General features: G+C 37.3%; 3 protein-coding genes across 3 annotated transcripts; 2 read left to right on the forward strand and 1 right to left on the reverse strand.

Moving 5' to 3' along the window:
• Positions 1-19,739: 19,739 nt before the first annotated feature.
• LOC104089881 (receptor-like protein kinase HERK 1) lies at positions 19,740-22,825 on the forward strand. Its single transcript, XM_009594886.4, has one exon. The coding sequence runs from the start codon at positions 19,986-19,988 to the stop codon at positions 22,425-22,427; it is 2,442 nt and encodes an 813-aa protein (XP_009593181.1). The 5' UTR covers positions 19,740-19,985; the 3' UTR covers positions 22,428-22,825.
• A 902-nt stretch (positions 22,826-23,727) lies between these two features.
• LOC104116966 (uncharacterized) lies at positions 23,728-34,245 on the reverse strand. Its single transcript, XM_070202066.1, has 14 exons — positions 34,105-34,245; positions 33,422-33,534; positions 33,070-33,311; positions 31,808-31,880; positions 31,336-31,410; positions 31,138-31,248; positions 30,888-30,930; positions 30,138-30,234; positions 25,183-25,285; positions 25,009-25,104; positions 24,848-24,874; positions 24,463-24,562; positions 24,082-24,166; positions 23,728-24,002 (listed from the first exon to the last, which is right to left on the reverse strand). The coding sequence occupies exons 2-14, from the start codon at positions 33,515-33,517 to the stop codon at positions 23,870-23,872; spliced, it is 1,281 nt and encodes a 426-aa protein (XP_070058167.1). The 5' UTR covers positions 33,518-33,534; positions 34,105-34,245; the 3' UTR covers positions 23,728-23,869.
• Positions 34,246-36,731: 2,486 nt separating this feature from the next.
• Positions 36,732-42,290, forward strand: LOC104116967 (protein RDM16). Its single transcript, XM_009627928.4, has 6 exons — positions 36,732-37,438; positions 38,845-39,129; positions 39,385-39,849; positions 39,938-40,132; positions 40,244-40,407; positions 41,167-42,290. The coding sequence occupies exons 1-6, from the start codon at positions 36,869-36,871 to the stop codon at positions 42,050-42,052; spliced, it is 2,565 nt and encodes an 854-aa protein (XP_009626223.1). The 5' UTR covers positions 36,732-36,868; the 3' UTR covers positions 42,053-42,290.
• Positions 42,291-72,089: the final 29,799 nt, after the last annotated feature.

Below are 72,089 nucleotides of genomic sequence, written 5' to 3' on the forward strand. Positions count from 1 at the left end.
AAAATCAGGTACATCGTCGGGGATTTGGACCCTCTACACATATGGTGCTTCAAATGTGAAGGGATTCGGGCTTGACATCGTATTAAAACCTCCCACAGGTGGCATTATTAGGCAATCCATCAAAACTACTAGATTAACTAATAATGAGGCCGAGTACGAGGCCATAATTGCAGGTATCGAGCTAGCTAAGAGCTTGGGAGTAGAAGTCATTGAAGACAAATGTGACTATTTGCTAGTGGTGAACCAAGTGAACAAAACTTTCCAAGTTCGAGAAGATAGGATGCAGAGGTATTTGGACAAACTACAGTTAACTCTACACCGTTTCAAAGACTAGACCCTACAACATGTGCCTCGAGAACAAAACAGTGAGGCCGACACACTCGCAAATCTGCAGTCGTCGGTCGAAGAAGATAAGGTCGACTCGGGGACTGTCGTTCAACTTTCGAGATCTATAATCGAGGGAGGGAATGCCGAGATAAATTCCACAAGCTTAACATGTGATTGGAGGAATATGTATATTGAATACTTAAAGAACGAAAAACTCCCATCGAACTCTAGAGAATCGAGGGTCATACGAACCAAGGCTGCTCGATTCAAGTTGGTTGAAGAAGGAACATTGTACAGAAGAACGTTCGACGGACCACTGGCAGTATGCTTGGGACCAGGGGACACCGATTATGTTTTACGGGAGGTCCATGAAGGCACCTGTGGAAACCACTCCGGCGCCGAACTACTAATTCGCAAAATCATCAGAGTAGGATACTACTGGGATAGCATGGAAAAGGACACTAAGGAGTTCATTCGAAAATGCGATAAATGTCAAAGGTTTGCACCAATGATCCATCAATCCGGAGAGCAGCTTCATTCAGTTATTTCTCCATGGCCATTCATGAAATGGGAAATTGATATCGTCAGCCCTCTATCATCGGCCCTAGGTAAAGCTAAATTCATTTTGTTTATGATTGACTATTTCTCTAAATGGGTTGAAGCACAGGTGTTCGAAAAAGTAAGAGAGAAAGAGGTTATAGATTTCATCTGGGATCACATCGTGTGTAGATTTGGTATACCAGCAGAAATAACATGTGACAATGGTAAGCAATTTATCGGCGGTAAAGTGACAAAATTTCTTGAAGATCATAAAATAAAAAAGATACTGTCAACACCATATCATCCTAGTGGGAACGGACAGGCCGAATCAATGAACAAGATTATCATCCAAAACATGAAAAAAAGATTGAACGAAGCTAAAGGAAAGTGGAGAGAAAATTTGCCCGAAGTCCTTTAGGCATATCGGATAACATCTAAATCCAGTACAAGAGCGACTCCATTTTCCTTAGTGTATGGCTCCGAAGCTTTAATTACGGTCGACATACATCGGAAGAATCGAACTACGAGGCAATGAATACTAGCCTCGAATTATTAGACAAAAAACGAGAAGCAGCACTGGTTCGAATGGATGCACAAAAACAACAAATCGAAAGGTACTACAACAGAAGAACCAACCTCCGCCACTTCAAGACCGGGGACTTGGTACTAAGGAAGGTCACCGTCAACACTCGAGATCCTAATGAAGGGAAGCTCGACCCAAATTGGGAAGGACCCTATCAAGTCCTCGATATAGTTGGGAAAGAGTCTTATAAACTTGGAGCAATGGATGGAAAACCATTACCAAACAATTGCAATATATCACTTCTCAAACGATATTATTGTTAATATATGGTTTTCTCCTCTCTATCGTCTATATACGTATATTCGACACTAATTCATTGCAGGAATTCGACGAAAAACATCAAGACCTATGGTTTCAAAGCACGCGTTGTACTCTTTTTCCCCTTAGTTCGGCTTTTATCCCAAATGGGTTTTTCCGGCAAGGGTTTTAACGAAGAAACAACTATATACTACCCGAGGACAAATCAATAGTATCCGAGGCTCCTTCATAATCAACCTCGAATACTGGGGGGCTACCAATCGAGTAAATCAAGTTCGGCACAAGAAACTTGTTTCATATCAAATTCATGATGAACAGGGTCTCGATAGAGAAAAGTGTAAGGGCCAAATGGTCAAAACGAACCATGCCCACGTAGTTTTGCTCGAACTCTGGCACAAGATACAAACACATGTATAATAAATTATAAAGGAGAACTTCTTCTTCTTTCAGATATCTCACACTTTGAAAAGATCTTCCTGCTTCATGATTCAAACAGGCTTAAAGGCCAACCACCATCAAAAGAATTTTTGATACACTCGATCATAAAAAGCCTACAGGCTAAGATACTTTGAGTTCGAGTTCGAAACAATCACTCACTCAATTATTAAAGCCTAAGGGCTATCTTACTTCGAGTTTGAGCAATCACTCACTCTATCATAAAAAGACTACGGGCTAAGATACTTTGAGTTCGAGTTCAAAACAATCGCTCACTCAGTTATTAAAGCCTAAAGTCTATCTTACTTCGAGTTCAAGCAATCACTCACTCGATCATAAAAAGCCTACGGGCTACGATACTTCGAGTTCGAAATAATCACTCACTCAATTATTAAAGCCTAAGGGCTATCTTACTTCGAGTTCAAGAAATCACTCACTCGATCATAAAAAGCCTACGGGCTAAGATACTTTGAGTTTGAGTTCGAAACAATCACTCACTCAATTATTAAAGCCTAAGGGCTATCTTACTTCGAGTTCGACCAATCACTCACTCGATCATAAAAAGCCTACGGGCTACGATACTTCAAGTTCGAGTTCGAAGCAATCACTTACTCAATTATTAAAGCCTAAGGGCTATCTTACTTCGAGTTCAAGCAATCACTCACTCGATCATAAAAAGCCTACGGGCTACGATACTTCGAGTTCGAAATAATCACTCACTCAATTATTAAAGCCTAAGGGCTATCTTACTTCAAGTTCAAGAAATCACTCACTCGATCATAAAAAGCCTACGGGCTAAGATACTTTGAGTTTGAGTTCGAAACAATCACTCACTCAATTATTAAAGCCTAAGGGCTATCTTACTTCGAGTTCGACCAATCACTCACTCGATCATAAAAAGCCTACGGGCTACGATACTTCGAGTTCGAGTTCGAAGCAATCACTTACTCAATTATTAAAGCCTAAGGGCTATCTTACTTCGAGTTCGAGCAATCACTCACTCGATCATAAAAAGCCTACGGGCTAAGACACTTTGAGTTCGAGTTCGAAATAATCACTCACTCAATTATTAAAGCCTAAGGGCTATCTTACTTCGAGTTAGAGCAATCACTCACTCAATTATTAAAGCCTAAGGGCTATCTTACTTCGAGTTCGAGGAATCACTCACTCGATCATAAAAAGCCTACGAGTTAAGATACTTTGAGTTCGAGTTCGAAACAATCACTCACTCAATTATTAAAGCCTAAGGGCTATATTACTTCAAGTTCGAGCAATCACTCACTCGATCATAAACACCTACGGGATACGATACTTCGAGTTCGAATTCGAAGCAATCACTCACTCAATTATTAAAGCCTAAGGGATATCTTACTTCGATTTCGAGCAATCATCCACTTGACCATTATGCCTACGGACTACCTTACTTCAAGTTCGAAACGTTCACTCGACTTCTAAGCCTATGGGCTACTTTTATTTCGAGTTCGAGCAAACACTCACTTGGCCATAAAGGCTACGAAGGTCGAATTCGATGAAATCGCCTAAATCCTTATGAAAACATTTGCAAGGCATGAATGAAATCTTTACAAGGCAAGAAAGAAGAAGCAAGTTAGTAAAAGAAAAAGATATTTGTATAAATATACAAAGATTATTTACATGAATAAATGCAACGTAGAAGCTAAGGGTTAAGCTTCTGGGTTATCATCGAAAGCGGTCTCTTCTCCACCGCCCCCCTCGTTATCGGACCCGCCCTTGCTACCATCATCATCATCATCATTATCGCCATCAGAAGCCAAGGCTTCAGCATCAACTTCGAGTTCTTTGGCTCTTTTTATCTCTTCAGCAAGATCGAAACCTTGAGCGTGTATCTCCTCGAGGATCTCCCTCTGAGATCGACACTTAGCAACTTCGGCAACCCAATGTGCTCGAGTGTCGGCAGTATCCGCTGCCTCTCTTGCCTCCATTTGAGAAGCCTCAGCATCGGCCCGATACACAGCAATAGACTTGTCCGCCATGACTTTCGATGACTCGATCTCCGCCTTGGCCTCAGCAAGCCTTGTTTCAAGCTCCTCGATCCTCTTGGCCTGAGACGAACCATTTTTATTGACGCTTCAAAGCTGAACATCGGCCGATGATAATTTGGCCAAGATAGTTTCTTTTTCTGCAGCCAGACGGTCAATAGTCTCCTTCCACCGATCACATTCAGCCATGATTTGATCGACTTCTTCCCGAAGCAACCCGATCTTTTCAACCTTTTGCTGCAGCTGAGATAACGAAGGGTTAGCTTCCACAGTTGGGTCAAACCCATACTCTAACAGAACGAGGCTCACCTGCTTATCTAGTTCGGCCTCTTCTTCACGAGCCTTAGCCAAATCTGCTTAGAGGTCCTTTATAACCTCATCTTTTTGGCCGCAAAGAAGCCGCAGAGCATCTCTCTCCCCCGACACCTTCTGAAGCTCGACCTCACACTAGCTGAGGTCAGCTCGAAACTTGCTAATGGCCTACACAGAATGGAAAAACACGAGTAAGGTTTAGAAAAGAATGAAGAAACCAAGCGCAGTAAAATTATTACCCGAGAAATGAAGCACTGGGACTCTTCTAGGAAAAGAGAAGCTTCACCGATATCGGAGGCATCATCGACTCCAGTGAAGCAATTCCGAAAAGGATCCCTTACACTAGAGCCTCCACCCATATAGGGGGTCTTCAATTCTCGAGCTTCCTTTAACGCCTCCTCAGAAAAGGTCGAAATAGAAGGAAAATGACCCACTATCATGGTCCCGAGCAAATCGCTCGGGACACTCTGATCGAGACTCGGGGTATTGGAACTGGCCCCGACCGGTGTAGCTATCATCGGCTCAGAAGGTCTGGCGACCTCGATAGCTTTCGCATATCGGACCACCAAAGCCAAAGCATCTTCTTCTTCTTCTCTCAGTCGTTGGACCGTGTCCATCGAAAGAGCGATTGTCTTCCCTCCTCACCCTTCGAGTTTTGGGCTTAGAGTCCTTTGACCGAGAGGCAGCTTTTCGCTTTTTATCTTTCCCCGGTTTCGGGACCGGGGACATGGTTCCTTCCTCACCACTCGAAGGCCTCAAAACGGCATCATTGGTTACGCCTGCATGAAAGGAAGTCAGTAACGAATAGAGCATAAAAAACGTTTCGAAAAACATGAGAAGCGACCCTTACCGTGATTCTTGGACTCCCACCTACCTTTCACCAAATCACGCCAAGCGCGTTCGGCATAAGAGGAAGTCGAGGCTAACTTCCGAATCCAATCCTCGAGGTCAGGTACCGCTTGTGGCATCCAAGGGGAAGCTGTATATCGGAGGGAGATATCATATAGAATCAGAGAAAGATACGAAAACCAACGCCTTATGAAATTCACTTACGGTCGAAATTTCATTCCTCGGGGAACGGAATCTTCTCTTCCGGAATAAGGTCATGGGTCCTCACCCGAATATAACTGTGAGCACCTAATTTTTGACTATATTTGAATTTTTATCACCTTCTACTATATAAATATTTTCAAAATTTAATATATATTTTTTAGCTTTGTTACACTATATATATATATATATATATATATATATATATATATATATATATATATATATATAGAAAAATTATTAATAATTTAAAAGGTCAATTATTACTATTAGTATTATTTTTATTATTATTTTTGTCTTTATTTTTAAATAAAATTAATTAAAAACCGAAAATAAATAAAAATTATTTTTAAAAAAAAACCAATTTCGGATGGGAATTAAAAAAATAGGAAAAGTAGAAATATAAAATTAAAAAGTAAAACTAAAAGTAGGTAGAAATTGTTTAATAAAAAATTAAAAGAAAGTAGAAAATTAAAAAAATAAAAGTAAAAGAATGTGGAAATTTAAAAAATGAAAAGTAAAATAAAGTTGGAATTAAAAATAAAATTAAGGGTATCTGATTTCTTTTTAAAGTAAAAGTAAGTGGAAAATAAAAAAAGAAAAGTAAGTAAGTGGGATTTTAAATATATTAAAAGTAAAAAAAGTGAGAAATTAAAAAATAAGAGTAAATGAAAGTGGGGAATTATTTTTAAAAAAAAATAAGAAAAATGGGAAGTGGAAATTCTTTTTAATTAAAAATAAAAATAAATAAATAATAATAAATAAATAAAAAATAAAAATCTGAAAATTCCGAAATATTTTTCTATAAATAGAAGAGAAATGTGATGAAAAAAAGGAGAGAGAGACAGGAAAAAATAGGGAGGAAGGAATTGAGAAATAATTATTTTTTTCTTCTAGGATAAGGAAATTTCTACTCATGTCATTCTTTCTTCGGCTTTCTTTCGAAAAATCCAGCAGCTTCACCACCCCAAAACCACCAGCCCTTGATCACTTTTGAGCCATCATTAACCTCCCCCCCCCCCCCCCCAAATAAAGCTCCAAAAATAGCCACTAAATCGTCAGTTTTGCAAGGTCGATTGAGGTTGCAAGTTGAGATTTGCCGCTCGAGTTTTCTGTGGTCCGAAGGATCCAGTTGAGAGCTATCCGATCATTGAGTGGTTGTAATTTAAATCCACAATCATCAATACAAAGGTTCACTTCTCTTTCTATTTTATTTTTTTTCTCATTAATGTTTTGGGTCACTTTATTTTAATTTAACTTTGAATATGATATGATCGAGTTCGCATATGAGTGTGCTAAGATTAATTTGTTCTCGTGTTGAGTATTTGTTAAGATTAATTTATTGACCTTTTTAGTAGTTCATATGGTTAATTTTATTGATGAATATGTATTAATTTGTTACTTTTCTTGTTAATTCAATGAAGTAATGGCTTTCCATTTTAGCATGCTTTAGTTTCATTTTGATCTCCTATCTTAGTGACTAAATTGATCCTGCCTGTATCTATCTTTTCCTGTCATAAATTTAGTCTAATTTCAAATATTGGTTAGCAGTAAAATTATAAGAGATTAGGTTGGGCCATGATTGGTGTAAGACTTTAATTGAACTTTTCTAGCGTATTTATGGGCTAATTGTTGCACATGACCAAAAACAAATAAACATTCACAAGCTAGCTAACTTTTCCCATAATTAATTTACTTCATTTTCTCCATAATAATATACATACCTCATGATCTTACAATAATGTCAAAATTAGTAATTGAATAATATCCGAACACTGTAGCTTGATTTAGGCGCGATTAATAATAAATCATTGTGACTATGGGTACGGTTCTTGTGGCATAGTCATAATACGTAAACCCCATTTCAAGTGCGCGTTTCACGTGACTTGACCATAACTTTCAAATAATAATAAAAATAAATATGTTATAAATCGCGGGTGCGTTTCACGTGGCGCTGTTTGCAATATTTACCAAAACGACAAGTGTGCGACATCGCGACTTGTTCAAATAAATTTCATAAATATTAAAAAGCGATAAAAGACAAAAATGCACAATAGGTTTAAAACATGTAATAAATCAGATAATTACGCCAAGTATTAATTGTTAAGCGACCGTGATAAAATCACGGAATTCGGGAGTGCCTCACACCTTCTCCCAGGTTAACAGAATTCCTTACACGGTTTTTTGTGTTCGCGGACCAAAAATAAGAATCAAATTTCCTCGATTTGGGGTTCTAAAATAAATCGATGACTTGGGACACCATAAATTATTCAAAGTGGCGACTCTGAATAAATAAATAATCCCATTTCGAATAATGTCACTTAAATTGGAAAAATTTCCTACCTCATATCCCCTCGGAAAAAAGGAGGTGTGACAATAACGGCCCATCCAACCCCGATCCTTGTCTTCGTCGATGCTCGACATTAAAGCTTTCGATGCCCGACGATGGAGCCTGATTAATCCTCGAAGGATTTGAGGCCGATACAATCGTATGAGGTGATTTAGGGTGAAATCCACCCCCACCCCCCCGGCCTTATTGGAGAAGAAGCGAAGTAAGATTACTATGCGCCATAGAGAAGGATGAATTTGACCGAGCGTGACCTGATATCTTTTGCAAAAATCATTGATCACTAGGTCTACGGGACCCAACATGAAGGGGTAAGTATAAACACTTAAAATCCCCTCCACATGAGTGATGATGCTCTCTTCAGAAGAGGAAATTTGCAACACAACCTCGGGACCCCAGTTGCAGTCTTTCCTTACAGCCTCGAGATGGCTCTCTGTTATCGAGCACATGTATATCGACACATGCTCACATCGACCCGGAACCGACGAAGGATTTTCAACCTTAAAATCGATCTTTAGAGTACACGGGCCAGGAACATACTCGTGGGGAGGCGGCTCCACCGGCGCCTTGACGCCGGACGGCCGTGAAGAGGAAGTTTTCTCCTTCTGAGGTACGGTTTTTGAAGTTTTTGCCATTGATATAAGAAAAAGAAAAGCAAAGGAAGATGAAAGGTTGATGGTGCCAAACACTGGTGAAGGTGGATCTACTAGCGGCGAAATAGAGGCAGAAAGAGTAAGAAAATTTGGAAGATTGAAGATGTAAAAGTGATAAATGATAAATGGAAGGGTTATTTATAGGTTTATACTATGGCGGTTCAGTATCAGTGGTGGCCGACCACCGTGTGACATGCATTAAATACCTTGATAGACTAAATTGACGGGACAGTTATCACGTACGTCATGATCGAGCCTAGTAAAAATGTCAGCTTATAACCCGATCGAGCCGTTGAAAATCATATCGCTTCTCACCACATTCTTGCTGAGAAATGAGGGGACTATCTGTATACGGTCGAAATAGATTTTGGCCTTCATACGTTTGATCAAGTTCGAATGGTAAGCCACCGAAGTGGGATTTCGAGATGAGTTCCGAAGATAGTACAAACAAGCTTCGAGCTCCAAGACCGATTGAGGAATCGGCTCGGTATCAATATCAAGACCATGACCAAATCGAACTGCAAGGCAACGTGAAGGTTGTCGGAGACGCACAAACCGATTGACACTCACCCCGAATGTCGAACTCGAACCAAGGTCGAGGGCTCGACCCGATACCGAGCTCGAGCCAGTATCGAGCTCGCAGACAAGATCCGTTGCAACCGCACTAGGGGAGAGAATCTTGGCGGGAATCGAGGATGAGACAATTCATCATGGTTTTTCACTATATATTTTTTATTATAAATAAAATAAGATCCCTCTACTATAAAGGGGGAAATCCTTGTAAGTAGAGGCTAGGTTCACACATTGTAAGAAAAGACTACTTCTCTTATTGAAGAATAAATCTCTTGAGCTTGTTTTACTCAGCATACTCATTCTTCTTATTCAATAATTTATCTCCCGTTTTTATAGCCAAGAATATAAACATTTCCACTTTCACGTACGATTTATGTCAAGCTATATCACATATCCTTAGAACTACTAATAAATTTAACTATATCCAATTTTCCGGGTAAATAGGGACATATCCAATTGAAAGAGAGCACTACTATAGAAAAACTGTAAAATAGAAATAAGTCGATTGTTGGGACTTGTGATCTTAAACATAACATGAGATTTCTATGGCTATATATATAATGTTATTAAGGGTAAATAAAAAATTTACAAGTTGTTTAATTTTCAAATGTAGAAAGATGACATTTTTGAATGAACTAATAAAAGAAAAAACTCATAGAAAAAGGAAAATGGAGGGACTAACTCTTAATCGTAATTGTTGAATTTACGACTACCTCATATGTACGGAAATAATATTTCTATCTTCACAAGATAAGGGTAAAGTCCGCATAAACTCTATATATTCTTTTCAAACCCCATTTGTAAAATTATATTGGGTTTGTTGTTATTTTTGTTGTCATCCATTGATACACAAATCAAATAAAAATACTGTAGAAAATATCCAATGAATTATGCTAAGAATATAATAGGTACTTAAGTCGACAAAATTGAAACAGATTCCCAAATCAATCAAACACTATTAAATTCAAGAATAATTTTTATATTCATTAATTCATCAGTTTGAAGTTTCTATTCAAGCAATATTGCAAAAGAAATAAATGTTTCTAGAACTAAAGCCACTGAACCACAGCATACGCAAATCAACTTTCTCTAAGTCATTTGTCCATATACCTATATGACAAATTAACGTACAAATAAAAAAGCCACTTGCCTAAGTTGCTATCAAATTAGTTGTTTGAAATGTTATAAACAAAGCGCGTTTTAGTCACATCAGACAAAGACATTAGCAGATGCCCCATCTCCATTTATTTGTCCCATAAGAATCAAGACTTTTTAGTTTATCGTATTAAAGTTATTAAATTAAATTAATTTTTGCAACAGGAAATAATACAATTATACTTGTACATCAAAGAACACAGAACATGTCGGAAAATAATAAATTTGGTCCAAATACTCCCTCGCTTCCAAAATTGTCATCTAATTATAGTCATGTTGATCGCTTATCTTACATAATCCACGTAGCATCATTTAAAAATAAAGAATCTTATTTTTTGATCCACTTTAAAAAAAAAAAAAAAACATGACGTGTTGTATGGTGAACGACATAGGTTACACTACTAAAAACCTATCAAAAACCGTTCACGGAATACCGACCGAAATCAGTCGAAAAAATAAGTAAATTGATCGCAAAAGTCAAAGAAAAAATTCCACACAAACATACCGACCAGCATCGGTCGGAAATAATGGTCCCACAACAAAGACGTCTGATACATATAACAATTTCGACCGATGTCGGTCGGTAATTGGTCAATCTTTGATCAAGACCTCATCATACTAGCATTTTATCTACTAAAATAAGTTTAATTAAGAAAATTCAAGTATACTGACCGAAATTGGTCGGAAATTTGAATTTATTTTTTTCCACCCAAGATTAATTGGTTTTTTCCATAACAAAAATTATATATATAAAAAAAAATTACCGATCGATTTAGGTCGGTATTATTGTTAGATTATTTGTTATTTACAATATTTACATATATTTAACAATACACACTAGGGGTGTTCAAAATCGAACTGAAACCGAAAACCGAACCGAAACCGAAGCTTAATGGCTTATTGGTATCGGATTAACGGTTTAACGGACGGGGAATAGATTGAAATTTTTTTATTAACGGCTTATCGGTTTGGGGGCGGATTATTCAATTTTCTTAACGGATAATCCGTTAACCCGTTAAGAATATATATATATATATATATATATATTAAATATCAAAAACCCTTCCACTTCTTCCAGTACTCCATCTCTAAGTTCTAACGCATAATTCCTAAATAATCAGAACCCTTACGTACTATGCATCAGAAGATCTCAGGCTTGGCTTAGCTTAGCTTATTCTCCCACCCTACAACAAGATTGTTTAAGTTGTTGTCTATGGTTCACCTCTGCTTTTGTTTTTTTAAAACTAATGCATGCTGGCTATGTTTAATAGAAGAACAATAGTGTTGTGCCATAACTTTTTTCACTCTACAACACATGACACACTACATCATTCTTATGTAGGCGTTAACAGACATGTATGTCTAGACTCAATGTATAATTTCCTATTCTGAATTTGTATGCTAGGCGGTCAACAAACAATTAATGAACGCAATATAGATTGAATTAGGCCGATAAATCGCCCAATAACCGCCCGATAAGAGCTAAACCGTTACCAATCCGCCCGATATCTTATCGGGTGGCTAGCGGATTAATACATTTAAAAGCCGATAACTGTTAAGCCAAACCGTTAAAAGTAATTAACCGCCCAATCCGCCCGATAAGCAGCCATAATACACACACACATACACACATAGTCTTGAATGTTTTATCCTCGGTCACTTTATTAGTACTTTGCTCGGATACTTCATTAGTGGATCAATTAAAAATTTAATTATATTCGATTAAAACTTACTATAACACATTTAAAAATAAAGTGTATAGTTCTATAATATGTAGTTCTATAGTATGTAATGCTATATATATATATATATATATATATATATATATATATATAAGTATACATATGTTGTTGCTACAACTTAAGTATTAATATAGCACTACATCTTATAGAATTATACACTTTGTTTTTAAATGTGTTATAGTAAATTTTAATCGAATATAATTAAATTTTTAATTGATCCACTAATGAAGTATCCGAGCAAAGTACTAATAAAGTGATCGATGATAAAACATTCAAGACTATGTCGATGGTACACATCTTGGAGCATCTAGTCACTCATTATACCAGAGCATGTAGTCACTTAAACTTCAAGATTTGTTTTCTTATTTATTCACCGATCAAGCATTCGAGCGATGTAATGAACAGTTGAGAATAAATCATCAATGTTTGTCATATATATGTAAGTGTAAATTATCACATATGAAATAGATCGCACACTCTATTATAATCTATTACACATATACGGATATGAAGTATAATTTATACGAAAGCACACAGATGATAAATATTATAAATATAATTGATCGAGTTTAATTGAAATAGTCGTTATATCCAACATGCTATGATACACTTTGTGTCGAAGTAAATAGATAATAAAGTGTATCGTTGATAGTATCTATATATATATATATATATATATATATATATATATATATATATATATATATATATATATATATATATATATATATATATATATATATAGTCCTTAATTAAAATTAATTTTGACTATTTCACTAAATACCGATCGACTTCAGTCGGTTATTTTAATACAAAAAAGTTATTAAAAATCAGATTTCCGACTGAATTCGGTCGGTAAGTTTATGGTCAAACGATCAATATTTCACTTAAGTCGGTCGGAAATCTACAAATTAGAGCCCACCAGCGAGCTTTCTTTCCCATTTCTCAATTTTCTCTATCTCTCATTCTCTCCTCCACCCTCTTCAATCCTAAGCCAATTTCTCCCAAATCCCACCCAAAATCTATTCCTACTTCCATTATCCCCCAAAATTAAAGCCCAAAATCATTTCCATTACCTTCTTCGCCCAAATCCCCAATCCCACTACCTCACCACTGCCTCACCGCCGTCGCCGCTACTTCTTCCACCACCTACCTCCCTTCTCACCACCGCTCAACCGTCGATGCTTCCACCACATGAAGGTTAGTCACCTAGTTTTTTTAAGCTACTTTAATTCTTAAAATTTAAGGTTTAATTTATTGTTCTAATTTTGTTTATTGCTTTTAGAAATTTAGGGCTTATTAATTTTGGATTTAATTAATTGTTATATTTTTGTTTATTGCTTCTAGAAATAATTTATTAATTTAGGGTTTAATATATTGTTATATTTTTGTTTATTGCTTTTAGAAATAATTTATCATTTTAGGGTTTAATTTATTATAATATTAGTGTTTATTTCTTTTAGAAATTTAGGGTTTATTAATTTAGGGGATAATATTGTTCTATTAGTGTTTATTGCTTTTAGAAAATTAGGCATAACTAATTATGCTATATTAATTGAATGAGTTAGTCTAATTGACTATGTTAACAAATTATAATCTTCATGAGTTACGTCTAATTATGATTAATACTAGTGTTTGCTATCTTGCAAGTTTTTCAATTATATTGCCCGTTAATAGTCTAATTGAATTTCAAAAGAACTTATTTAGGGATATATGAGAACTTTAAAACTAATATGCACATAAATTATTCAAATTAAGTACTTTGTAACTAAATTTTATTATGTAACTTAAACTATAAATTAATTTGAATACTCATTTAATATAACATGCAATTTATTTGTTCTTTGTGTAGATGGAATATCGTAGTTGGATGTATAATAGGAATTATCTTAATCGTTGGTTTTTTAGGGAGAAATTTATAGAAGGGGTTAATGAATTTATTAGACATTAAATGCCACTTGAACCATTTCAAAATTTCAAATCGGAAGGATGATTAGGTGTCCTTATATGAAGTGCAAGTGTTTGCATTTTTTTGGATTGAAGGATGTTAAAACTCATATTTATAAAAAATAGGTTTATGGATAATTATTTTGTGTGGACTAGTCATGGAGAGGTTGATGGTAGTGATGGTGTATTTCATAACATAATTGTTGGTAAAAATAGTAGGTCGGTGGGGAATAACGTTCAACATCCTAGATACCATGAAATGGTTGCGGATGCTTTTAGGATGCACTTAGCTAATAACGAAGAGGCAATATATTTTTATAAACAGTTAGAAGTCGCTAGTCATCCACTAAGTAACGGGAGTATGCACTCTCAATTGTCTGTTGCAGTTAGATTATTAAGTATCAAATCAGATACCAATATTTCTCTAGCAGGAACAGATTCTTTCATTGGCCTTATGAGTGAACTAGTTGACCCAACTTTCAACATACCTGAAGATTTCTATAAGGCTAAAAGATTGGTTTCTAAGTTAGGACTCTCGTCTATGAGAATAGATTGTTGTGAAGATGGTTGCATGTTGTATTATAAGGGTGATGCAAATTTAGAAAGTTGTAAATTTTGTGGAAAAAACTCGTTTTAAGTGGGTTTCTAGTGGGAAGAATGTTATTGTGAAGTCGATGTATTATTTACCTCTTATTCCTAGATTAAATAGATTGTACACATTGATGCGTTCAGCTTCTCATATGTGATGGCACTATGAAAATAGAAGGTCGCCCGGTGTTATGTGTCATCCTTCAAATGGGAAAGCTTGGAAGCATTTTGATAGGACGTATCCTGATTATGCTAGTGAACCGAGGAATGTTCAGTTGGGTTTGTGTGTTGATGGTTTCACGCCATTTACTGTTTCTGCAACACCATATTCATGTTGGCCGGTTTTTATTACGCCATATAATCTTCCGCCAGAAATGCGTATGACTAGGCCTTTTTAATTTATGTTATTCCCGATTCTCGCAATCCAAAATTTTTGATTGATGTTTATTTGCAACCTCTGATTGATGAGCTAAAATAGTTGTGGTATGATGGAGTTGAGACATATGACAAATCAACCAAGAAAATTTTCAACTTGCGTGCTAATTTAATGTGGACCATTAATAATTTTCCTGTGTATGGAATGTTGTCTGGGTGGATGACTACTAGAAAGTTAGCATGTCCTTGCTGCATGAAAAATGGTAAAGTGTTCACTTTAAGACATGGACGAAAGCAGTCGTGGTTTGATTGTCATCATCAATTCTTGCCAGTTGATTATAAGTTCAGAAGAATGAACAATGCATTCAAAAATAATGCAGTTAAACATGACTTGCCACCTCCAATTTTGTCCGGTGAGAAAATTTGGGAGAGGCTTCAGAAATTCACTAAAGTTATTGAGGCCCCACCTTCTAGATTTTCTAGAGATCTGCACCTACGGTTACAATTATGTCAAAGTATTTTGTGAATGGCTACAAATTTCACACCGAGAAATGCTCCAAGTATGAAAAAACAACAATAACAGTGGTGTGTATGTCAAAGGTGATGAAGGCAACCAGGATGGGGAAAACGATTATTATGGTGTGATCAAAGAGATTCTAAAATTATCATATTCAGGTTGGCCAAATTAAAAGATTATAATTTTCCGATGCAAGTGGTTTGACCCAACACCTAGAAGAGGTACAAATGTACAGTCGCAGTAAAACATAATTGAGGCTAATAAAAAGAGGGAGTATGATCGCTATGATCCTTTTATAATTGCATAAAAAGTTAGGCAAGTGTATGTTTATTGGTTGGTTGTAATCAAAACTAAGCATGTTGGTAGGGTGGAAGTTGAGAATGTGCTAGATGTTGCTTACCAAAATGATACCTCAAGTGTTAACCAAATGGTGGATGATCAGTTAGAAAATGACTTGGAGTATCCTCAACGCATATTAGAAGAAGTTTATATTGAGGAAATAACAATCATAGAAAATGAGGATGAAGAATCAGCTGATGAAAATGAAATAAGTGAAGAGGAAGAATTTTCGGACGAGAAAGGATACTTCGAAGACGACTAACGTGTTAGTTTTTTCAAGCACTCTCAACTTATATAGATTTATATTCTTAATTCTAACATTTTCTTTAATTTATGCACATAATCGGTAGGGTCGAGGTAGGTCTAGGAAGGATAAGAGTCCTATTGATCATGAGGATGGTGTTACACCGTCGCTTTCTTCCACTCCACACTTGCATTCCTCCGCTGTCGATGGCTGACAACAATCTTCTAGGCACACATATTTTCTACCACATCCATCTACTCATCAGACTACCAACAATTCGCCATCCCAGTAGTATTCTTACCATTCTCCACCACAGGGATATACCCCGCTTCCTCCACATGATCTGCATATAGTTACATGGGTCCACTGAGTCAGTAGTCACAGGGCCATATGGTGATACGTCCGTCATCTGCTCCATTTGCTTCACCACCAGCTGGATCGCATCCATCTAGACTTCAGCCACCCGGATCGCAGTAGTGGTCTGGATCGCAACAGGGGTATAGATCGCATCCATCTTCATCAGCGACCATGTCTCCCTCTCCACGGAGTTCGTCTCCTAGCATTTCTAAATTTCACCTTCGGGATAGTAGCGCTGAGCCAGATGCCTCCCCTTGTACGCACGCTTCAGATTCATCGGAGGATGATGATCTAGAGGAAGTGCGGTATGATCGTTATCATAGGATGATCATCAGGCCTGAGGGTAATGGGTAAGATTTATTTATTACTTCTTTATTTTTGCTGAATTATAATAGCTCGTCTTGTTTATTTAATGTAATTGCTATGTTGCAGGTTCATACCTAGTCATCAGACTATAAAGATAATCACTGGAACTATTGGCCGGTTGTATGATGCACCCTATGCGACTTGGAATGAATTTTCACCGGAGCTCCTGGAGCAAAATTTTACGACCAATTTAATGTTTTAACATAATCCTTATCTATTTAAGCATTATATTAATAATAATTTCATCTAACGTTACCCACTTCATTTGCAGACTAAGTGTGTCTGGGAGGACCGACATAACAGTGCCATTCTTGTAAATTTTGAGTTCAAATATCGTAAGAGACTATCTGATTCCTTCTGTTCTGCTTGGAAAAAGAGCAAGAAGTCTGCATGGGTTCTACCCCACATATGGGAGGATCTGCTGAGGCAATGGACTACTGAGAAATTTGAGAAGAGAAGTGAACAAGGAAAGAAGTCCCGAGCATCTGAGAAGGGTGGCTCCTTGCTCTGTGTAGGTGCAAGGAGCATGGGGACTGATAGGAGACTCATATCCGGAAGAAGAAGTCACCGACAGATCCAACTAGATGGGTCGAGGATCGGGCGGAGACTACATATATAAGTTTCATAACTACTATAACTTGAAATTAATGTTTATAATATTATATAGTTAATAATTTTTTATCTTCTAAATAAAGGGTCGCTACAAGACTAAATGTGGAGGAGCACACTCAGAGCTTTTCACTGAATGAGCAAGGCGAGTGACCACCCCTTTCAGACGAAGAAGTGCAGAAGATATGGTTGGATGTTGTCGGTGGTCCTAAAAAGGGGATAGTATACGGTCTTCTAGAGAGATCATTTCAGCGCTACAAGGCTGGATTGCAAGGTATAGGGACTTCCTCCTAGGGCGAGACAATTGATAGGTCGACTCTCTCGTCTATGGAGAAGAAGATCGCAAAGCTGAAAGCAGACCTTTAAGAGACAAAGGCTAGAGAACAAAAGAGAGATAAAGAACTTGATACCCTTCAAGTTCAGCTAGAAAATAGGGACCAACAATTTAATGTCCTTCAAGGAAAGCTGGCCAATCTTCTTGTTAGTGGTGCTTTCCCCATTCCCTGGTCTCGTGATCCTTCCCCAGATATTAACCTTTCTCGTCATGATCCTTCGAACCATGCCGACGATGAAGGTTCTAGTAGTGGAGATAGAGATGATGTAGTACAAAACACTCATTGAATGATATTTAAACTTTTTAACTTGTGAAACGTTTTGTTGTTGGATATGATATTTTGTTAATATAGTTTAGTGGAGATGGAGGTGATGTTTTGTTAATATAGTTTTGATAGTTGTTATTATTGTTGTTATTGTTATTGGTTGAATGACAGCAATGTAATACTGCCATTATAGGTGATTGGTTATTGGTATATGGTGCAGCTATAAAACAGTTGTATTCTGCCAAAAACTTACCCAAAAAACTAACCACCTACCGACTAAAGTTGGTCGAAAATGTTCAATTGATTTCCCAGAAATTCAAATTTACCAACCGACTTCGGTCAGAATTTTTTATTTTAAATATTAAATATTTTAATAATACCGACCGACTTCAGTCGGATTTTTTATTTTAAATTTTAAATATTTTAATAATACCGACCGATTTTGAATCGGAATTGAACAATTTTTTAAAAAAATGAATAATTAAAATTCCGACCAAAGTCGGTCGCTAATTTTAAAAATAATCAAAAATTATTTTCAAGAATACCGACCGAATTCGGTTAGTAAATTTATTTTGTGTCAGATTATTTTGGTCAAAGTGCATTGAAAATTACCGACCAACTTCGGTCGGACATATCGATCGTATGTGGTCGATATCCGTTAGCGACCATTATTTTTCGACGAATTAAAAACGGTCGAAAATCGGTCGATTTTTGTTCGATTTCGGACGGTTTTTCTGGACGTTTTTTGATAGTTTTTTAGTAGTGTTATTAAATTGGGTGCGAAAATAGTTCTTATTTTTTTGTGGTACCACGTGAATGTTATGTAAGGTGCGTTGTTGATATGGTATACTTGTATTTTCCATACATAATTTAGTAATTTCGGCATTATTTATTTTTTGTGATATATAGCCTATTTTTCATTTAAAAGAATTAATTTTATGACTTTGGTGCAAACTACTGAAGATTAGATGACATTTGGTGAAATTAATTTTCAAAAATCTTTCTTGTTGAAATTTCAAGGAAACTTCTCTAGCGTCAAAGCAATTAACAAATAAAGTTAGTTAAGTGCTTGTGAATATTCAATGTCTGTTGACAATTTATTGCCCTTTCTTTCTCACTTTAGTTTTCTTCTTTTTTACTGTCCAATCATAGTTCTAACATCATTTTCTAGTTTCACATGTAACATATGAGACCTTGTCCTAATACTAGCTGTTATCCTCCATTACCTACTGGTCTTTCTTTCTTTTATTTTGGAGCTTTGTTCATAATTCCATGCACCAATTTAGCCTTTGACTCTGGATTATTTTATTATTTTTTGGTCCCTTTTAAATTTTTCTTTGGAAATTTTCAAATAAAATGTGCCACATTCAACAGCTAATAAAAAAAGGTGTTGGTTGCTTTCGCTTTTTTGACATAGGGCCCGTTTGGCCATAAAAAATTAATGTTTTTGATTTATTTTTTTTAAATGAGATGAAAATTTAAATTTCACTTGAAGTTGAATTTTGGAATTTTTCAAAAATTTAAAAAATTTCAAAAGTTATTTTTCAAAAATTACACTTCAAATACAACAACATACCCCGGTATTATACCACATCGTGGATCGGGGTAGAATAGTGTGTACGCTCCCCTTGCCCCTACCTACCTTGTGAGGATAGAGATATAAACTTTCAAAAAAGTTTCAAATTATATTCACGTGGAAACACAATTCTAATTTTCAAATATTATTTTAACAAAAAAAAATTCTACTTTTTTTGCGTAATTCCTCAATTCTTATGTCAGCCTTGCAGTCTTGCTTGTATTAGAAATGTGTAGAAAGGTGGTTTTGCTTTTTATCATTTCTCTCATCCACCAAATAGAAAATAGAAAATCTTCTCTCCATTTTTGCACTCTCAGAAATTAGACTTGTACTTCGTGAATGCTAAGTGCAACACAAAGGTGACAAGTTTTTAAAAATATTGAGGTTGTGGTGATATCAGAGATTGAGTTTATTTCAAGATTTCATTTGATCAATGACTTAAAATATTGAGTTTTTTCCTCCTCAGTTGAAGAAAATGAAAACCAATATGGATTTTGCAATACTTCAATTGCTTATTTTGGTATTGTTTATGTTGTTTTTGATGTGTTCTTCATTGGAATTTGATCCTGTTGATAACTATCTTATAGACTGTGGATCATCAGAAAATACAACTATAGGTGATAGAATTTTCTTGGCTGATAACTTGAATTCCACTCAAAGGGTATTTGTTAATACAAGTCTTGAGTTCATTCCATCTACCTATAGTTCATCTCTGTATAAAACTGCTAGAATTCTCAATGAGACTTCCAAATTCACCTTTTCGATCAAGAAACAAGGGCGCCATTGGATTCGCCTTTATTTCTTTCCATTTTCCAATGAAAAATTCAATCTAAGTTCTGCTAAGTTCTCTGTTTCTGCTCAGAACTTCACTCTTCTTAAGAACTTTCAACCACTGAATTCTCCTTTTGTAAAGGAATACTCTTTGAACATTACTAGCAATAGTTTAGTTCTTACCTTTACGCCATCTGCTACCTCATTTGCCTTTGTAAATGCTTTAGAAGTCATTTCACTTCCTGATGAGGTCATTCCTGTTGATGTTGGTATTCATAATCTGAGGACACAAGCATTAGAAACAATGGTGAGAGTAAATATGGGAAATATTGCAGTGTTGCCTCAAAATGATACCTCGTGGCGATCTTGGGAACCTGATGAAAGATACTTAACAGGAAAGAACCTTGTCCAGTTTGTATCGAACACACGAGCTGTGAACTACACGAGAGGAGGGCCTTCTCGGAATATTGCTCCTCCGTTGGTGTATGGAACTGCCACGAGGCTGCAATCCGAGAAAGATCCTAATACGTTAGCAAATGTAACGTGGTCGTTTGATGTTGATCCTGGTTTTGATTATTTCATCAGATTCCACTTTTGTTACATAGTAAAAGGCCCCTCTGGTGATCTAATATTCAATGTTTTCCTCAATTCTCAGTTTGTTTTCAAGTACCTTGATCTTAACAATGAGACATCAAATGTCTTTGGTGCTCCATATTACATGGATGTTGTCACAAGGTTAGACAATAGAAATAGCATTGGCATTAGCATTGGTCCAACAGATGTACGTAATGCATATCCGGATGGACTCTTGAATGGTCTCGAGATCATGAAAATAAGCAATTTTAAGGGCAGTCTTGACGCTTCAGACGTTGAACTTCAGTCCGCATCGCCTGCTTCTAAGACTAAAACATGGTTGATTCTTGGATCAACTATTGGAGGATCGATAACTTGCATTGTTTTGGTTGTGTTGTATGTTCTTCTTTGCAAAAGTAGAACACGAGCGCCAGTTGATCACTCAACTGAGGATCATCATACAACAGTTGGATCAACTACGGAGGAAAATAAATCTATCATTTCCAACTCAAATATGGGGTACTGGTTCCCTTTTAGAGCAGTTCAAGAAGCAACCGATAATTTCAGTGAAAGCATGGTAATCGGCTTTGGTGGTTTTGGCAAGGTTTACAAGGGAGTTTTGAGGGATAACACAAAAGTAGCAGTGAAGAGAGGATTTCCTCAATCACAACAAGGTCTTTCTGAGTTCAAAACTGAAGTTGAAATGTTGTCTCAATTTAGGCATCGCCATTTGGTTTCACTGATCGGTTACTGCAATGAAAAGAATGAGATGATAATTATTTACGAGTACATGGAAAATGGAACACTTAAGGATCACTTGTATGGCTCAGACCTTCCAAATTTGAATTGGAGACAAAGGCTTGAAATTTGCATAGGATCAGCAAAAGGACTTCACTATCTGCACACTGGTTCTCAGAAGGCAATTATTCATCGCGATGTCAAGTCTTCCAATATATTGCTTGATGAAAATCTCAGGGCTAAAGTTTCTGATTTTGGACTATCGAAAATTGGTCCTGAAATTGATCAAACACATGTTAGTACTGCAGTTAAAGGGAGTTTCGGATACCTTGATCCTGAGTACTTAACAAGGCAACAACTAACTGAGAAATCTGATGTCTATTCCTTTGGAGTAGTTATGTTTGAAGTTCTCTGTGGCAGGCCTGTTATTGATCCATCTCGTTCAAAAGAAATGGTAAATTTAGTTGAATGGGTGAGAAACTGTTTAAGGACAGGAGATTCAGAAACAATTGTTGATTCAACTATTGTACGCGAGATAAGACCAGAGTCTTTGATAAAATTTGTAAAGACTGCTGAAAAATGCTTGGAAGAATATGGTGTAGATCGACCGACTATGGGAGATGTTTTGTGGAACTTGGAATATGCATTGAAACTCCAAGGAAAAGATGAAAAAACAAGACAAGAAAATGAGATATCTGAAAATCAGTTGGAAAACAGTGTGTTAAGTACAGAATTCAGTATGGGGAGTATGGCTGATCTTGCTGGTGTTTCAATGAGTAAGGTTTTTAGCAATATGGTAAAAGCTGAAAACAAAGATTCATGTGACATATGTTAGATCCTAAAGATACAATGCAGGTCCATCTTTTGAACTGCCTATGGATGGTATATTTTGTATTCTCTTTTTTATAGATTCTCTTGGTAAAGTTGTTGACATGTGACCAGGAGGTCACATGTTCGAGCCGTGGAAACAACCTCTTGCAGAAATGCAGGGTAAGGCTGCGTACGATAGACCCTTGTGGTCCGGCACTTCCCCGGACCCCGCGCATAGCGGGAGCTTAGTGCACCAGGCTGCACTTTTTTTTTAATAGATTCTGTATGCTTCTGTTGCGCGATAGAGCAGTTCAAACGCGTCTGGTTGATAAGGTTGATGATCATTTATTTAAAATGTTGTGTCTTTATTCATAATCACAAATTCACAATTCAATGTGACAATGCTATTGCATTTATTCATCATCACAAGATTGGGATAATTCTACCCAAAAAAGTTACAGTACAACAATTTCACTGAGTGGTTCAATCAATCTCTATAAAACAGCTCAAATCCTTCAAATTCTCTTTATTTTACCAAAACCGATGGAATATATAACAATATCCTATATTTTCACATCACCCATAAGAAAAGAAGCTGATATTTTCGCAAATAATGGATTGGAAGAGGCTCAAGGAGGCGGCTATTGTTGGTAGTAAGGAAGTGAAAATAGCTTGAAATGGTGTACTCTTTGACTGTATGAAAGGGTAATGTGTACCATAAACTTTAAATTAGATGACCAATTTCATTTGTGATAAGGTTAAACCGATCGTTAAACATCACCATGCTAAATATCAAAGGTTAAAAACGAAGTGTATGCAAAAGATTATTACCATGAGCTGTGCTAATTTTTACCTTCATTGAGATTTGAGAATTAATATGCTTCATTGAATCGGTAACCACCTTAAATTAATCAAGTGATTCTCTTTCTTAACACAAATTCGACCAATTATTAACTTTCAAAAAAAGTAAATGCAACACATGAACTTCCTTTCTTAGCATAGAAACCAAAAGCATAATTATCCAAGGCTCGTTCGCAGTTCAAGATATGAAATAAAGGATCCTCTATGCTTATCACTAAAACAAACAGAACAGAAAACTATTGTTAAACGGCATTACAAATTACAGAACTTCCGCGAATTGCAGAGGAACCACACGTAACACTTACTCATTTTTTTTGAAAAAAAAATGCAGAAATGCGTAAAAGAGAGGGGAGACCAGAGGAAAGAGAGTATTACTGAATAAGAGGAAAAAAGCAAGAATGACAGTAGTTTTAATTATCTGTCTCTCATCTATAATTACCCCAATTAAATACCCAAAAACAGCATAAAGTGAGAACTATGTGATTAATGATTGATTACGAACTGACAACTGGTTAAAACACTTTACTAAGTACAGAGTAATAATCATTTGAATTACATATTTTATATCGAATAGGAACAATTTTAGGAGCCTTCAATTTTTGGGGCCTAATGCAAGACATTTATTGGCCTATGGGTAGAGCCGCCCGTGAACAAATTCTCAAACAATTTGGGGGCCATTGGTGGAAGATTTACAGGCTGAGGAGCCATGAAATTGACAATCTTTTCATGAATATTGTACCTGCAAGAACCAAAACAAGATTTTGTAATCCAGGAACTTTAGAAGTAACCTTGTATGATAGAATCGGTTAATCAATTACCGTATTTTACGACTCTTTGATGCACGGCGATCAACAATTTTTCGTTTCTTTGTTTGCAGTCTCTTCAGTGCATAGAATGCCGTCTCTGTAAAGTTTTGATAAAAAAGTGGTTAGTTTTAGGTGTTCTTTTTCCTGGAAGCAACGGTATAAAAATGCATTCTCTGCCAAAAGCAAGAACTATAGTTATGCGAACACATCGCAACAACACATTTTCTGATAAAGCTGATCTGTAGCTGTTACGTTTACAACTTTTTCATGATGGATACATGCAATCAAAACAATACCATCATCATAGAAGGTTAGCAAGGTGGATTATTTGAAACATGACCAGCTTATGTTGAGAGGAAAACGAAAAAGGGAGGGGGGCCTGACGCATCTTACCAGATGATGCAGGATCGACTGCCTCAAAAAACTCCTTCAGCAATTGTTGATAGAATTCAGAGTCATCCAGAAGCTCAGGATCACCATCCATGTTTGGTCCCTGGTCCAAGTTAAGGATAAGTAGATGTGTTTTACTCTCTAAGGAAATAATAATCCATGCAAGAGCATTCTAAAACAAAAACTAATGTATTTTCCCACAAGGAGAATGGCCAATTTCCTCTGTTGTACCAAGTGGATAAACCTGAAGCACTACTAGCATGCCTAGATTCTTCTAGGCAACACATCGACAAGGAGATTTATTGATCTAATCTTATATCAATTTGACTTCAACGACAAACACAATTCAGGCCAAACCTGGCAAAATGCATAAATAAAACACTGATACCTCTCCATTTCCAGTAGCATCTGAAGCCTGCACAAAAGCAGGTACATAAATCAAAACTAACGAAAACTAAAAATAATTATCCTGAACATTAAGAAAAATAGCAAGATCCATGGGTACAATTCAGCTGCCATTCTCAAAACAACTCACGAAGTGAGACTTACAGTTCCAAATAGTGCAACTGCCGATCTGCTCTGCTGCATTCCTTTTATCATTTTGCTAGGATCCCTCATATAACCGGCCACTTGTTGACTAATGTCCTGTACAATATCAGAATATTAATTCTAGTCATTGTGATTGTTGCTGTACGTAGCATCTTTCAAGTCCCAAAAATAAACCTGATTAAATGCTTGCAATTTGCCTTTGATTGCAGCAGCACCAGAAGTCACCTGGGTCTTTCTCTGCCATTTATCTATCGATTTGTCCCTAAAAACAGCCATCCTATGACATAAAAGAATTAGCAACATCAATTTCCAACGGCGGGCCAATTTATTTAGCAAAAGGGAGAAAGGGCAATTGCATGAGAATGCAATGCCGGGAAAAGGGCAGAGTAATAGCTGTTCTGGAACCTAATTTTGGAGTTGTGTTACTTGTAACTATGCAGATTTTGTTCCTAACTGCTATAGATGTACATAAAATCTGACTCCAGAACAACATTAATAATGGGGCTTAGGACATTCTTCACCGGAAGCAGGACCTAACTGCATAGAAGAATGGAACAGATTATGAGAAACAATGACTAGAATAAAAGCAATCAAAAAGGTCATCTACAACACCAGTTCCAGGGCATATAACCCCAAATAAAAGCAACCAAAAAGGTCATCTACAACACCAGTTCCAGGGCATATAACCCCAAATATCCCCCCAACCCCCCAAAAGCCGCAATCTCATTTCCAGCAGCCTGTCATCTACCCCTTTTTTAATTAGCAGCAGCCTGCCCTCTACCCTTTGCCCTCTGAATTAGATAATTAAATTAACAAAACCAACACGGCTTAACAATCTTGATTATGTTGGGTTCAAGGTTCCTTCCCTTTAAATTTGATGTTTACTTGCTTTTAGCTCACATCAAATGGTAAAAGCAAAGTATTAATTAGCTCTCATTTATTCAAAAGAAAACATATACTTAATCTATCCCAAATTTCTATGACACTCCGTCTATTTTGGGACGTCATAAAATATTTGATACCAAATATTTTCTTTTTGGATAAGGTAATAAGATTTCATTAATGAAGGGCATAAATACCTGTATACAAGAAGTATACCAAAATAGTAGAGAAACCTCCCAAAATAATATGGTCCCTCTACGAAAGACACCCAATCATCTATGCTTAAGAGAATCTCATGGGTGCACCAAAACATAATAAGAGAAAAGAGGCTATTTCTCAAACGTACAAAAACCTTCTCTATTCCATCGAAAGCCTCCTATTTCTCTCGGTCCAAAAAGTCCACATGAGTGCAAGTGGAGCGACATCCCAAGCCTTGCGTCTTCTTCTCCTCCTTCTGAAAGTCCAGGTGAACATTACTTATTTAACCGTGCCTGGCATTACCCACTGAAGTCCAAACCAACCCAACCTTCATGCCATAAGCAAGATGCAATATGACAATGTAAAATAGATGATCTACATCTTTACTCGAGCACTTGCACATGAAACTCCAATTGACACATGTAATTCTCCTTTTCCTCAAATTCTAAGTCGTTAGAATCACTCCCCTCGTAGCTAGCCATGTAAAGAAGCACACCTTTGTCAGTACTCTAGGAATGCAAACTGAAGAATAAGGAAAGGCTGCCTCCTCTCCGCCCAGTAGTAAACCACAAAAAAACTATACCACTATCTATCGATTTGTCCCTAAAAACAGCCATCCTATGACATAAAAGAATTAGCAACATCAATTTCCAACGGCGGGCCAATTTATTTAGCAAAAGGAAGAAAGGGCAATTGCATGAGAATGCAATGCCGGGAAAAGGGCAGAGTAATAGCTGTTCTGGAACCTAATTTTGGAGTTGTGTTACTTGTAACTATGCAGATTTTGTTCCTAACTGCTATAGATGTACATAAAATCTGACTCCAAAACAACATTAATAATGGGGCTTAGGACATTCTTCACCGGGAGCAGGACCTAACTGCATAGAAGAATGGAACAGATTATGAGAAACAATGACTAGAATAAAAGCAATCAAAAAGGTCATCTACAACACCAGTTCCAGGGCATATAACCCCAAATAAAAGCAACCAAAAAGGTCATCTACAACACCAGCTCCAGGGCATATAACCCCAAATATCCCCCAACCCCCCAAAAGCCGCAATCTCATTTCCAGCAGCCTGTCATCTACCCCTTTTTTAATTAGCAGCAGCCTGCCCTCTACCCTTTGCCCTCTGAATTAGACAATTAAATTAACAAAACCAACACGGCTTAACAATCTTGATTATGTTGGGTTCAAGGTTCCTTCCCTTTAAATTTGATGTTTACTTGCTTTTAGCTCACATCAAATGGTAAAAGCAAAGTATTAATTAGCTCTCATTTATTCAAAAGAAAACATATACTTAATCTATCCCAAATTTCTATGACACTCCGTCTATTTTGGGACGTCATAAAATATTTGATACCAAATATTTTCTTTTTGGATAAGGTAATAAGATTTCATTAATGAAGGGCATAAATACCTGTATACAAGAAGTATACCAAAATAGTAGAGAAACCTCCCAAAATAATATGGTCCCTCTACGAAAGACACCCAATCATCTATGCTTAAGGGAATCTCATGGGTGCACCAAAACATAATAAGAGAAAAGAGGCTATTTCTCAAACGTACAAAAACCTTCTCTATTCCATCGAAAGCCTCCTATTTCTCTCGGTCCAAAAAGTCCACATGAATGCAAGTGGAGCGACATCCCAAGCCTTGCGTCTTCTTCTCCTCCTTCTGAAAGTCCAGGTGAACATTACTTATTTAACCGTGCCTGGCATTACCCACTGAAGTCCAAACCAACCCAACCTTCATGCCATAAGCAAGATGCAATATGACAATGTAAAGTAGATGATCTACATCTTTACCCAAGCACTTGCACATGAAACTCCAATTGACACATGTAATTCTCCTTTTCCTCAAATTCTAAGTCGTTAGAATCACTCCCCTCATAGCTAGCCATGTAAAGAAGCACACCTTTGTCAGTACTCTAGGAATGCAAACTGAAGAATAAGGAAAGGCTGCCTCCTCTCCGCCCAGTAGTAAATCACAAAAAAACTATACCACTATCTCCCTCCCCCCCCCCCCCCCCGCCAAAAACAAAAATCACATCTAACACCATAATTAAACTGTGAAATATTCTGTTTGTGGAGCAAATCCGTCAATCTCTGTAACTCTACAACCTCCCAATCTTGTAAGTTCCTCCTAACCTCAAATCCCAATGTGTTTCTCCTCCTTATATCCTCTGTATGCAACATCGTTTTTGGCATGAAATCCTAAACATATTAGGAAATATGATACACGAAGTGTTATTTTCACACCATCTTTGTCCCCAAAAACTTACTCTTCGCCCATTCCCCACTCCAAGTGATATATTCCTAATAAACGTTTCCCACCCTTTTAAGATATTCCTCCATAAGCTGCACCAGTAAGGAAGTGTAATTCTTTTGGTCCTCCATCCCCCTTCCAAAACCCCATATTTCTCTGCAATCACCTCCCTCCATAGAGCATTTCCTCAAACCCAAATCCCCATAACCACTTCCCAACTAACGCCTTGTTAAACACCTTCCCTACAATTTTCAATACTTCCAGGTCACAAAACTATTCAAGTATTAATTTGAAGTGTGATTTGATGTTTTTGCCTGCCAACTAACTTCTCAACCGTTGCTTTAAGATGTGCTGCACTATGACTAATATATTACTAAGTCAAATTAATATCCCAAATTCTTCGTATACTGTCATATAAAATAGGAGAGGGGGAGTACAAGGTTAAGCGAAAACTTACATATACATTGTTCTTATCTAGCTCTCAGCTCTCTAGAACTAGACATTGAGATATGTCAGACAGACAGTCACATACATGTCGTAAATGCATACATACTTAGGGACAGCGGAAAAAAAAAAAAGATAAATTATGATCCAAATAGAGGTTTAAGATATCTGTAACATGCAATTCATATATTGCTCTTGGGAACTACACATTCAGACACATCATACAGATCGAGAAACACATGCATGGAGTAGACACATACAGCCTAAGAAGAGAAAAATAAGATAAATGAACAAAAATTTTGGTTTTCCATTACTCATATGTTAAAGTGTGCAAGGAAGACGAGAATGAACAAAGTGAAGATTGCAACCACCAGATCCGGTTACCTATTCCCACTTAAATTCTTCCACCACCAGTCTCTTGTTCATTTTGATTTTTGATGTGTAGAACATAAAGAGAAATGCACCTTGCATCTCGCATTCGAACATTTCCCTTGCATTAACTATATTTTCATAATTGGGGTTTATGCATTTAAAATGTAAGCTCATTTTAAATTCGACAAAACACAAAAGTTACTGTGAGGATTAAGTATTGTCTATTCACATTCTGCCAATGATGTGCTCCAACTTAGGATACACCATAATACCAATGCTGGTGTTCTATGGTATGCAAATGAAATTACCAAGGAAATGCTTACAAACAATTTGGCCACCTTCTGCTATTTTCTTTAGAGATCATAGGTCCCAGTACGCCACTCCAACGCCCGTAACTCACTTTATTTAATTGGTGTTATTTGAAGCCCAGACCAGAATAGCATATATTCTGCTTAACAGGTTTTCGGGCTTTTTAGGTTTCAGGAATAATACATGTCAATCCCTTTAAACGCCTAGGCCACCATAGTGGGGTCACCTGCAAATATCTTTTTTTTTCTTTTTTGTTAGTGGGGACGGACTACCTTCCCCAGACGTCTCTATCCTCACAAGGTATGGGTAAGGTCTGCGTACACACTACCCTCCCCAGACCCCACGGTGTGGGATAATATTGGGTATGTTGTTGTGTGTTGTTGTTGTTGTTAGTGGGGACAGATAAACATCTACCGGCTCTGTTGGCTGAATTTCCACCTAAATCACACTCGTCTTCATAGTGTTAACAGTTTCAAGGTTGGAAGTTTCTCCTGATGTGTAATATAAACCATGTATATCTTGTAGCAAAAAAAACTAAGATCATGATCTAAAGCAAAAGAAGAGTTTGACCAACTCCAGTTCAAAAAGGAAAAAGAATTTGACCAACAGCTATAAAACAAGCAAATGCACTAATAAGCCTCAGTTAAACATTCTTACCTTGAATGCATTTGAGAAATCTTCTGCCAATCTTCATCAACTTCACCATTTGACTCAACAGAATCTTCCGAAAGCTTCGGCCTTTTACCAGAATTAACTTCAGGAAAGAAAATTACAAAAAACATCAACCAGTGAATATGTTAATCCCAAAAGGTATGTTTATGTTGTCTTTGTAGCAAATAGCTAAGAGGAAAATTGATGGTCACTAGGCCCTTAAACATGAAAATTATGCAAAAAAGTCAGGGACTTGGTTTTCCAGTTTTGGCAACATTCCTGAATGTGGTGACTTATCAAACAATTTCCAGAAATTCTTTCAGTTAATCAGAGTCAGAGGCTTATAGAACTTTACTCAGAAACCACAGTCTAGAGCTGCAAGATAGAGGAAATTGGTTTTTTTGCAATAGTACTTTTGGTCTTGAAAATCTAGCAAATTTCTGACACTCTAAAACCTAATTTGATGCTTTTAAGCAAGCCCCCAAATCCTTTCCAGTGGTTATTCAATCACTTAGTCAATACCTCGAGTTGAAGGATCAGATTTCGATAAAGATCATCTTGCTGAATTCTACTTTTCAGCAATATTTTATTATTAGATATTTCAAAAAGTATCATATGTTACCATCTCAAAACAAAAGATATTTCAAAAAGTAAATTCAGATTTTCAAAAAAATCAGAATAAAGATCGTTAGACACTCAAAATTTGCATGTAGATGCAGCTCTTTGAGTGTGAAAAATCAAATCTACAAGTCATACCGTCCATTGATTGAGTAATTGATGGATTCTTCTCAAGCAGTACCTGCCAAATGGCAAAATGTTTTTGAATAACAGGTTAAATAAGCAAATTCGACCAATTATTAACTTGGCACATTCCAAAGTGGAAACTCTATCACATAATGGGACAGCGGAGGGAGTAGCAACGATTAGGTTTCCAGCAAAACAAAAGCATACTAATCTTGTTTTACTTCAAAGCAAAATTGACTAGAAGTAACTGTTCTCACTGTACCTCTTGCAATTCCAGTATAGTATCCAAGGTTTTTCTGGAGGAGGCAAGTAGATCTGAATATGCATCTTTAACTCTGTCCTTAGAATCACAAAAGGAAGATCTTATTGGTTCCTGCAGGCAGTAAACATGCATTAAAGTTCAACTTGTCAATATCATGACTCTAGCATTGTGTTGAAACAAAATGGTAACCCAGTGAACCTGCGGAAGTCTATTGGAGTTTGAGAAAGCCTTTTGCAGCAAGAACCTTAGTTCAAGTGTCTTGTCCCAGAGTGCCTTTGTGAAATTAAAAGAGGGAAACGAAAAAGGGACAAGTTAATAGCATAATTATGATATTAGCACTAGTCAATCATTAATCATGTCACTTTAAAGGAATAATCATGTAAATGATATTAGCACTAAAGCTATTAACTCAGCAATTAACAAACCAAGAAGCAAAAGATGTATCGTCTATATGCAACTCAATCACATATCTATTGAAGATACAACATAGATATTTATGGAAAACAGAAGGAGCAAATAACTGCAAATCACACAGTAGGCATTTCTGTTCCCCGTAACCAGGACTTCTTTTAATTGAAGCAATGGGAAGTGTGTATACAAACAATAAAGATACACGCTCATAAGAAGATGAAAATAAAGACTATCATCTGCACCATCTGGTACACTATACCTTCTGGTTTCTAACTGCTTGGCCTTTGAGAAGATCCTCATCTTTATGGAGCTTCAGATTACCCAAAAGATCTCTGTGTACACAATGACCGTCAAAATCAGATGTCTACCAATAGTAGGCAAAAGTGAACACATCTTAGATAGCAAGTACTTCCTATTTGTTTTACTGTTGACACTAGTAATGTTTTATTCTTACTATAAGACCATCAAGACTCTAACCGAGCTGGTAAGAGGAACTGGGCTGAAGCTTGATAAGAATATGATGCGAGTTATTTTAATATTAGAAAGATGCATTAAACTATGGCGAAGCTTTGATATAATTACGATGAATTTTTTTAATATTAGCCAGATGTATCCTCAATAGATTAAATCCATTACTAAACAAGTGATAATAACGAGTTTATAAATTGTAATTTGAATCATTCATTAGCTCTGAAACCTTTGTGTCTCTTTGACTGAGTTTTGAATATTAAGAACATTAATGAGATTAGAAAGCAAATTATGGGCTTCACTTTGGAGAAGCTTGCGCTTCATTTCTACCAAGAACTTAGTGGTTTTACAACAATTTACCCACATACCTTGGTTCAGACTTTTATATTTTATTTTATTTTATTTTAAGAAAAGATAAGTATATACCTTGGTCCAGAGATCCTGCCATAACTTTCTGAAGGATTTTCACAAACTACATAACTTTTTTTTTTAGGGAAAAAACCTATTTTAACTTTAGTAAGTATACTTGCGTTCACCAAATTTCAGTAATGATATTCATTCCTATAGAGAGAAGGAGTTTGTTATTGCTATTACATCAATCTATTACCTAATCTTTGCAATATAATCAAAGCACAAAGGTCATATCACTTTATCTCTTGTGTATTTAAGCAGCAAGGGGTGATGTGTTCCTAGCTGAAAACAACATGTGAACCATGCGGTTCAAATATGGGTTATGAGCTCAAAAGTCAAACCACGTGGGGTTAAACTGCAAACCAATATCATCAGTTGAAACGCCTAATCATAAAGACCAACCAATACCCAATCCCTCTTCCAAAGAAGTGACTTTCACATTATTTTACACTATATACTGCCAATCTTCATGTCATATCAATAGTCAGTTATCCCTTTTTATATTGAAAAAATTCAAATGAATTTATAGGTTATAAGTTCAAAATAGAAGCTACAATTCTAGAAAATGCAGACATGAAACAAACGCTTCTTTTAATAAAACGTATCATATAACTAAGCTATGTGGTAGAGAAAGGAACTTACTGTTCCTTGTGCTTAAGCTCCATATATTCTTTCTTAAGTTCTTCAATTCCAGCAATTTTATGGTCCTCAGTCAGTTTCTCTCCGTCTTCTTCTTCTTCTTCTTGATCTCCTTCCTCGTCTTCCTCTTCCTCTTGTTCTCCACTTTCATCTTCATTGTTGTAATGGTTAACATCATCATCGTCGTCACTGTCACTATAGTCATTGTTGTCATCGCTGTTGTTGACTTCATCAAAGTTCTCAACCTAAGCATATCAAAAACATATATATCACATGCAAACTATTTGCGCAAAAACGTTAAAGCTCAGAACAAGGTAAGAAATACATAAATGTGAGATAAGTGAGAAAAACTAACATCATCCGACATCTCATTTAACATTTCATCATTCTCAAACTCAGAGTTGCTTTCACTCTCCTCTACTTTCCTCGATCTATTAGAAGACTTGCTCATTTTCCTGTCTCCTAAGTCTGAAAAAAAAAATGCATCAGTTATCAGTAGGGTTATTAAAGGTGCACATGACAAAAACAAAAGCCTATTTTTATCAAAAGCAATACTTTTAAAGGTAAAGTTGGAAATCTCCTTGACGCAAGACACACTCCAAAGGCCTCGAGATGGCAATGTAGAAAAAGAAAGTAGAATAGGAGCTCAAGCACAACTTTTCTCACTTCATACTCGAATACAGAATGGGATTACATCAAAATATCTAAAGATAAGCTACCTATATACAAGCCAAACTACATCAAACATCCAAACCATACTAACTAAAAATAAAATAAAAATACCAATGGAACCCCACAAATGAGGTGTGGGGAGGGTAGTGTTTCAGATACAACAAAGCAAAGGAAATAAAGTACTAAAAAGACATGGAAAAAGCAGTAACAACAGCAAGATAGTAACAGAAGCAAAGCATCATACTAACTAATTAAGTTAGCTAAAAACAAGAAGAAGCACATAACTCTTATGTCCCTTTTTTAACCTCAAATCCCAACCCCACATTATCAGAATAATGCCCTAATCGAGCTAATGAAACGACTTACCTTGAGTGAAATTACCACTATTCAATCGGAAATTTTGTCCAATCCTCCTTCGGTAGTAACCCTAGCAAAGGTGATTTGGAGATTTTAGGGAAGAAAGCAACGTTACTTGTCAAAGAAAAGAGAGTGAAATAAATGCGGGGGGCTTAAGCTTAAAACCTATTAAAACGAAAGGGGTTTAATTGGGGGCAATTAAAAACGAAAGGGGGTTTAATTAGGAGGGGTACCCTAATTAGGACACGTGTCATTTTCGGAAGAAAAACAGATTTTAAAGGCTCAATTGAGCTAAATTAACCCTCTATGTGTTCGAGAGACTTAACATCTGCATATACATTACCCTTATCGGGCCTTATTCGTTGAATTATACTGAATTTGATATTATTATTGTTGAGCTAAATCTAAGGTCTGTTAGTGCGAAGTGATATTTTTAGGGCAACTTGCTCACAACCATAGCATATATAACCGCTACTATTAACAAGGGACATAATTGCTCTATTTTGCATAATACAAAAGCATATTTTTGACCATTTCCCGTAATATAATTAGTACTCGTAACAAGTTATGATTTCATAGTTAATTCATGATGTATGAAGAATTACATCTCTTTTGAGAGCTTAAAACTCTTTTGTTGAATTTCAACATCTTGTCCTAGTTAAGAATCTTTACAACATATAATTATAAAGTTATTTTAAATCACATAAAAGTTATTGAATTTTTTTATTCATTAAATGAGTTGTAATGAATAATAACGCATTTCGAATACCATATGATTTGAAAGTTCAAATAGATAGTATTTATAGCGATAACATCCGACTACTTGATAGTATTCTAACCTATAGTCATTGTTAAATACTAATAAACTTCTCTATGAGTTATTTCAACTCACGCAATAGAAATAAGATGGTTTCGATTTGATGAATTAAGGACTTATTTTTAAACCCTTGTACATATAACCTACGTAAGCGAATTGTCATGATCAAAGCCATGGCTAGGCTCAAAGTGGATAATACGTATAATTTTGGGTCGTGACATATATGGTATCAACATCGAATCTCCATCGATACAAAGGTGGGGCAAAACTCGGCGAGGATGCTGAGTCCCAAGGGTGGTAAATGTGATGCCTATAGCGAAAGACGGACTAATGATGGCGGGTTAGGAAGAACCGCCAGGCTTCTACTTTAGCAAGCTTCTAAAGAAAGGGTGCACATATCACATTAGGCGAACCCACATCGGAACAGGGATAGGAAAGTGAAAAACTTTATAAGGCACATAAGTTCACATGGTAAATGCACTTTTAAGGCTCGATGTGACGTAGCCCGAAAGATAAACTCGTGCTTGCTTGGGTCTAAAGTGGACAATACGTGTCGTGGACTTAAAAGAAAACTATATTTAATTTATGGACAATTCCTATTAATTAATCAAGTAAGTAAAATAAGAATATACGTAATTCGAAGAAAATACCCTCATATCTTATACAAATACACTCTTTCTGTCTCCGGATATAGCAAAATAGTTATTTTTTTATATACTTAACCTTTATAACATGCAAAAACGAATTTGGTCCATCATAATTTAAAATTTCTTTACCATTTAATATATCTTTAACTAGTAACATAATTTATGGTCTACCTGGAATTATTTTTTTCCATTATGCAGTTAGGCTTTACTTCACAAAAATTGAATCTGTCATGTTCCTCTTAATTTTACTTTTATCTTATATCTTTTTTCCTCTTTAGATTTGAATCAAATTTCAATATTGAATTGCTTTCAGAGATGTTATCGATTACTACTAAAAATCTAACATTCTGAATGTAATAGTGATTGATAAAACATATATATTATGAATTAGCTACAAATATGATGTCTTTAATATCTTCATAAAATATAAGTTGCATGACTTAGTTCACTATTAATCTAAGTGTAATTATATTGTACAATTTTAATTTTATTCTCTTACTTTATATATTTCTCTTATTAGTTGGGTGCTACATAGGGATGTGCATAATTTGGTAAATACCGAATTACCGTACCGAAACCGAAAATTTTGGTATTATGTATGGTATTTAGTTTAAGTTTTAAAAAAATTGGTATTAGGTATGGTATTTGGTATTTTAAAATAAAATACCGAAATACCGATATCGTACCGAAATATATATTATATTACACAATACACATTTTATTAATTATAACATAAGTATAAGAAATCTAAAATTTTACTTTCCTTTATTGTCTAAGTTCATCAATTAACTTTAAACAAGTAACAAGACATTATTCTAAGTTTTCTCTCTCTGAGTTAGTATATGCTGGTTTTGAACAATTTTTTTGTCAACAAAAGTTTTTAGTTTTGTACTTTTGAGTACTTTAATTAAGAATATTACCGTCATGACCCTATGCACTAGTTAGTATTCAAATCGAATAAACCGAAGTTACCGAACCGAATAAATCGAAAGGAAAAAAACTGAACCATATCGAATTTAATTAGGTGCGATATTGGTATAGCATTTTACGAAATCGAATATAAAAAATATCGAACTAAAATATCTAAATACCGTAATTTACCGACCCAGTAACACCCATGTAAACTAGTAAAACATATAAGTGGAATTTAGCATGTTAAATTTTATATCCAATCAAATATCATCCTTAAACCCAACCCATCAGTGCGCCCAAACCCAAATCCATAATTTCCGGATTGTTCTCAATTCGTGAAACACAAATCTATTCGAGTGCGAGATATCTGAAGTTTCAGAAACCCTAGAAATTTGGAATGGAGAGAGAGAAATCGAGTAGGAGAGAACGAGCATCCAGAGAGGACGACGACGACCGCCGCCATCATCATCGCGACCGTTCGAAGCACCACCACCGCGACGATGAGAACCGACACCGATCCGATGATCGAAAAGGTCGCGATCGCGAAAGGCGTCGCGAGAAATCACACGAATCGGAAGTTATCAGAGAAAAATCTTACGATAGAGAGGATTCCTTGGAGAGAAGGCATTCGCATAGGAGGAAAGACGATCGAGAGAAACGCGAGAAATCGTATGAGAGAGAGGATTCAGTGGAGAGAAAGAATGCGCATAAGAGGAAAGAGAGAGGAGAAGAGAGTGTGGATAAGAGCAATGGAGGAGATGAGAAGAGAGCTAGGGTTTCGGAGGATAAGAAGGAGGAGAGAAGAGAGAGGAGGAGATTTGATGATAAAGTGAAGAAGGAGGAGGAAGAGGATGTGGAAATTGATGAAGAAATGAAGGGGAAAAGATTTGAAATGAGAATTGTGAAGGAAGAACCGAAACCCGAGCCCAATAATGATAATGGTCACGGTGTTGGTTCCATTGATAATGTGAGTTTCTTACTGCCATGCCCTTTTTCACCAGTATATACCAAGTTGCATGCCTTTGTATAGTGTTGATGAATAACAGTCTTTACTCGGATGTAAATTTGTTAGAGGCAAACTACTTGATTTCTTCCCATCTGCCTAAGGTGGGCAAGTTACTTGGTACCTATGCTGGCAGGAGCTAGCAGGTACCCAGTAGAATAGCCAAGCTTGGCCCTGGCACCACCGTCATAGAAAAAGAAGAAGAAACATTTTACATTGTTATGCTTGCTTATACCTATGTTTGTATATGTCGTGCTTTGTTTCTTACTGCCAATGCCCATTGGCGGAGCCAGGAATTTATATTATGGGATTCAAAAAAGTAATGAAATGTAACACTTAGGATTTGGACCTATGGACTAAAGCATTTTTGAAACCCCTTTACAACTACAATAATTTTTTCCCTTATGTTAATGGGATTCAACAGTTTATATATAACCAAAAGGATTGTCGCGAAAAAGATACAATTTACCCCCCTTGACACAACTAGATCCGCCTCTGGCCATTCGCCTTTGTTACTGGGATACGAGGTTGCATACTTCTATATCATCTTGATGAATTACAGTTCCCATTTTATGAAAAAATCTATTTTGAGTTGGGTCGCATTTTGTTTGTTGTGCTTGCTCTTGGCGATATTTGTGTATGTCGTGCTTAGTTCAACCACTTTAGATGATTTATCCCAAGCTTGTAAGGAGATTTTTGGCTTTCCATGATGTTGCATTGTGTTAGTCTAGATGTCAATACTATGCCTTTGTGATAATAGGTTTCTATTTGTCGAAGTGCTGTCATTTTGTTCTTGTTGTTGCATGGAATACTATGTGGTAGATTTGGAGTTGCAAACAGCTTTTCATCTTTCCACCATTCATGTTAGACTAGGGAGCACAGACCTCAAGATCTGCATTCATCTGTTAACTACCTTTATTATCTATTGGCATGATCAATCGTTCTTCAATCTCCTTCATCCTCCAAATCTGTCCTATCCTTCTGCTTATCTTCGTCTAGTACTCATGTGTGGAAATATCTGCTTCTGTTTGGTGAGTGACCATAGAAACTTATCTGAACTTAAACTTTCTGTAGGATTCTTTCATCATATTGCCACTTGGTATTATTGTCACGCTTTGTTTGGTCTTAGATAGTAGATTGGGGAACTTAGAGGAAGGATCCATATAACTTGTTTGGTTATATCATGTTCTTTTCATTATGCTCTTATTATGTCCTAAGAAGTCTGTTGTGTGGTTTCCTTTTTATCTGATAGGGCTTAACTTGGTTAGTATGGCACTTGTTTCTCAGTTGTATTGTTTTATGGTGCATTTTATTGGTCCTTTCATCAGGATGTTTATCCTGATTTATGCATTGGACTTCCTTATTTGCAGGGTGTGACAATGGGACCATACAATGCAGCATCAAGGACCTCCCCAGATAAATCTTTGACTCGTATTGATCCTCCTGTTACCAAGGTATCTTCAATTTCTACAACAAATGAAAATAAGGGAGTTAATATTAACAGATCTCATGCGGTTCCTGGGAAATCTAGTACAGATGGGGCAGCTTCTGATGCTGGCAAGAGTGCCACCTTATCCCTTGATGCCAAAGGAAATGCAAAGGCTCTCATACAAAGGCAGAAGGAGCTGGCAGCAAAGCTTAAGAAAATTCCTTTGGTAAGTTTTTGCACCTAAAACCCGCCGTATTTCTACAGTTTGTAACTCTATTATCCTTCTCCTTTGGCTCCCTGTTCCTATCTGTTTCTTTAAGTTAGAGAAGCACTGCATTATTAGACGTATACAGAAGAGCTCTAAAGAGAACATGCTTTTGTTTTTTCTTTTCCTCTTAGGTTGAACGAAAAGAGCTTTCTTCTTTGTTTTGTGCCAAAGGTATTAAACTACTATTTATGTGCCCTCATTTTAATTATGTAGCTAAACAAGGGTGCCGACTTTACGAGAGAGGGAAGTTCACAGATTGGTCGCAAGGATAGCCTTTATGCCGCTTCAACAGATGCGGGGATATTGCCCCCACCGGTTGCATCTTCAAATTCAGGGATATTACCCACTCCAAGTTCAGCACCTAGCACATCGACTATAGCTACTGTGGCTTCTGCAAATACGCCACCCAGTGGCTTACCTCAGGTCGTGGGGCTCACAGTCACAGCACAGAACTACGATAAAGTGAAGCGTGCACATGAGCTTTTTGCTAAGATGGGATTCCGGCAGGACCCGGAGTTTCCCCCCCTCATTAACATGTTTCCTGGGCAAATGCCTCCAGAGGTTACCATTCAGCCAAAACCCGCTAGAGCCCCTGTTCTTCGTTTGGATGCATTAGGCAGGGAAATCGATGAACAGGGAAATGTGGTTAATGTGCCTAAGCCATCTAGCACCCTTAAGGTACGGATTATATGTGTTCATGCCATCTTTTTTTCATGTTTTAGTATTTATTAAAATTGCTTGTGGTGACTTTGGGTTGTTTGTGCAGGTGAACATCAACAAGCAGAAAAAAGAAAACTTCCAAATTCTCAAACCTGAACTTGATGTTGATCCTGATAAAAATCCTCATTTTGATCCAAGGATGGGGATTGACAAGAACAAAATTTTGAGGCCAAAGAGGATGTCATTTCAGTTTGTGGAGGAAGGTAAATGGTCCCATGATGCAGAATTAATTAAGTTAAAGGTACTTTATAATTAATCTCCCTGTTGTATTTTCGCATTCTTTTGTGATTCTCTCTTTATTCTTGTTCCTGCTCTTGATTGGACTTTACTAATTATGCAATACCTAATTTAGCAAAGCCAATATGGTGAATCACGAGCCAAAGAGTTGAGGGCAAAGCAAATGCAATTGGCAAAGGCAAAAGCAGAGCCTGACATAAATCCAAATCTTATTGAGGTGGCAGAGAGGGTTATCACCAAGGAAAAACCAAAGGAACCAATTCCTGATGTTGAGTGGTGGTAAGTTGATTTCAATCTCCCTTCTGTTTAACTTGCTTTTGGTTATCATGTGTTTTCCCCCTTAATGGACCCTTAATTTGTCTCCTAACTCATTGTTGAGCCACCATTCATTTATTTGTTTAGTATCACAGATGGAACTTGAATACTGTTAGTCTTATGTTTAACCATGAGATGAGATTTGTTTTGATGGTTCTGCATCCTGGGTGCTTCTAGTCTATGTACGCATCACCAAGATATGGGGATTACATAAAAAAAATTTTATTGCGATTTATCTCCTGGATGTGATTGTGTAATCTTATTTCGTCCGCGTCCTATCTGCTGGACTTTGCACTCTCTAGATGAAGTTCCTGTGATGTGGATTCCTCTTTTTTTTTTTTTTTTTTTTTAAGTAATCCTTGCTTGTTATTTGGATACAATTGGTGTGAGATGAGTTTAAATGGAGTAATTGGTCAGTGAGGATTCATATAGCCGGCCACAACTTGTTTGGGATTGAGGTATGATTGTTCCTGTTTGTTGTTAATAACCCCCATTCCCCGTTTAAGAGGAATCCCTCAAAATTGACATCTGTTACTATTAGCGGAGCACCTTACTGGTCTTCTGCAATTATAGTCTGATTGAAGTGACTTAATTTTGCCTTGTGTTATTCAATTTACATGATTCGAGTGTGATTTCTAATTTTTTTTATAGCTATCTATGCTTACCTTGTTTGAATCTTCAATTTACACTAGGTGATTCTTGTTTCTTTGTTTGACCTGCCAGGGATGCTCCTCTGTTACGATCTGGTACTTATGGTGGTATGGTCGATGGTGACTTAACTGATGATATGTTGAGGATGGAGAAGATCACTATTTATGTTGAACACCCCCGCCCTATTGAGCCTCCTGCTGAACCTGCTCCACCTCCTCCACAACCATTGAAGCTGACCAAGAAGGAGCAGAAGAAACTACGTACCCAGCGTCGACTGGCTAGGGAGAAAGAAAGGCAGGAAATGATACGTCAGGGCCTGTTAGAACCACCAAAACCAAAAGTTAAAATGAGCAATCTTATGAAAGTTCTTGGCTCAGAAGCCACTCAGGATCCCACAAAGCTTGAAATGGAGATCAGAAGTGCTGCTGCTGAGCGAGAACAGGCTCACATAGACAGAAATATTGCTCGAAAGCTCACTCCTGATGAACGTCGTGAGAAGAAAGAAAGAAAACTATTTGATGATCCAAATATCGCAGCGGAGACGATAGTTTCGATATACAGAGTTAATGACCTTTCACACCCTCAAACTCGCTTCAAAGTTGATGTTAATGCTCAGGAGAATCGGATGACTGGGTGTGCAGTTATCTCGGAAGGTATAAGTGTGGTGGTAGTTGAAGGTGGTAAAAAGTCCATCAAGCGGTATGGGAAACTTATGCTTAGGCGAATAGACTGGGCTGCTGCTGTTAAGAAAGAAGATGATGAAGACGAAGATGAAGATGAAGATAAGCCTCTCAACAAGTGTGTGTTAGTCTGGCAAGGGACTGTTGCTAAATCAAGCTTCCATAGGTTTTTTGTTCACGAGTGCAGGACTGAGGCTGCTGCTCGTAAGGTCTTTGCTGATGCTGGGGTTCCTCATTACTGGGATCTTGCTGTAAACTTCAAAGATGATGAATTTTAGGTTCTTTGGATATTATTTCGCCATTGCTTATGATGAACTCGAATATCAGTTCAAGCTTCCTACCGAGGAAAGGCTAGGGGAATACTAGTACTCATTTTGTAGATTCCTTTTCTTGAAGAGCACTTATGACTCTTCTAATGCGTTGGTGTCCATGTTGTTGATGACCTGGGTAAACATTACTGTATCTTGGTAGCTTCTACTTGCTGTTGCTCCATCTAGTATTACTTTAATTGTGCCATCTGTTTGTTTTTGTTGCATTGAATCTATATAGAGATTAAGTGATCTCGCGTTGATTTCTTGGGTATGATAGCTAATTTGAGCTGAGCTAGTGACGTAGTTTACAACCTGATAAATACCTCTCGCAACTGAAACCAGATGATTTCTTTAGGAGATCACAGGATAGGTGAGTGGTAAATATGGTTGCTCGTGTATGGACTATCTTCTACCCTTTTGTTCTGTTAGAAATCACAGAGAAAGTGTGGATATTTGTTATCAAGACTTAACCTGGTGCAGTTAAGTCTTTTATGGTTGCTTTATCACAAAAACAGTGATTGCTTTGTGTGTGATTTTTGGTCTGCTTAGTCCCTTTTTACCTTCAATTACCATGGTCCTACTCCTATGGCCTCGAAGTTGAAAAATGATTTACTTAGTTTTGTGTTCCTCTTATTGTTTGGGGATGAAATGATTCTGCAATCAGAGGCAGCGGATGCGTCCTGTTTTAAAGTGTTCAATTGAACTGATATTTTCGATATAGAATATAGATATTATGTAAAATAGACTACCAAAATTAAATAGATTTAGAATTCTGAATTTTAATTTTTCAATGCTAAGGGATTTATGATGGATGATGTCTCTTGTTTTGACATGTTTGGTTCATCCTATTCATGACTAGTTGAAAATGAGTTTCGTAACAAAATACTTTTGCTTTCAAAAAATGGTTTACAAATGAGTGTGTGTGAAGGTCCAGGAGAAAGATAAAAAGATAGATACCTACGTCTACTTATCTAGAGTTGGAGTGTTGATTATTTACTATTAATTGACTAATTAAAAGGTTTGTTTCTATTGTAGGAGTTGAAGCAAACGAGACCTACGTTTATTTAACAAAATTGACAGAGGGGTTTGCCCCACGGTGTAGGATAATACTGTGTATGTTGTTGTTGTTGACATGGAGGGGTTTGGAATTTCTGCAGTTCCATTTATTAGTAGAGAAATAGAATAATACATTTTTCTTCCTTTTATTATTGTACTTAATTATTTCTCCTCCTACCCGTCCTCTCTTTTCACCCCAATCAAAATAGTCCGAGTGCATAAATAAAGGGGGGTTTTACACTACATAGCACCCTAACAAAACCCACAACAAAAAATAACTCTAATATTTATTTTTTATAAATTTTAGCCAGTATAATATGTGTATAATAATCAATATGTATGCATTATACATTGATTATATACTTGTTATACCGGTGATGGCTAAAATGTCAAGAATATGATTATAGTCCGGTAGTGCTTTCCCTTTTTTTCGGGGAAAAATAAATAAAAAATTGCCAGATTTACAACTGGTAATTGAAAAATAGCCACAGTTTCAAAAATAATCGAAATTTAGCTATTTTTTCATGTATAAATAAAATCTGAACAAAAACACCTTTAAAAATCCGGAAATATTCCAGCATAATATGCTGGAGTTCGAATATTTTTACATATGAGATCTCAGCATAATATGCCGGAGATCGAATATTTTTACATATGAGATTCCAGCATAATGTGCTGGAGTTCCAACATAATATGCTGGAAATTTATACGCAAGAGCTACATAATCCCGATTCTTGCATATTATGCCGGAAAATTCCATTGTGGTGGAGTTCCAATATAATCCGGTATATTATGCTAAAACTTTTCGTGTTTCAGCAAAACAATGGCAATTTTTCAATGACTTTGCAAACACTCACTATTTTTCGATTACCAATCCGAAAAATGACTAGCCCGTACTATTATGATAATTTTCTAAAGTCTAGTTCCAGTCATGAGTAAGAAAGTCTATGATATTTATTACGGCAAATGGCCAAATATACCTATGTACTTTCGAAAATAGTCTAAGAATACCCCTCGTTGTACTATTGGGTCATCTATACCCCTCCCGTCATACTTTGGAACAAATATACCCTTATTTTGGATGGAATGCCACGTGGCAGCACCAGATGAAAATGACCCATTTCTTTTTTTTACCCGATCTGTTTTAAAAAATCCACCACCCGACCCGTTTTAAAATTCAGTTTTTTTCAGTTTTTTTAATGAATATATTTTGTAAAAACTGGATTTTTTTTTTTTTGTAAAAACTGAAAAAAGGAATTTTCAAAATATATATTTTAAAGTTTTTTCAGTTTTTTTATAGTATTATTTTTTGTAAAAACTGAAAAAAATAATTTTTTTGTAAAAACTGAAAAATATATATTTTGTAAAAACTGAAAGAAAAAAAGAGAATTTGCAATATATATATTTTTCAGTTTTTTCCGTTTTTTAAAGTATTTTTTTTGTAAAAACTGAAGAAAAAAAGGATTTTGCAAAATATTTTTTTTTTTTAAACTAATGCATATGTAGTCGCTTTAGGAGTTTTTTTTCTTTTTTTTTTCTTTAGTTTTTACAAAAACAATACTTTGAAAAAACTTAAAAATATATATTTTGTAAATTCCTTTTTTTTTTCCAGTTTTTACAAAACATAAGCTTTAAAAAAGCTGAAAAAACTGAATTTTAAAACGGGTTGGATGGTGGATTTTTTAAAACGGATCGGGTAAAAAAAAGAAATGAGTCGTTTTCATCTGGTGCTGCCACATGGCACTCCATCCAAAATAAGAGTATATTTGTTCCAAAGTATGATGGAAGAGGTATAAATGATCAAATAGTATAACGAGAGGTATTCTTAGACCATTTTTGAAAATACATGTTATATTTGGCCTTTGCCGTATTTATTAAGTACGATGTGGATATACTCAACCTTATTGAGCACATTGTTGCCATAAGAACGCCACCTCATTCACGCACAAGAATGCAATGGGACAGTGACAAAGGGGCGGCCAATAGAAATAGATAATGCCACTATCTGCTAGCAACCGTAGATTTTAGTAACTAGGTTTTGAGTTTAATTTTTATGTATGTATAATAAATTTTTAATACAAATATAAAATTTATATTAAAGTTACTAAGTTCGGCGTAATCCGTAACTGTCCTTCTAGCTTTGGCCATGCCTATAATTGTAGTCACAGTAATCCTCCCGATGAAAAGAGTTGGCGTTTCAACTGTAAGCTAAGCTGCACGTTTCATTTGATCTAGAAGTTCTTATGGCATTTCCTTTTTTTTTTTTTGGGTGTTATGTAGATGATCCATGTCTTGTACTAAACTAAAATGAATACTATTAAATTGTTCAACAAGTTTGAATTTCTCAAAATTTTCTTTCTTTAGCACCTTTCGTGTTTAAACATCTTAAATAAATATTTGAAGTCAAAACTCCAAAAACAACTTGGTAAACCATCCCAAACACTTTCAGAATGAAGACAACATAAATTTGGCCAATACCACGTTGTTGTTGCGTTTCATTTGGTTAAAGTTTGTATTATCGTGTTAATTTTCTTCAATTTTCTCATATGGCTTTAGCTTTCGTATAGTACAACCTATATATTTCTTTGTCTATATATATATTTTCTTGCCACCTTAAGGAGACTTCGTAAATAACCTTTGAGAAGTCTCTAACACTCAACGATTCTATTGATTCTATTTATTTATTTAAGGGAAAATGAAACTGTATAGCCGCTTTTAAAATAATAGTTAAAAAATATATATATATATATATATATATATATATATATATATATATATATATATATAATGTATGTTATATACAAAAAATATACAAATTTTATATACTTTTACGACTAACGGATATAAATATATTTGGCCGTAGGCTAAAAGTGATCTTTGCCCTTTATTTTGCTTTGTCTAATGGGCTAAAGCAACACTCCCATACCCATTTCTTCCCCTAAAGAGCAAATGAAAAATATAGAAGAAGTAGAGAAAAATAGTTTCGTCAATTTTAGTCCATTATTGATTAGATATAAGTAAAGTCACGATGTGCATGTGGGGTTAGCAGACAAATTAAATGCAACAACTGTAAATCGATCGATAAGTATTTATAAGCTGCAGACTTTAAATTTATCAGTGGGAGGTTTTTGCACCCAAAGAACTCCACAATATTGTAAACAAATAAATAAAAGTGTGTTGTTTTACATGCACTTCTATATATCTTAATCATATGATTAATTAATGTATAGTTTTACCTTATATATATATATATATATATATATATATATATATATATATATATATATATGTGGGAGGTTTTTGCACCCAAAGACCTCCACAATATTGTAAACAAATAAATAAAAGTGTGTTGTTTTACATGCACTTCTATATATCTTAATCATATGATTAATTAATGTATAGTTTTACCTTATATATATATATATATATATATATATATATATATATACACTGTGATTATGATTTGATGTAGATACTGAATGTGATAACTTTTTAGAATTTTTTATACAAATAATTCCCCTGATTTACTATTTACTTTTTCTAGGTGGTATATATATATATATTATACATCCGACTAACGGCGGCTATCTAGATTTAGTTCTCTCTTGTAACTTTATTTTCCAGCTAAAGAGGCCCATGCGATCTGTTTGGAAATTTCAACCGTTTGGTTAGGGGAAGTAAATGGTCAGTTTTACCGGATAGAGATAGGTAACTAACAAAACTAAAGCTAACTCAAATGGTAAAAAATGAGTGAGAATCTGAGATGATGAGAAAGACGTTAGATCAAAAAACAATTTGAGGAATTATGGAAGGTAAGATTTTCCTCCTTTGTACCCATAAACGAAACTGAATAGATACATTGTAGAATAGTTTAATAAATTCATCTATTGACAGTTAGGAATATTTACAATATCATATTACTTAAAAGCTTACCATATGTAATCGGAAAAAGAAGAGTAATATGCTAATTTTCAAGTATTCAAAACTCATCTCGTTGGTCTGATTAATTTGAATTCGTCGGTAGATCTACCTAGGGGTGTCAATGATTCCGTTCGGCGGATTATTTTATATAATTCGTACCATACCAATTTTTCAGTTATTCTATTATGTATAACCAAAATTAGACTTTTCAAAACTGTCCCAATCATGTCGTTTTCTCTTCGGTATCGGTACGGTTCGGTTAATTTTCGGTATTTTTTTTAAATATCATGTAAAAATCATTAGTAGAAGTAGAATGCAATAATATACGTACTTTTATAGAACTTAGAAAAACTCTAAAAAAAAATTTATTTTTTAAAGGGTAATGAATTAAGAAAAGATGAAAGATAGGCAGAGTATAGATCAATCAACTATTCTACAACAGTGTAAAAAGAAACTAAGTAAATACAAAGAAAATATAAATTACAACGTGAAAAGATATTAACCAAGCTGGGACTCAAGAATAAAGTCTATAAAATATTAAATATTCAAAAGATAAAATCTAAATCATATGAAAGCAAATATATTCGATACATTGTAGTTTGCTACTCATAATCACTAGAATATACCTTGTGTCTTGCTAGTGAATATGCTGGAAATAATTTAGTTTCAATAGGAGTAAGATAATAGGTTTGAGAATTAGAATTTTGAGTTTTAATTACTTGTTGGCTTGTAACTGTTTTCATAATTTCAAGTCCCAAAGAAAAATTTAATGCATTATTATTTTTAAACTTAATATATAAATATATTATTCGGTACGGTTCGGTATTTTTTTTTAAAAAAATAAAATTAAAAACCTATCTTAATTATCGCTACAGTTATAGATTTATATAAAATCCTACGGTTTTATTAAAAGAAACCTAAAACTCGACTCGGTACGGTACGATTCGGTAGGTTTAGTCGGTTTTTAAATATCCATTGATGCCCCTAGATCCACCCATAAAAAATAGATCTTGAATCAAACACAACCTCAAAAGTTAACTCTTGAGGCGAAGATTATCCAAAACCACACAAAGAGATCAATTATCACATTCACAACCGATGTGAGATTATTCTTAACACCCTACATGCCTAAGAGTATTGGATATCTAGAGCGTGACAATATAATATGGGGGCTTAACATCGGGTAAACCAATAATTGAAATATGTTTGGCTCTGATGCTAACAACAACAACAACAACAAAAAATCCAGTATAATTTCACAAGTAGGTCTTGTATGGGTCAAAGTCCTTCTTTAGTAGAAATGGTATTAGTAAAATATTCCTAGGACGCCACGTGTCGAAGTAATCTAATTAGCAACGAAGTCCGTGGTTGAAGAGTCAACAAGTACTGAGGTTGAAGAGTCATCAAGGATCGAGGCCGAGGTCGAGCACACTTGATAGAGTTATAACGGCTAGTTTCAAAATAGGACATAAAAGAGAATATTCTAGTGGATATTCTCTGCACTTGTACTGTTAGGGGTTTTAAGAATATGTTCCCTATAAATAGAAAGAGAAACAATGATTGGGTATATATGATATTCATTTGTAAAGACACACTTTGACTTTAGAGAGAGAATTGGATCTTATTGCAAGCATAAAAATATCACATTTTTACTAAGATTCTTGTCTACACTTTTTCATTGGATCAGAGAATAACTCTGATATTCAAAAGATTATCCATTACTCATCATTGTGAGAAAGAACATTCACTGGTTCCATTCTTTTTTGGATGACTCATTCGTTCTATTTACTCGAATGCCATTTATTGCTATTCATCAATATTTAATGCTACATTATTTCCTTTGACTTCTTAAATATTGTTGTGTGCTGTCGTCGCCATTAAAATATTCCTGCATAGTATTTATTATATTTCTGGGAACTTCATCTTTGGGATATTATTGTTAACTAAGATTAACCTTCACTTATATAAATTTAATTAGTTAAACCAAGATCTATATTTTTTGGTCGAACAATTTGGTGCCGTCTGTGGGGATTTCTTAGTTAAATTTTTAGTTTCTTCTAGATCTATAATTAACGCACGTCACTAACATAAAAAACCCCGAGATCTCCTTTCTTTGTGCGTACAAAACCTTACATGGCAGTTAACCAAGGAGAAAGGACAAAAATAACAAGTGACTTTCCAAGAAATCTCATGAATGTTATCAACGGAAGTTACGAAACAGTAGGCGAGGACGTGACGCCCAACGCATTCCCTAGGCGCGAGAGGTCGCCTCCCCCACACTGCAGCATAAAAAAACACAGTGGAAAAAGGGCCTCCACGTCTGCAGAAGAAGGAACGCCCCCAGGTGTGAAAAAACTCCTCGAAGCATGGCTGACCGACATGCTAGTGAGCGTCCTCAACAAACCTGCTCCAGGCATGACTGCACAAACCGCAAGAGCTTGCATGATACAACTAACAGACGAGCAATGGAACCGACCAAACCCTCCAACGGCAGATATAACTCACAATATTACTAACAATGCAAGTGACATTGCCCTCGTTGCCGTTTTAAAAAGAATGGAAGAAATGGAGAATGAAAACAAAGCGCTCCGAGACCAGATGAAAGAACACCAAGAACGAGTCGACAAGATACCGGGCGCTCCTAAGCTGCTGCCAAAAAGGGATGTAGGAAGGTTCGTAGAGTAGTCATACATCGATGACGCAACCCCATATGCCATACTAAAGACCTTCAAAATGCCACCCTACCTCAGGTTATACGATGAAACGACCGATCCTGAGGATCATGTGACTCATTACGTCTCTGCCGTGAAAGGCAACGACCTCGCCAAGGAACAAATGTCCTCTATTTTGCTGAAGAAATTTGGTGAAACGCTTACGAGAGGGGCATTAACATGGTATTTATAGCTACCAGCCCGATCCATAGAAACTTTCGAGGAAATGGCCGATAAGTTTGTAACCTCCCATGCCGGAGCCAAGAAAGCCGAAGCAAGAGTAAACGACATATTCACTATTAAGCAGTCCTTGGGAGATAGACTAAGGGACTTTCTCGTCCGGTTTAATAGAGTAAGGATGACTCTGCCGAACGTATCCGAAGGTATAGCGATCGCCCTCTTTCCAAAACAGACTGAGTAGGGATGGTTCAAGAGCAACTAAAAAACTGTTGAGCTGATTGATGAAATATCCCCCAACCACTTGGGACTAAATCCATAATGCTTAATGCGCCGAGGTCCGAGAAGACGAAGACGACCTCAACGGACCAACTCACTGGCTAGCATCGGTGCAAACCGAATCCAGAAAGGAACAAAGAGACAACATCAGGAGGGATCACCAGGTTCCGTGACCGAATAGGGAACGACATCAACCATATGTCAGGGCGGTCGCGGCCACTTCCTCCCGCTATAAAGAAGGCCCATCCAGGCCAAGGACACGGACTCACCGGAATGAAAGAGGTATGCCCCTTTGTTATCTGCTCATAATTTTTATGTGTCGCCTACAGAAATAGTCTATGCTCCTGAGAAACTCGGAGCAAAGGTGAAGTGGCCGCCGAAGATGAGATCAGAATCAAACACCAGAAAATTCGATGCCCTATGTGTGTTACACCAGGAACGAGGGCACAAAACTGAAGATTGCATCGCCCTCAGACAAGAAGTCATAAACATGTTGTGGCTGGGACACCTCAAAGAGTTGTTAAGCGACAAAGGGAGAACTAATTTTGCTAGAGGACGTGAATACCAAGGCCCGCCATCACCAGCTCGTACTATCAACATGATCATCGGCGGCGGTGATGACGCCTCTATGATCGGCATGAAATTCACCACCACTCATAAGATCAAGTGGTCTATCACACACGAACGACACGACAAAATCGAAGTAAGTATCATCTTAAATGAGTCAGATGCCAACGATTTGACTTTTCCTCATAATGATGCCCTCGTTATTACTTTACACATTTTAAATACCGATGTAAAACATATCATGATGCACGATAGAAGTGGATCATGCATTATCCATCCCCAAGTCCTCACCCAAATGATACTCGAGGACAAGATTGTGTCACGCCGCATCATGCTAATCAACTTTAATAATGTAGTTGAACGGACGTCCGGGGAAATTACACTCCCCATCTTGGCCGGCGGCATGACTGTGGAGACGACATTCCACATCATGGACCAGGACACCGTGTACAACTCCATTGTGGGAGGATACATCCCATGAAAGTCGTCCCCTCCAACCTATACTAAGTAATTAAATTCCCAACACCATGGGAAATATTCAATATATGCGGAGAACATCGCACGTCCCAGGAATGCCACCGCATTACCTTAGACAACATGACAATCCAACAGAAAAAAGACAAGCAAAAAGAGGCCTAGCAATCAACAGGGTCGAGGTCGACACAAGAAGAGATCAGGGACGTCATCATGGATCCCGACACGGTCGAGGTTGCAGGTTCGACCATAGAAGGCCTCGACCCCATTTAATTGGACCTCAACGATCGTAGCAAAAAGGCCTATAACGGCTGCAAACTCCGAGAACTAGGTAAATTCAGGCAAATTTTAACATCTAATGCAGATTTGTTTGCCTTCAGCCATGCAGATATGCCGAGCATCTCAAAGGAATTCGCCGTACACAAATTAAATGTCGACCCGTTCCACCCCCCAGTAAGACAGGTCAGGTGTAAATTCAACTCCGCCATCAACGATGCATTCCGCGAAGAGGTGGAAAACTGTTAGAGAACGGCTCTATCAGGGAGTCGAAGTACGTCAAGTGGATCGCCAACGTAGTGATGGTCAAAAAGAAAAATGGAAAATGATGGATGTGCGTGGATTTCACAGACTTGAACAAAGCATGTCCGAAGGATTTGTTCCCATTACCCCATATCGACCAACTCATTGACGCAATAGTCGGGCATGAACTATTGAGTTTCTTGGACGCTTACTTAGGCTATAACCAAATTCTTATGGAGGAAGAAGATCAGGAGAAGACCACGTTCATCACCCACCAATGAACGTATTGTTATAGGGTCATGCCGTTTGGGCTGAAGAACGCGGGGGCTACATATCAAATATTTGTAACAAAGATGTTCAAAGACCAGCTCGGTAAGACTATGGAGGTATATATAAACAACATGTTGGTCAAGTCCGAAAAGGCAAAGGATCACATCGATCATTTGAAAGAAAATTTTGACATACACAGACGGTACGAAATGAAGTTGAACTCGGAGAAATGCGCGTTTGGCGTAGCCTCGGGAAAGTTCTTCGGTTTTTGGTGTCGCAACGAGGGATCAAGGTCAAACCAGACCAAATCAAAGATATGGAGGGGATACTAGACCAGAAGAAAGTCCAAAGGTTGACTGGTCGAATCATCGCTCTATCAAGATTCATCTCGCGGTCGTATGATAGATTTTATAAATTTTTGGCATATTAAAAAAGGACAACGGCCTCGAATGGACTCCCGAGTACGTTCAGGCTCTGCGAGAACTGAAGGCATACCTATCTTCACAACCCCTGCTTTCAAAACCCGAACCTGGGAGCAACTCCTCGTTTATCTAGCCGTCTCCGAGGTAGCGGTAAGCGCAGTCTTGATCCGCAATAACAAAGGTACGCAATCTCTTATCTATTACATTAGAAAAACACTCGTCGGCACCGAGACGAGGTACTCGCACCTCGAAAAATTGGCTCTGGCCTTGGTCATAGCTTCACGAAAGCTTAGACCCTATTTCCAATGCCACCCCATCTCAGTCGTCACAACCTTTCCCCTAAGGAGATTTTGCATAAACCTGAGCTATCAGGGAGGCTGGAAAATGGGCCATCGAGCTAAGCAAGCACGATATCACATACCAGCCATGAACGGTGATAAAGTCGCAAGTGCTTGCCGACTTTGTCGCCGAATTCAGTACAAAAATAATGCCCGAAGTCGAAAGGGAAGCCGTCCAAGATTCCCTCCAAACACAAGACCTCTGGGTGCCGTGCACCGATGGCGTACCTAACGCATCAGGGTCAGGACTGGGATTCGTAATCGAGGTCCCTACAGGCGAAATAATTTTCCAGTCCATAAGGTGCCCGGATATGACTAACAATAAGGCCGAGTATGAGGCCGTAATTGCAGGGTTGAGATTAGCGCTCTAGTATGGGGCGAAACTGTTGAAACTCCACTGTAATTCCCAACTCATAGTCAACCAAGTCACTGGGACTTTCCAAATCAAGGAACAAAGGTTGCAAAAATACCTGACTAAAATATGCAAGCTGTTACCTGAGTTCGAAGAATTCCAGCTCGACCAGATCCCACGGGCGTAGAATGCCGAAGAAAACGGGCCTCGCCAAACTGGCCGCAGTACCAGAAGCATCACGACAAGGGATAAAAGCGTAGTCCATCTCCTCAAATCATCACTAGACCAAATCGAGGTAAGAACCATAAACTTAACTTGGGATTGGCGCAATCACATTATCGCATATTTGCAGGATGACACATTCCCAGGGGACAAGAAAGAAGCCAAGAAACTAAGAATGCAAGCGACCAGATACAGTCTCCTTCATAGCGACCTATACAAGAGGCCTTACGGCTGCCCTCTGGCAAAAGTTTTGGGCCCGAATCAAACCCAGCGTGTCCTCGAAGAAGTCCATTGCGATGCTCACTCCGGCATTCAAGCACTGGTCAGATGCCTCATACGGGCGGGATATTATTGGCCCTCCATGAAAAAGGACGCAGCAGACTTCGTGAGAAAATGCAAATAGTGCCAAAAGTACGCCCTAATGATTCACCAAGCGGGCGAACACCTCAATTCAGTCACCTCCCCTTGGTTGTTCATCAAATGGGGAATGGACATCGTGGGTCCCCTCCCAGCAAGGCGAGGTAATGTACGATTCCTTTTGGTTTGAAATGATTATTTCTCTAAATGGGTGGAAGCAGGAGCATTCGCCCAAATACGAGAACATGAGATAATCACCTTTATATGGAGAAACATCATCTGCCTATGCGGCCTACCCAGGGAGATCAGTTGTGACAAAGGACCCCAGTTCACGGGGAAGAAAATCCTCGAGTTCTTTGAGAAAAAGCATATCAAGAGGATACTATCAACCCCATATCATCCAGTGGGTAACGGGAAAGCAGAAACCTCTAACAAGTCGATACTAAACATCTTGAAGAAAAAGCTCGAAGACGCCAAGGGATTGCGGCCGAAAATACTACCAGAAGTATTATGGACATACCAAACAACTCCGAAGTCGAGTAAAGGAGAGACGCCCTACTCTTTGGTCTATGGGATCGAGGCAGTAATACTGGTCGAGGTTGGAGAACCCACCCTAAGGTACTCCCATGAAAGCGGCATGAGTAACTATAAGAGGAGAAGGTAAGAACTTGACGAAATCGACGAACGAAGAAATATGGTGTACATAAGAATGGTTGCCCAAAATCAACAAGCAGAACACTATTACAACAAGAAAGCAAAGGTCCGACCGCTTAAAGTCGGAGACTACGTACTGAAAGCCAAAACTCAAGCGAGTAAAGACCCCGAAAAGGCAAGTTGACAACAAACTCGGATGGTCCGTACAAAATCACAGCCAAAGCGAACAAGGGTTCATTCCAACTAGAGGCAATGGAAGGAAAGCAACTACCAAACAACTGGAACATCAGCCACCTCAAACACTTCTACTTCTAAGAGAAAAAGTGTCCCCAAGTCGTACTCTTTTTCCCTCACTTGAGTTTTGTCCCATTTGGGTTTTCTCAAGGAGGTTTTTAACGAGGCGGCGAAGGGAACACTTCGAGTCGAAGTACACGAGGGAAAGGACATTGTTACTATTTCATTTCTCTACTTCTCAATACTCTCAAAGTCAAATAATGAAGAGACTAGGTAGACTGGGACTGGAACACCAGCCAAAACCCAAAATCTGTAACTTTCTCCAAGTATGTAACCAAAGCAACAATGTCAAAGTAAAAAAGAAACTTACAACATCTACCGTCCCTCGATCGCGATTTAACGAAAGGCTATGTTCGACCTCGCTCGAACAACACCTGCTGACCCTCAACTGTGTTTTATCGAAAGGTTGTGCTCGACCTCGCTCGAAAAAATACCTACCGGCCCTCGGCCGCACTTTAACGAAAGGTTATATTCGACTAAGCTCGAGCAAATACCTGCTGGCCCTCGGCCACAATTTAACGAAAGATTATGTTCGACTAAGCTCGAACAAACACCTGCTGGCTCTCGGCCATAATTTAACGAAAGGTTATGTTCGACTAAGCTCAAACAAACACATACCGGCCTTCGGCCGCGATTCAACGAAAGGTCATGTTCGACTAAGCTCGAACAAACACCTACCGGCCCTCGACCACGATTTTAAGAAAGTTTATGTTTGGCTAAGCTTGAACAAATACCTAGCAGTCCTCGACTGCGATTCAACGAAAGGTTACGTTCGACTAAGCTCGAACAAACACCTATCGGCCCTCGGCCACATCTCAACAAAGAAACGCACGCGACCCATAAATATTCAGCTCCAAGGCCACGACCAACTAAAAGATAACAACAATAAGGACAAAAGCAAAACGCACAAATAATAGAAGCAAAAAACATATAAGTACATAAAATAAACCACACGAATGGAATAAGATGTAAGGTACAACTTTGATATTTCATACATAAAGGTTTACAAAGGCTCGTGAAGACGCCGACGAAAATACACAAAAAGTCAAAAATAAAACTATTGATCGCCGCCATCACGACCTTCAATGCCCTCGCCAACTCAGTCTTCAATGGCGTAGCCACCCTAACCACCGATACCCTTACTATCTCGGTCCCCCTCACCATCTCCACCTTTGCCCTCAGGATAAGAGATATCGTACCAGGCGTTCTCCTCAAGTCAGTCTACACCCTCGTCTCCCTCCTCCTCATCGACCTCAGGTGTGGCGGGATCATATCTACAAGCGACTCGAGCTTCACGAGCCTTAACACGAACATCTTCGAGGGCAGCCTCAGAAATGGATCCTGCCGCATGCAAATCTCGAAAGACAAATAACTAGGTTTCGACATGAATCCATTCCTCATATAACTCCAAGGAACATTGGAAAAATCTGAAGTGTGGGAAGAGGATGGCTGTACAAATAATTGGGCCTTCTCAGCCTCCAAAGTGACCACTCGATCACGAAGAACGAAGTTATCTTTCTCCAACTGTCCGATCCTCTCCACGAGTCGATCTTCCTTAGCTCTCGTCATTGATTGATCGTTCTCCCGCTCGGCTCGCAGAGTTCTATTTGCCAACTCAAGCATCTCCGTCTTCCTCTGAGCATCCAAACGAGAGGACTTCGCCTTCCAAGCTCCTTTTGCTTCTCAGCGATCTTACTATTGAGGGCCTCCAACGATCTCATTATTTAGTCCCTTTTTACCTTCAATTACCATGGTCCTACTCCTATGGCCTCGAAGTTGAAAAATGATTTACTTAGTTTTGTGTTCCTCTTATTGTTTGGGGATGAAATGATTCTGCAATCAGAGGCAGCGGATGCGTCCTGTTTTAAAGTGTTCAATTGAACTGGCATTTTCGATACAGAATATAGATATTATGTAAAATAGACTACCAAAATTAAATAGATTTAGAATTCTGAATTTTAATTTTTCAATGCTAAGGGATTTATGATGGATGATGTCTCTTGTTTTGACATGTTTGGTTCTTCTTATTCATGACAAGTTGAAAATGAGTTTCGTAACAAAATACTTTTGCTTTCAAAAAATGGTTTACAAATGAGTATGAGTGAAGGTCCAAGAGAAAGATAAAAAGATAAATACCTACGTCTACTTATCTAGAGTTGGAGTGTTGATTATTTACTACTAATTGACTAATTAAAAGGTTTGTTTCTATTGTGGGAGTTGAAGCAAACGAGACCTACTTTTATTTAGCAAAATTGACAGAGGGGTTTGCCTCACGGCGTAGGATAATATTGTGTATGTTGTTGTTGTTGTTGTTGTTGACATGGAGGGGTTTGGAATTTCTGCAGTTCCATTTATTAGTAGAGAAATAGAATAATACATTTTTCTTCCTTTTATTATTGTACTTAATTATTTCTCCTCCTACCCGTCCTCTCTTTTCACCCCAATCAAACTAGTCCGAGTGCATAAATGAAGGGGGGTTTTACACTACATAGCACCCTAACAAAACCCACAACAAAAAATAACTCTAATATTTATTTTTTATAAATTTTAGCCAGTATAATATGTGTATAATAATTAATATGTATGCATTATACATTGATTATATACTTGTTATACCGGTGATGGCTAAAATGTCAAGAATACGATTATAGTCCGGTAGTGCTCTCCCTTTTTTTCGGGGAAAAATAAATTAAAAAATTGCCAGATTTACAACTGGTAATTGAAAAATAGCCACAGTTTCAAAAATAATCAAAATTTAGCTATTTTTTCATGTAAAAAAAAAATATGAACAAAAACACCTTTAAAAATCCGAAAATATTCCAACATAATATGCTTGAGTTCGAATATTTTTACGTATGAGATCCTAGCATAATATGCCGGAAATCGAATATTTTTACATATGAGATTCCAGCATAATGTGCTGGAGTTCTAACATAATATGCTGAAAATTTATACGCAAGAACTACATAATCCCGATTCCTGCATATTATGCCGGAAAATTCCATTATGGTGGAGTTCCAACATAATCCGGCATATTATGCTGAAACTTTCCGTGTTTCAGCAAAACAATGGCTATTTTTCAATGGCTTTGCAAACACTCCCTATTTTTCGATTACCAATCCGAAAAATGACTAGCCCGTACTATTATGATAATTTTCTAAAGTCTAGTTCCAGTCATGAGTAAGAAAGTCTATGATATTTATTACGGCAAAGGGCCAAATATACCCATGTACTTTCTAAAATAGACTAAGAATACCCCCTCGTTGTACTATTGGGTCATCTATACCCCTCCCGTCATACTTTGGAACAAATATACCCTTATTTTGGATGGAATGCCACGTGGCAGCATCAGATGAAAATGACCCATTTCTTTTTTTTACCCGATCTATTTTTAAAAACCCACCATCCGACCCGTTTTAAAATTCAATTTTTTCCGTTTTTTTAAAGCATATATTTTGTAAAAACTAGATTTATTTTTTGTAAAAACTGAAAAAAAAAAAATCAAAATATATATTTTTAAGTTTTTCAGTTTTTTTATAGTATTATTTTTTGTAAAAACTGAAAAAATAAACTGAAAAATATATATTTTGTAAAAACTGAAAGAAAAAAAAGGAATTTGCAATATATATATTTTTTTAGTTTTTTTCGTTTTTTAAAGTATTGTTTTTTGTAAAAACTGGAAAAAAAATAGAATTTTGCAAAATAGTTTCTTTTTTTTAAACTAATGCATATGTAGTCGGTTTAGGAGAGTTTTTTTTTCCAGTTTTTACAAAAATAATACTTTGAAAAAATTAAAAAAATTTAAAAATATATATTTTGTAAATTTCTTCAGGTTTTACAAAACATATGCTTTAAAAAAGCTGAAAAAATTGAATTTTAAAACGGGTCGGGTGGTGGATTTTTTAAAACAAATCGGGTAAAAAAAAAGAAATGGGTCGTTTTCATTTGGTGCTGCCACGTGGCACTCCATCCAAAATAAGGGTATATTTGTTCCGAAATATGATGGAAGGGATATAAATGACCCAATAGTATAACGAGGGGTATTCTTAGACCATTTTAAAAAATACATGTTATATTTGGCTCCTTGCCGTATTTATTAAGTACGATGCGGATATACTCAACCTTATTGAGCACATTGTTGCCATAAGAACGCCACCTCATTCACGCACAAGAATGCAATGGGACAGTGACAAAGGGGCGGCCAATAGAAATAGATAATGCCACTATCTGCTAGCAACCGTAGATTTTAGTAACTAGGTTTTGAGTTTAATTTTTATGTATGTATAATAAATTTTTAATACAAATATAAAATTTATATTAAAGTTACTAAGTTCGGCGTAATCCGTAACTGTCCTTCTAGCTTTGGCCATGCCTATAATTGTAGTCACAGTAATCCTCCCGATGAAAAGAGTTGGCGTTTCAACTGTAAGCTAAGCTGCACGTTTCATTTGATCTAGAAGTTCTTATGGCATTTCCTTTTTTTTTTTTTGGGTGTTATGTAGATGATCCATGTCTTGTACTAAACTAAAATGAATACTATTAAATTGTTCAACAAGTTTGAATTTCTCAAAATTTTCTTTCTTTAGCACCTTTCGTGTTTAAACATCTTAAATAAATATTTGAAGTCAAAACTCCAAAAACAACTTGGTAAACCATCCCAAACACTTTCAGAATGAAGACAACATAAATTTGGCCAATACCACGTTGTTGTTGCGTTTCATTTGGTTAAAGTTTGTATTATCGTGTTAATTTTCTTCAATTTTCTCATATGGCTTTAGCTTTCGTATAGTACAACCTATATATTTCTTTGTCTATATATATATTTTCTTGCCAACTTAAGGAGACTTCGTAAATAACCTTTGAGAAGTCTCCAACACTCAACGATTCTATTTATTTATTTAAGGGAAAATAAAATTGTATAGCCGCTTTTAAAATAATAGTTAAAAAATATACATTATATATATATATATATATATATATATATATATATATATATATATATATATATATATTATACTTTTACGGCTAACGAATATAAATATATTTGGTCGTAGGCTAAAAGTGATTTTTGCCCTTTATTTTGCTTTGTCTAATGGGCTAAAGCAACACTCCCATACCCATTTCTTCCCCTAAAGAACAAATGAAAAATTTAGAAGAAGTAGAGAAAAAGAATGTGCATGTGGGGTTTTATTGAAATAGCAGACAATTTAAATGCAACAACTGTAAATCATATCGATCGATAAGTATTTATAAGCTTTAGACTTTAAATTTATCAGTGGGAGGGTTTTGCACCCAAAGACCTCCACAATATTGTAAACAAATAAATAAAAGTGTGTTATTTTACATACACTTCTATACATCTTAATCATATGATTAATTAATGTGTATATATATATATACTACGATTATGGTTTGATGTAGATAGTGAATGTGATAACTTTTCGGAAATTTTTATACAAATAGTTCGCTGGATTCACTATTTACTTTTTTAGGTGGTATATATTATATATATATATATATATATTATATATCCGACTAATTTTAATTTAAGCGTTAGACGGCGGCTATCTAGGATTTAATTCTCTCCTGTAACTTTATTTTCCAGCTAAAGAGGCCCATGCGATCTGTTTGGAAATTTCAACCGTTTGGTTAGGGGAAGTAAATGGTCAGTTTTACCGGATAGAGATAGGTAACTAACAAAACTAAATCTAACTCAAATGGTAAAAAATGAGTGAGAATCTGAGATGATGAGAAAGACGTTAGATCAAAAAACAATTTGAGGAATTATGGAAGGTAAGATTTTCCTCCTTTGTACCCATAAACGAAACTGAATAGATACATTGCAGAATAGTTTAATAAATTCATCTATTGACAGTAAGGAATATTTACAATATCATATTACTTAAAAGCTTACCATATGTAATCGGAAAAAGAAGAGTAATATGCTAAATTTCAGGTATTCAAAACTCATGTCGTTGGTATGATTAATTTGAATTCGTCGGTAGATCTACCTAGGGGTGTCAATGGTTCCGTTCGGCGGGTTATTTTATAAAATTTGTACCATACCAATTTTTCATTTATTCTATTATGTATAACCAAAATTAGACTTTTCGAAACTGTCCCAATCATGTCGTTTTCTCTTCGGTATCAGTACGGTTCGGTTAATTTTCGGTATTTTTTTTAAATATCATGTAAAAATCATTAGTAGAAGTAGAATGCAATAATATACGTACTTTTATAAGACTTGGCAAAACTCTCAAGAATTTTTTATTTTTTAAAGGGTAATGAATTAAGAAAAGATGAAAGATAGGTAGAGTATAGATCCATCAACTATTCTACAACAACGTAAAAGAAACTAAGTAAATACAAAAAAAATATAAATTACAAGAGTGGAAAGATATTAACCAAGTTGAGACTCAACAATAAAGTCTATAGAATATTAAATATTCAAAAGATAAATCTAAATCATATGAAAGCGAACATATTCGATACATTGTAGTTTGCTACTCATAATCGCTAGAATATACCTTGTGTCTTGCTAGTGAATATGCTGAAAATAATTTAGTTTCAATAGGAGTATGATAATAGATTTGGGAATTAGAATTTTGAGTTTTAATTACTTGTTGACTTGTAACTGTTTTCATAATTCCAAGTCCCAAAGAAAAATTTAATGCATTATTATTTTTAAACTTAATATATAAATATATTATTCGATACGGTTCGGTATTTTTTTAATTTTTTTATTTATAAAATTAAAAATCTATCCTAATTATCGGTACGGTTATAGATTTATATAAAATCCTACAGTTTTATTAAAAGAAACCTAAAACTCGACTCGGGCACGAACTATTGATTTTCTTGGACGCTTACTTAGGCTATAAACAAATTCTTATGGAGGAAGAAGATCAGGAGAAGACTACGTTCATCACCCACTAAGGAACGTATTGCTATAGGGTCATGATGTTTGGGCTGAAGAACGCAGGGGCTACATAACAAAGATTGGTAACAAAGATTTTCATGGAGATATATATAGACGACATGCTGGTCAAGTCCGAAAAGGCAAAGGATCACATCGATCATTTGAAAGAAACTTTTGACATACTCAGATGGTGCAGAATGAAGTTGAACTCGGAGAAATGTGTAGCCTCGGGAAAGCTATTAAAGGGATACTGGACCAAAAGCAAGTCCAAAGGTTGACTGGTCGAATCGCCGCCCTATCAAGGTTCATCTCGCGGTCGTAGGATAGATTTCATAAATTTATGGCATACTCAAAAAGTACAACGACCTCGAATGGACTCCCGAGTACGTCCAAGCTCTATGAGAACTGAAGGCATACCTATCATCACCACCTCTGCTTTCAAAACCCGAACCTGGGAGCAACTCCTCGTTTATCTAGCCGTCTTCGAGGTAGCGGTAAGCGCAGTCTTGATCTGCGATAACAAAGGTACACAATCTCTCATTTATTACATTAGCAAAACACTCGCCGATGCCGAGACGAGGTACCCGTACCTCAAAAAATTGGCTATGGCCTTGGTCATAGCTTCACGAAAGCTTAGACCCTATTTCCAATGCCACCCCATCTCATTCGTCACAACCTTTCCCCTGAGGAGATTTTGCATAAACCCGAGCTATCAGGGAGGCTGGCCAAATGGGCCATCGAGCTAAGCAAGCACGATATCACATACCAGCCGTGAATGGTGATAAAGTCGCAAGTGCCCACCGACTTCGTCGCCGAATTCAATGCAAAAATAATGCCCGAAGTCGAAAGGTAAGTGTCACGCCCCAAAACCGAGGAGCGCGATCGGCGCTCAACCGAGTGAACCCGGCCGATCAAGCCTATTAGATTTTTTTCTACCCAAACTCATTCATGAATAAAGCGAATATATATCTCTCTTAGTTAATCAAATAATAAAGTGATCATGTCTGCAATACCAATTTCTTACCATTAGTTACTTCATTTTTAAAGTCTCAATTCCACACATTTTTCATAATCTAAAGTGGAAATAGTAATTCAAATACAATATAACGAATTTGACTTCCCAGCACCAATATACAACCCACACTATATCTACGGAGCCTCTATAGATAAAGAAGAGTATAATAACAATGCCGGCAACAAGGCCTCAGCTATACCTCAAATAGAATACACAAAGTACAAAAGATTCATGACCCCGGGATGAAGTGAGGCTCACCAAGTCAGCTGGGAAGAAGGTGTACTACTATCACTGATCAATATCTCCTGCTGTGGAACCACATGCATCCATTTAAAGATGCAGCGCCCCCGATAAAAGGGACGTTAGTACTGTCGAATAGTACTAGTATGTATAACTAAACACCCTCTCAATAGAACAATTAATATTAGAAGGAGGAATAATCATAAAATTAATGAAAGTCTCGAACAATACCAAAACATCAAGTTTCACGTAAATTCTCATATTTTCAGATTAATTATTCTTAGCACCGATATACCATTGTTCACAATACTATTATTCACAATATCAATACTACATTACTCTTAGTACGGAGTACGATCACGACCCGATTGGCTAGACTATCTCTTTAGAGACATCAACCACAATCACTCTCAATATCAATACCACCGTAATTTTAGCACGGAGTCCGATCACGACCCGACCGGCTAGGCTATCTCATTAGAGATATCAATCACAATTACTATCAATACCAATACCCCCGTAATTTTAGCACGGAGTCCGATCACGACCCGATCGGCTAGGCTATCTCATTGGAGACATCAACCACAATCACTATTTCAATTATAATTTTCAGCACAATCACCACCATGTGTGCGGCATGGTGTCCGATCACGACCCGATCGGCTAGGCTGTCTTATTCGAGGCATCAACCTTTCTATATCAATCATAGAATTTTATACTTCTTTCATATATTTTTATTTCATTGGCACTAGTGGCCACAATTATAAAATTATTCTTGGCACGTTGGCCGTATTTAGTATTTCATGCTCACCCTTTCAATTTCAAACATCATCATCATTAACAATAAATACAATTCAAATCAAGGTGTGTAGTACACATGTGAGCAATTAAGAGTCCAAGGCACATAGATATATTTCACAAAATTTGGCATAATAGCCTTCGTTTGAACTTGACTTGAAGTCAAAACATTTTTAATGCACAACCCATACTTGAGCACATCCTCAATTGATAACATAACATGAATAAAGCATTTAGGATACTTATTGAACATATATCTTTCAACACAAACATACTCGGAAAGCCAATTTTATAATGAACCATTCGGGTCTTACATAGTTTACATGAATATCATGGGATTCAATTCTAAGAGAAGAGTTTAGCCAACATACCTCTATTGAGCTTCTTTAAACTCTAAAATATTCCGTAATTCTTAGCAACTTCAATCTATTGTAGAAATATAACAAATTGAATCAAAATTAGAAAAATGATTATAGTTCTAGCTCATTTGAGCATTTTATCAAACACTAGGTGTGCATTAAGGTTTCAAGGTCCTTTTATGGAAGATTCCATTATCCCACAACCCAATATTTACCATGCTTAGTTCAACAATCTTCCTACACCCCTTAATATCACATGCATGTAAAATAAACAACTCTCATGCCCAAAAATTATCTTGCTAATTACCCATTTTCAGATAATTTCGAAATTAGGGGTTATGGTGTAGAATCTTACCTCTAGGATGAAGACCTAGTGAGTTTCCCTTCTTAATCTTCCAAAATTTGAGCATGAATTGAAGAACAATTATTGAAGAATACCTTCTCACTCTAGGGGACTCTCTCTCACTCTATAATGTCAGATTTTAGCTCAAAAATAGCCCAAAGCGTGTATTTAATGAAGTAGGGTCGGGTTTTAAAAAATTCAAAAATAAAACTTCGGAACAAGGTCTGCGATCACATAATCGATATGCGGGCCGCATATCGGTCGCATAATTGTTGTCCAGAACCGACAAAAATCTGTCCGTGTCTGTGGTCACTATGCGGCCCGCAAACCTGTTCTGCGGTCGCATAATGAACCGCAGAACAGTTATGCGGTCGCATAGTCGTCCGCATAATTGCATCCAAACTGGCCCTCTCCTTCCTCACTTCTGCGGCCATTATGCGTCCCTCAGAATGATTCTACGGTCGCATAATGGACCGCAAAAATGTATTTTTCTGCCAAAACCTTTCCTTTACTTTCTGGTGCATTGTTCAACCCAAAAAGTCCGAGCCGCAAAGAATTTCTACAATCTTCAAACACGTAAGCCTAGTCCGGCACCATGAAACATTATTTTTCTTTTGCAATATTTTTACGGGGCCTTACAGGAAGCCGTCCAAGCTTCCCTCCAAACACTAGACCTCTGGGTCCCGTGCACCGATGGCACATCTAACGCATCAGGGTCAAGACTGGGACTCGTACTCGAGGTCCCTATAAGCGAAGTAATTTGCCAGTCCATATTCCATAAGGTGCCTGAATATGACAAACAATAAGGCCGAGTATGAGGTCGTAATTGCAGGGTTGAGGTTAGCGCTCAAGTATGGGGCAAAATAGTTGAAACTCCATTGTGATTCCCAGATCACAGTCAACCAAGTCACAGGGACTTTCCAAATCAAGGAACAAAGGTTGCAAAAACATCAGACTAAAATATGCAAGATGTTACCTGAGTTCGACGAATTCCAGCTCGACCAGATCCCATGGGTGCAGAATGCCGAAGTAGACGGCCTCATCAAATTGGCCGCAGTACCAGAAGCATCACGATAGGGGATAAAAGCGTAGTCCATCTCCTCAACTCATCACTAGACCAAATCGAGGTAAGAATTATAAACTTCACTTGAGATTGTCGCAATCGCATTATCGCATATTTGTAGGATGACACACTCCCAAATGGGTGGAAGCAAGAGCATTCGCCCAAATACGGGAACATGAGGTAATCACATTTATATGGAGAAACATTATCTTCCGATTCGGCCTACCCAAAGAGATCAGCTGTGACAACGGATCCCAGTTCACGGGGAAGAAACACGTTGAGTTCTTCGAGAAATAGCATATCAAGAGGATACTCTCAACCCCATATCACCCAGCGGGTAACAGAAAAGCAGAATCCTCCAACAAGTCCATACTAAATATATTGAAGAAAAAGCTCGAAGACACCAAGGGATTGTGGCCGAAAATACTACAATAAGTATTATGGGTCTACCCAACAACTCTGAAGACGAGTAAAGGAGAGACGCCCTACTCTTTGGTCTATGGGACCGAGGCAGTAATACCAGTCGAGGTCGGAGAACCCAGCCTAAGGTACTCCCACGAAAGCGGCATGAGTAATGATAAGAGCAGAAGGTAGGAACTTGACGAAATCGACGAACGAAGAGATATGGCATACATAAGAATGGTCGCCCAAAAACAACAAGCAGAACGCTATTACAACAAGAAAGCAAAGGCCCGACCGCTTAAAGTCGGGGACTACGTACTGAAAGAAAACTCAAGTGAGCAAAGACCCCTAGGAAGGCAAGTTAGGAACAAACTGGGATGGTCCGTACAAGATCACAGCCAAAGCGAACATGGGTTCATTCCAACTAGATGCAATAGAAAGAAAGCAACTGCCAAACAACTGGAACATCAGCCACCTCAAACACTTCAACTTCTAAGAGAAAACGTGTCCTCAAGTCGTACTCTTTTTCCCTCACTTGAGCTTTGTCCCATTTGGGTTTTCTCAAGGAGGTTTTTAACGAGGCGGCGAAGGGAACACTTCGAGTTGAAGAAATCAAGGAAAGGGCCGTTGTTACTATTTCATTGCTCAACTTCTCAATACTCTTCAAGTCAAACAATGAAATGACTAGGTAGACTGGGACTGGGACTGGAACACCAACCAACACACAAAATCTTTAACTTTCTCCAAGTACGTAACCAAAGCAACAATGTCAAAGTAATAAGAAACTTACAACATCTACCGGACCTCGACCACGATTTAACGAAAGGCTATGTTCAACCTCGCCTGAACAACACATGCTGGCCCTCAACCGCTATTTAATGAAGGGTTATGCTCAACCTCGCTCGCAAAAACACCTACCGGCCCTCGCCCGCACCTTAAAAAAAGGTTATGTTCGACTAAGCTCGAACAAATACCTGCTGGCCCTCAGCCTCAATTTAACGAAAGGTTATGTTCGACTAAGCTCGAACAAACACCTGCCGGCCCTCAACCACAATTTAATGAAAGGTTATGTTTGACTAAGCTCGAACAAACACCTACCGGACCTCGACCGCGATTCAACGAAAGGTCATATTTGACTAATCTCGAACAAACACATACCGGTCCTCGGCCGTGATTTAACTAAAGATTATGTTAGGCTAAGCTCGATAAAACACATACCTACTCTCGGCTGCGATTTAACGAAAGGTTATGTTTGACTAAGCTCGAACAAACACCTACCGACCCTCGACCGCGATCTAAGACAAGGTTATATTTGACCTCATTCGAACAAACACCTATCGTCCCTAGGACACATCACAACAAAGAAAAGCATGCGACCCATAAATATTCAGCTCCAAGGCCACGACCAGCTAAAAGACAACAACAATAAGAAGGACAAAAGCAAAACGTGCAAACAATAAAAGCAAAAAACATACAAGTACATAAAATAAACCACACGAAGGAAAAAGATGCAAGGAATAACTTTGATATTTCATACTTAAACTGTTTACAAAGGCTCGTGAAGACGCCGACAAAAATAAATAAAAAAATCAAAAATAAAAACTACTGGTCACCGCTATCACGACCTTCAGTTCCCTCGCCAACTCGGTCTTCAATGGTGTTGCTACCCTAACCACCGAAACCCTCACCATCTCGGTCCCCCTCGACATCGCTACCTTTGCCCTCAGGATAAGTGGTATCGTACCAGGAGTTCTCCTCACGCCGGTCTACACCCTCATTTCCCGCATCCCCATCAACCTCAGGCATAGCGGGATCATATCCACAAGCGACTCGAGCTTCACTAGACTTAACACGAACATCTTCGAGGGCAGCCTCAAAAACGGATCCCACCGCATGCAAATCTCGAAAGACAAATAACTGGGCCTCTACATGAATCCATTCCTCATATAACTCCGAGGAACATTGGGAAAATCTGAAGTGAGGGAAGAGGATGACTGTGCAAGTAATTGGGCCTTCTCGGCCTCCAAAGCGGCCACTCGATCATGAAGAACGAAATTATCTTTCTCCAGCACTTCGATCCTCTCCTCGAGTCGATATTACTTAGATCTCGACGTTGATTGATCATTCTCCCGCTCGGCTCGGAGAGTCCTATTCGCCAACTCAAGCATCTCCGTCTTCCTCCGAGCATCCAAACGAGAGGACTCCGCCTTTTCAAGCTCATTTTGCTTCTCAGCGATCTCACTATTGAAGGCCTTCAGCTGAAGTCGACACTCTTCTAACTACCCCCGCAACTCGACCACTTAAGCTTGAAGGTCGCTGCATTGGGTCTCCATTCCCCTACTGACCTCAAGTTCCTCTCCCTACTCCTCAACGTCCCCTCAAGGATGCTACATTTCTCGATGGACTTTACCAACTTATCATCTTTCTTTTTCAACTCGTCCCGAAGGGCCTGCATATCGCCGCCTTCGCGAAATTGCCTGCGGAGATCTCGATACTTGCCACGATACTCAAAATACTTATCTTTCAGTTTCACAAAGATTTCTTTATGCCTCTTCTCTCTATGGGCGCTCTCAATCACCAAAATCACCGTCTGCAATCATAAAAAGGAAATAGAAGAAAGAAGTCAGAACCAAAGACGCCCTAAAAAATAAAATAAAAAGAGAAGAGGTCGAAACACAATCACTCACCCTAAGATCAGGGCCAGCAATGCTCCGTGACAAAGCACCATCATCTATATATTTAAAGGTCTTACCCTCTATCTCGGAACAGAGAGGGTCGAGGGCAGGGGTATTCATATTACAAATCTTACTAGAACTGCTCGTTTTTTATCAGAAACTTATGATTTAGTTTTTGACGCAACAGGGACTACGTCCTCAGTGTTCTTTAATAGGTCACGATCCATGGGGATCGCGATAGTCCTCGTAGATTCCTCCAACCTTATCTCAAGCTAGGTAAGCCCTTCTTCCATCATCCTCAGATCTTCCGCATCAAAGTCAGAACCCGACTCATCTACTTCCTCAGCGACGCCTTTGCCCCAATTATTAGCAAGCAATGAGGTATCTACAGTCGTCCGAGAAGTCAATGCCTCCACTCGCCGTGAAGGGATGAGAATATCAATAGCCATCTCTCCGGTCTCCATCACCACAGAGGGAAGAGACATATCAACATCGTCTCCCACCGACCTTGGAGCCTCAGAACTTGGCTCGACATCATCCCCCACGACAATAGTCACCATCTCACGCAGCGAAAAGTCTCCTTCTGCCACATCAACGGCTCGAGTGACTCCTTCACCGGCGTCCACGGACCTCATTTTTCGAGGTTAGAGATCTCCATCACCAGGAAACAACTCATCGTCCTTGTCAATGAGAGAATATAGATGAGCGACCGAAGTCTCCATGGCCGAAGTGGAAACAGAGTCGGGCGCGGTAACAAGAGAAGCTGGGACAAATATAAGATCAGCCGCGGTTGAAGAATGGGCAAAAATTGAGGGCGTAGTTGCCTTCCTCTTTTGGAACGAGGACGCGGGAGCTCTCAACCTCCTTATAGACCCCCTGGTCAAAGCTATGGAAAAACAGGAAAAGGGAAAATCAGCGAAGGAAAACGAGCAAAGAAATCAAGGCGCTGATGATAAAAAGAAAAAATTACATGCCAAGGGAGGAGATGACCGAAATCTTAGATAGAAGCTCGATCAGTCGAACACCCCCGATGTATGGGGGAGGGGGGGGAATCCGTAGGTGGGTTACCATTTGAAAAGGCCGAATAGTAGCTGTAAAAAGAAGAAAACCGATTAACCGACTGACAACAAGTAAAACACTAAACACATGAAGCATGTAATCTAGTACAAATACTCACGAGTACGGTTCCAAGCCTCGGGAAAGTTTGTGGTGGAGGACACTACGTCCTCGGTCCTAACATAGAAGTAGTCGAGCTAGAAGTGCTGACTAGCTTTGTCATCCATCCTTATTTCCAAACATTTTCCCCCACGGTGGTGAACGTTCAGCAATGTCCCTCGGAAGAATTGAGGGCGAAGATATGGACCAGGTGGCGCACTGTGTTGTCAACGCTGGCTAATTCGACGAATTTCGTCAACATCATGGCCGCCTTAAAAACATAAGGGGCGAGCTGCACCAGACACACGTTGTAGTACCTACACAAGGTTTCTATCAGCGGCGGCAAAGAAAATGAGTACCCGATCAGGAACGGTATGCGTAAAGGGCGCAGAAGCCAAGACGGTGTACCCAAACCTCGTCCTTACCTGTTGGGATCAAGTACACGTGACCCGGAAGGCTGCATCTAACCTTGAGCTCGGCTAATCGTTCAACTGTCATCGTAGATTTGAACCGCTCCATCACCACTTCCGGCGCCTTATGGAAGTCCGATTTGGCATCTGGGTACCGAGGCATAATCTCCTCTACAGTGGGTAAACTTTCCTCATCGGCAGCAGTTCCACCCTCTTCCCACCAATCGGGAAAAATAACATCTAAAGGAACAAAGTGATCTTCCATATAAACATCCGACGATTACAAAGACATTGTTGCAGAGAAAAGATGGTGAAGCAAAGGAGAATAACTGTCGAAGGAAATAGAGGGTTGAAAGGATTCTGCGAAGAAGATGAAGGAGAAGCTATTGCTTAAAGAGAAGGAAGAGTTTGGAAAAAGTTTCAAAATCAACAAACCTTCCCCTATTTATAAGGTTTGAGAGGCACCAGAATCGAAATGACAGGTCATGATTAGCACGAAAATCAAAATGACATAGCCAATCAAGGGTCACACCTATATCGATTTAATGCATCGGGAAATAGCGTCATTATGACGTATGGTGTCATGACATCACCTTTTCTCTTGGACCAAATGACTCAAACAAACTTCCTGGGAAATTCAAAAATTTCAAAATGCGCGGACCTCAGAAGGCCACGTAGCCATGTCTTCACGACCATGACTTACATAACCAACTCTATGGAATTGTATCACAAATGACATTGTCCACTTACCGACCTCGATAAGCGGAGGAACTAACTGTATGGGTCAAAATTCATCTTTAGTCGAAATGGTATTAGTAAAATATTTCTGAGACGCCACGTGTCAAAGTAATCTAATTAGCAACGAAGGCTGAGGTCGAAGATTCATCAAGGAACAAGGCCGGGGTCGAGCACACTTGACAGAGTTATAACGACTAGTTTCAAAGTAGGATTTAAGAGAGAATATTCTAGTGAATATTCTCTACACTTGTACTGTTAGGGTTTTTAGGAACATATTCCGTATAAATAGAAAGAGACACAATGATAGGGAACATGTGATATTCATTTGTAAAAAATACACTTTGACTTTAGAGAGAAAATCAGATCTTATTGCAAGCATATAAACATCACCTTTTCACTAAGATTCTTGTCTATACTTTTTCATGGATCAGAGAATAACTCCGATATTCAAAGGATTATCCATCACTCATCATTGTCAGAAAGAACATTCACTGGTTCCATCCTTTCTTGGGCGTCTCATTCGTTCTATTTACTTGAATGCTATTTATTGCTATTCATCAATATTTAATGCTACATTATTTCCTTTGACTTCTTAAATATTGGTGTGTGATGCCGCCACCATTAAAATATTCCTGTGTAGTATTTATTGCATTTCTGAGTACTTCATCTTTGGGATATTGTTGTTAACTAAGATTAACCCTCATTTATATAAATTTAATTAGTTGAACCAAGATATATATTTTTTGGTCGAACATGTATGAGAAGGGAAGTGTGTACGTAGGTGGGCTTACTCCTATCTTAATAAGATATAGAGGCCGTTTTCGATATACCTTTGGTTCAAGAAAAGATGAAAAAAGAAGTAATAACAACAAGAAGTAATAACAACAAGATAGCAAGAAAATCGAAGCGAAAGAAACAACAGGTAAAATAAAAATCTAAAAATTAGAAAGTACAAGACAAACACTAATACTACTGGTATGGACAAGGAAAACACGACTACCCACTAACTTTATACCCTAATTGTCGATATTCACGCCTTCATATTAAGGGTCATGCCCTCGGTAAGCTGAAGTATCGCCATGTCCTGCCTAATCAAGAAATAGACATTGGGTCTAAGTAAATCCTTAAAAGTAGCTTACAAGGTGATATTTGTCCAAGATCATATAGGGACCAATTATTCCATCTACAATCAACGTGGTGTGTTACAACTACTAATTAAATTACAGTAATAGTGAAAGACTTCACAACTATATATACAACTAAAACTTAAATCC

This window comes from Nicotiana tomentosiformis, chromosome 5 (genome assembly GCF_000390325.3).
Source record: "Nicotiana tomentosiformis chromosome 5, ASM39032v3, whole genome shotgun sequence".
Lineage (NCBI taxonomy): Eukaryota > Viridiplantae > Streptophyta > Magnoliopsida > Solanales > Solanaceae > Nicotiana > Nicotiana tomentosiformis.

What these genes read in the sequence shown, in the direction of transcription:
- LOC104089881 (XM_009594886.4), top strand. Translation starts at nt 19,986, where the DNA reads ATGAAAACCAATATGGATTTTGCAATACTTCAATTGCTTATTTTGGTA.
- LOC104116966 (XM_070202066.1), bottom strand. Translation starts at nt 33,517, where the DNA reads ATGAGCAAGTCTTCTAATAGATCGAGGAAAGTAGAGGAGAGTGAAAGC. An exon ending in AATTACTCAATCAATGGACG is followed by an intron (nt 30,235 to 30,887) that starts GTATGACTTGTA and finishes TCTTTCCTGAAG; the next exon opens with TTAATTCTGGTAAAAGGCCG. An exon ending in ATTTCTCAAATGCATTCAAG is followed by an intron (nt 25,286 to 30,137) that starts GTAAGAATGTTT and finishes TTTATGTCATAG; the next exon opens with GATGGCTGTTTTTAGGGACA.
- LOC104116967 (XM_009627928.4), top strand. Translation starts at nt 36,869, where the DNA reads ATGGAGAGAGAGAAATCGAGTAGGAGAGAACGAGCATCCAGAGAGGAC. An exon ending in GTGTTGGTTCCATTGATAAT is followed by an intron (nt 37,439 to 38,844) that starts GTGAGTTTCTTA and finishes CCTTATTTGCAG; the next exon opens with GGTGTGACAATGGGACCATA. An exon ending in ATTCCTGATGTTGAGTGGTG is followed by an intron (nt 40,408 to 41,166) that starts GTAAGTTGATTT and finishes TTGACCTGCCAG; the next exon opens with GGATGCTCCTCTGTTACGAT.